Source organism: Numenius arquata, chromosome 11, assembly GCF_964106895.1.
Source record: "Numenius arquata chromosome 11, bNumArq3.hap1.1, whole genome shotgun sequence".
In the NCBI taxonomy this organism is placed as follows: Eukaryota; Metazoa; Chordata; class Aves; order Charadriiformes; family Scolopacidae; genus Numenius; species Numenius arquata.
Genome location: NC_133586.1, coordinates 23,957,899 through 24,027,919, shown reverse-complemented (window position 1 = coordinate 24,027,919; position 70,021 = coordinate 23,957,899). Strand labels below are relative to the sequence as shown.

Below are 70,021 nucleotides of genomic sequence, written 5' to 3'. Positions count from 1 at the left end.
AAATTTATCAAGGGCTCAATGTGATGGTTCGACCCCAGAAGGTAGAGCCCCTGACACCCCTATTCTAAAGAATAATCATCCCGCTCCATTACTCGAAACACTTCGTTTTCCTTCTGCCTCATCGGGCAATCCCTCTTAAAGTGCCCCTCTCTCCCACAATGAAAACACCTTCTAGGACCTACTTGCCACCCATGAGGGTTTCCCCTCCCAGCCGGTTGAACCTTATATTCTCTGCACTCACGCTGTGGCCCGCGGCTGGGACCTCTGCCACGTTCACACCACCTCTCTCTCTCTCTCTCCCTCTCTCAGGCTGCCGCCCCGTTACTTGTTCCACTGCTGCCACCATCGACTTAGCTTTAGCTTTCTGCTTCTCATCATCTCTCCTGACATACACTTTCTGAGCCTCTCGCAACAATTCATTCAAGCTCCGATCATGCCAGTCTTCCAGTTTCTCTAACTTCTTCTTTATATCAGGCCACGCCTTAGTGACAAAATTAACCTTCAACAACTCTCGCCCCACATCATTTTCGGGATCTGTTCCTGAGTATTGTTGTATATTTCTCCTTAACCTTTCCAGCCAATCTGTAGGAGATTCATCTTTTTGTTGCGTGCTTTCAAAGGCTTTATCAAAATTCTGTCCTTTTGGGACTGCCTCTTTTATTCCCCTGATTACTAATCTTCTGTAATCAGACATATTATTCCTCCCCTCCGCATTATTCTGATCCCAGGCAGGCCTGGTCACAGGGAATTTCTGTTCCCCTAGGACTCCCCCAGGGATATCGGGAGGATTTTCTCGCTCCCAAATTCTAATACCCGCAGCCCGGATCGTTTGTCTTTCTTCCGGTGTGAACAGGGCTCCTAAAATGAACTGCATTTCATCCCAAGTGTAAAGATTAGGGCCCAGAAACTGGTCGAGCTGCTCTGACAACCCTAAAGGGTCCTCTAATAACTTTTTCATCTCTTTCTTAAATTCCCGCACCTCGGTGCTAGTCAGAGGTACATTCACAAAGCCTACCCCCCCTGGGGCTCCCGGCATGGGTATCTCTCTTAAAGGGAACATACCCTCCTTATGTTCCCCTTTACAAGACGGCAAAGGAAAATTCCGAACATCCCTTACTATCTGATCTAATTCAGTGACCCGGGTTCTCCGAGTCTCCCCGAGCAGAGGGGCACCCGGTCTCACAGAGTCCCCCCCTTCCCGTTCATTATCCTCCTCCTCCCCCCCCCAATCTTCTTCTGTTTCGTCGAATTCAGGGTTGTATGGGGGTGGCAAATGATCCAGAGGTTCCCAACTTTCTCCTCTCTTCTTAATCTTCTTTCCCCCAAGGTCTTTTGTCATGAATAAGGAGTGAGACCTCCTCCAACGTGAAGCATATTCAATTTCTTCTTGGTTTACTGGAGTCTTACTACATACGTAGAGATTCAAAGCCTGGCACAACCAATTCTCCATTGACCCGAACTGCGGCCAGTACAGTGGGTCAGATCTAATAGGTTCTTTCACCCACTCAAACATACAGTACTGTATCATTGTTTTTTTATCTTTTCCCCGGGTGCAACCCTGCCCCCACTTCCTGAGCATCACCCCTAAAGGACTGTCGGGTGGAATGCTCGCACCAGGACTTTCAAGTCCTTGATTCTTTATAGCCTTCTCTCTGCTAGGCCTATTTCCCATTTTACTTTCCCGTGGGACTTTTTTCACCTGGAACCGTTTCGCTTCGCCCCTTCACTGGCCGGTCTCCTTGCGGAGAAACGGAACCGCAGTTAGAAGGGCCCCACACTGGCTCCGCAGACAATTCTGCGTCTCACACACACAGTCCCAATCCCACTATCCCAGCCGCCCAAGTAGTACTTAACAGTCAATTTTCTTACCCGGGTCCCGTGCACAGAAATTATCGGCTGCCGCGCGTAACTCAATCCCGTTAACTCAATTCTTCCCTTCCCCTCCTTTGCTCCGGGAGTCCTCTGTCTGGATAGGACCCGCTGCCCCTCACGGGATGAGACAGTGGGTTGGAGACCACTGAAATCAGCGGGGCGTGCCGTCCCCTCTTCGCTGTCTCGCCTCGCAGGAACAGGAGTGCTGGATCCCGGACGAGCCCCCAAATTGTGAGAAACACCGGCTCACACTTAAAATTTTAAAGAGGACGAAGTCACTGGAGCAAAGGTTTATTGTACGAAGCAGCGCTGAATCGGGTGCATCTCAAAGTAGAGGCACACACATCTTTAGTTTTTTAGATATTTTATACCTTTCTTTCCCGGCCGCCTGAATACCTGTCTCTCTTCTCATTGGCTGAGAAGTTGGAGCTCACATTCTTCCCGACTGCCTAAAGACACAAACATTTAATTAACAATACATTGTTTCACAGTCTCTGCTAATATCTACTGTCTAATGTTAGTAGTTACAAACATCCTGGTGGTCATCTTCTTGATCTAGTGTCCATATCCTTCTTTTCTTCAGTCACCCCCCCAGGTGGCCTTTATCCACTTATCACCTTCCACCGTCCTTTGTTCGCTTATCAGTCTACCATCAATTCGATTCTCCTTACCTAAATGGCTTCTTGTAAACCAGAGTCTCTGGGCCATTCCAGGGTACTTGTAAGGATTAGTTAGATGCTATAACCGAGCACACAAATAGAAATATACCAAGTAGCTGAAGCAAAATTCAGCTCATTTCTCACACCTGTAAATTTTCTAATTGATACTGGAGCTCAAATAAGTGTCATCACTGAAAAAACAGCAAAAAAGTTAGGTTTAGTCCCCACACGGAAGAAAATAAATGTAATAGGAGTAACTGGAGTCCCTGAAATCAGACCAATTGGTACGGTGTGTGTCTGGCTTCCAGGAGAAAACCGAATGACTAAGATAAAAGTAGTCATCGGTCCTTATCGTAATGACATTTTGGGATTTGATGTATTAGCAAACAAGGTCTGGAGGTTGCCAGATGGGACAGTGTGGAGCTTTGGAGCCCCACCATGTGAAGTTCGGTTACTGGAGACAGCCATTAGACTGCCTCCTTCCCAGGTAACGAATGTTAATCAGTATCCACTACCAGCTGCAGCCAAAACGGGGATCAGGGAAGTTATTAAAGACCTGGAAGCCCGTGGCATTATAATCAGGACACACTCACCCTATAACTCCCCAGTATGGCCAGTACATAAAGCGGACGGTAGATGGCAACTCACAGTTGACTACAGGAGGCTTAATAGCAATGCAATGCCCCTTACGGCCGCTGTTCCTAGCGTTGCTGACTTGGTTACCCAGATTCAAGCTAACCACCACACATGGATGTGCACATTAGATGTTAAGGACATGTTTTTTATGATTCCTCTTCAGGAGGAAGATAAACCTCAATTTTCATTCACGTGGGAGGGAGTGCAATATACCTTTAATTGGCTCCCACAGGGATACAAACACTCTCCCACTATTGCCCATAATGCATTAGCAAAAATATTGAAGAAGATAAAAGTACCAGATAGGGTAAGCATGTACCAATACATTGATGACATCTTAATAGGTGGGGACAATGAAGAGGCAGTCAGAGAAGTGTCCAGTAAGGTCTGGGACACACTGACTTCATTGGGATTAAAAATCCCTCCATCCTGGTCAACCAGTAATGGTCAAAATACCTCAAACTGGAGTTATACCCCTGACATTGACCGATCCAAGGGGATCACATGCATGGGAAGCAAAAGATAACTCTGACCGCATACGTCGAATAAGTAGTAGGTGGATCATACCAGATTTTTAACTGACTCATTGTCGATCATATATACGGTCGAGCAGCACTTTTCCATTTGCTTGCAGGTGCGCCTCAACAAAAGGAGGGACGAGGAGTACGACGGGGTGGAGACCTAAGATGCGTCGACCCGAAGTATGAACTGTACTTCCATGGAATGGACAAACTGTGCAGAACTTGAAAGTGGACCAGAAGTTCTTGGATGTTTTCCGAGTTGTTGGTTTGTTGTTTTTTTTTCTGAGCTTTGTATATTTGTTTTGATAAGAATAATTTTGGTTGGTTGTTAACCTAAGTTTTAATATTAGATGCTGTATCATGGCAGTGATTGTAAGGCCTTTTGTAATAATAGTCATTAGCTCCATAATAATCATAGGTATAAGTAGGCAATCTAGAATATGGAATAGACAGCCTCGGGCTTTTGAAAAACATGTTGATGGATCCCCAATTATAAATCACACTGAACCAGACAATGTGATCTATAAGATGATACAAGGCTTTGCCCGCATGCTTAATTTTTCTCATGTAACTACCTGTCTGCCTCTACCACATACCCCCACTCAGGGGCTCCCCATAACAGCTCTCCCTGTGGATATGGGTAAAAATTTAGACTGGCTCTGGAATCAAAATAAGTCTATTATTTGGGGTGAATTTCAATGGAGGTGGCCGTTTAACAATACACTAAATCGAACTTCTGTTTGGAGTTTAAACTGTTCCTATGCCCCTCTTTGTCTAGACAATAAGACTGTGGGATGTAAACAACCACAATTCTTCCAACAGCCGTGCTCCAAACACCCTTGGGCAGATACGCGTTATGGGGAGAAACCGTACTGGGGGAAACGTTTAGTCCTGAGGTATGTGGAACCGGTAAACACCCAGTGGTGCTTCGAGTTTCCTTCAACACCCAGTAATTCATGTACATGGTTCAATGTAATGCAGGGGCCACCTGCTGATTGTTTATGGTCTCACGTCCATGAGGAGAAAAGAGATGACAGGAAGGATTGCTATCCATGGAGGTCTCAACAAAAGACCTCAACACAACCCAGTGTAAAAAGCCCACTGTGGAATTGCACAAATATTATCAATTGTACCACTGGTGGGAATCTACAAAACAGTTGGGTGTGGTTAATCCCTTCATTACGGCATTTAATTAGTGTTGCCTGCTTGTGTCAAAATTACATGAAGCCATATCCTCCAGCAATGGGGTGTAACACCAGCATAAGCTATAAGGACCTAAAATATTCAGAAAAATCCTCCTGTCGGATCCCTCGAACCATGGGCAATTGTGATGACTCACCTATATATGCTCCTCGCCAGTTAACTTGGATATGCTCAGATGGGACTATTACAGATATGTTAAACCCTATTCATCCTGGTCTGCAATGTACTTTGGGAGTACCATCATTATGTCCTTCTTACTACTCTGAAAAATTTATTTCTCAAGGACTGTGGCATCCCCGTACCAAATGAAGTACAGATGGTACTGGTCGGACTGTATCCCAGAAATTAGCAGTATGGGCGGAAGGATTCTTCGGATTAGGAATAGGTCACCTTAGAACTAGAATTATGTTGTGCAATTTAACTGCACAAGTAGAAACTTTAGCAAACCTTACTAATGACAACTTTGAATTGCTCAATGCCCAAGTGCAAGCTGTTTCGAAAGTTGCACTTCAAAACCGACTCGTGCTAGACATGATACTACTCAAAGAACAAGGAGTGTGTGGATACCTAAAGGCAAACCACGAACAAGAAGAATGCTGTGTCACAATTCCTAATGTGTCACTACCTCTCCGGGAAAACCTCCAGAAGATGAAGAAGATAGCTGAAGTGACACATGAGCTGCAGGACCAAATGAAGGACACATGGTTGGGAAATATTTTCGCTAAAATAGGATGGGTATTTACTGGATGGATTACTAACTTGTTGCAAACATTGTTTGTTATCATAATTTGCATTATTGTAGTATGCATTGTCGTTAGTTGTGTCAAAAGAATTATTGTAAAATCTATCTCTCAGGTAGGGGTCCACCTGGAAACTGGGGAATACCTGGATCTACTTAAACACTCAGATGAAAATTATACAGACACATTGGGTGATGATGACATATCCGTGGTGGATCTGTGACTCAGGTCACGGGGTGGAATGTATGGGAGCACCCAGCCAAACCGGTTTCAGAGCACAATAGGTGAGATGCAGGGGGTTGTCATCCGACTCAGCTTCATCTCCGCCTTGCCTTGTCTATGCAGAGATAACTTGAGGGGAGCTGCAAAAACGGCTCAGCCCGGGGTTGTCTCAAGATTGCATCACAATAAGAACCGAAACCGAATGGAGCCTTAACTCCCTTAACAAATAAAATGCCTTGAGTCCATCCCACCACTAGTCCCATGACTTTGAGTGCTAGACATCACAAAATTGGCAACAGAGACTTGGCCATCGCACCACCAGAGGTAAACATCCCAGATAGTGTAATCCACTCAGGCATAATCCTGCACCCCCACAGAATTAGGAAATATAAACCGCAAGGTTTGAGGAGGAAAATGGGGGTAATCTTCCAACGATACAGCTGGCCTGTAGGAGATTCGTCCCCCTCCCTTGTCCAGGACGCTGTACAGGGTAACTTCCCAGGGATTGAGCGACCTTACCTGAGAGAAAGGGTAAGTGATAAAGAAACATACGTATGGCATATGGCATGCTATTAAGATCGTGATTTGTACACTCTTTTAAGGTATCAATATCTAGCGCGCTTGTGGTTTGCGTTGTTACTTTTCGGGATCACTTGTAGGTTGCAATAGTGCATTCCGTGAATTGATTTTAAATTGCAATAGTGTAATCGCCATTGTACACACAAAACTCGCAATAGTGACGTATTGGACCTGTGAGTGAAGTCCAAACAAATTGTTAATTTGAACCTCTCAGTGAAGTCCTTTTTTCCCGTTTCGTCACATGGGGCCCGGCAGGGTCACCACCACCAGGGAGGCCTCGATGGCCACCGTCGAGTCAGCGCAGCGGGCGACGCAGGGCTCGCTGCAGCTGCTTGCAAGTGGGGTTGGGCCACAGGCTCCGCAGGGGCGTGGGGGACAGGGTCTGAAGCAAGACATCTCTCGGTGAGGGAGGCAAAGCTGAAACACAGAGCAGGGAGGAAACACGGACTCCAACATCAGCCTGTCTATTGTTTCTTCCACTCTCGCTGAAGATATACTTTGCTGCCATGCACCTCTATTTTGAGCTCCACATCCAGAAAGAACCTGCAGCTGATTTTACTAACGCGCACAACACCCTAGGGCTAGATCTGAAGGACTGGGAGCAAAGACCTGCCTAACTGACTACCGATTCCACCAGGACCTCCTCCTGCATTTCCTGGTACGATAGCATGGGTAAAGATTGATGAAATGGACCCAGCTCAAACAGGCTGGGTTGAACAGCTATCTCAGAAATCACCTCTTATAAATGCACACTGTGCCTACAGCTCCCACAACACTCACTGTGCCCTCCAAGTTGCGTGGGACGGGAAGGCTGACCCCCTTTGAGATAGGGCCCAGCACAGTGGGTGTAAAGCGCCTGTGGAAAGACTGATCACATTCCATCCCCAGAACTAACACTGCTGCATTGAAGAAGGCACTGGATGAGCTTGTCCAGTTGGTTAGAGAGCACGTGCTGCAGCTGCAAATTCTGGTGGGCAGACCTCCCTGCGGCTGAGCCCCATTGATCCCCTTCTGCTTGAAAGAACCCCTCCCTTCCCACCTCTCCCAGGCCACCACCATCAAAAGGCAAAGAGGTGGCAGCCCTCAAACAGTTCTGTTGTAGGGCCAGGCTGAGGCAGCCCAAGTGTCAGCCTGAGTAACCACCATGACAGCAGTTCAGCCCACGGGGAGAGATGGAGCGGACTCGGGCTTACCTTGCTCCTTGAGGAAAAGGAGGCAAGAGAGGAGGATGCGGAGCCAGGAGCAGCGCAGGCTTTTATGCTTTTCATGAAGCATCTGAACACCTAGCAGTTACTGCTCACTGAAGCCCCAATGGTGATTAAGCCCTGGCCTCTTTCACCTGAAATGTTTTGCTCCAGCTACATACCATCAAATACCAATATATTTAATTTGTGTCCAGGCCTGCAAAAACCCACTGGCTCAGAGGTCTCAGGATAGCTTTGCAGGGATTTTACGTGGCTTTCCATCACATGGATGCCATTTGTTCCGTCGCCTTCTTCACGGTGAGCTTGACAAATTGACCTGTTTTGCTCAGTGAGTTCACCCCAGAGGCCAAAGGCTTGGATGGTCTGCCTTCGAGGAGAGCCTCGGGGCAGGGAGCCAAAAGCTCATGGCTCTCTTTTCTGGGTAAGGGATCGGGTGGCTCGTTCCCTGCATTTCAGATTTCAAAGGGACATGGGATCGGTCTCCCAGAGCACCTGGGCGTCATTGTGATGTGGAAGAGTTGGGAAAAACCCTGAGCTCCAGGCAAACATGAGCCATCGTGCTGTTGGCTTCAGTGGACACTGTGCCCCTGTCTCAGGCGTGACAGGGATACCAGAGCTCATAGCCTCATTCCTCTAAAAGTGCCGCTTTCCTCAAGGGCATTTCCTTAGGTTTTAGCACCGTTCCTGAATCAGCTGGTGCTTCTGTGGCTTCTCGTGCTGCCACTGCCGCCTTCCAGGGCATTGCCTTTTGTTGGCTGCTCAAGAGAGCATGTGACTGGCTTGACACCTAGAACCAGGTGGGCTTTAAAGCAGGACGTGAGCACCAAGCTAAGAATGAGAGAGAGAAGTGGTGGCTCTTAATGTACCATTGTACAGACTGCATGAAAACTTTTAATTCAACCCAATTAACAAGAAAGCCAAGAACAAAGGCATTCTGGAAATCCCTTTACTGAACACAGCCCTTTCCCCAGGACAGTGATTCGAGATTGTCGCATGAGCACAAAACCTTCGCGCACCAGCTCAGTCTCCTAAGAATAACCTCCACCCACCAAAAAACACAAAAAGAGAACATTAGATGTGAGGCTCTAGTTATGATTTTCATGGAGATTATGTGAATCAAATGGTTTTACTTGAAATAGCAACAGCTACAAAGCACGTCACAGAAAAGATAGGTGGCAGTCAGTTTGCACGTGTAGTGCAACACCCACTTTTAAGACCCACCTAGTTCTACTCTGGATCTGAACTAGCCAGGAGATCTTAGTGTGCTCCACGCCACCATGGAGAGCACAAGGGCTCAGTGGGTGCATGAAATGCCGCCTGCTCTGCATTTCACTTTCATGCCAGTGACTAGAAAGCACTCTTCTGGGCAGAAGAGCTGGGAGGAGGAGGAGGGAAAGTCTGTCCCAGCGCAGCTTTCACTGTAAATCACTGAGGAACACTTCACTCCCAATCCTGATAGTTCCTTCCTGTCCACCTCCAGACCTTAGCCCCAAACCCCGGCATCTTCTCACCAGTACTGGCACTGTCACTACCATCTCCTGGTGGCCCACTTGTGAGTGTGGGAGGCTCGGCTGTGAGATCCCCCGGCTGCTATGGTGGGGACAAGGCCTCGAGTCCCTGCACAGGTGAAAGTGTAACTGTTAGGTGGATACGTGGTTGGAGTGGGTGGTGTCAAAAGGTCCTTTCCAACTGAAGCTGTTTGATGAAAGCTGAGGGGAGCGATCATTGCCCTTCCCTTGGCACTGCAGAGGCCACATCTGGATTGGTGTGTCCCCAGGAACAAGAGAGCTGGTGACGGTCTGTCATGGGCAGAGGTACTGGCAGAGGACCAGGCAGAACGTTAAGGGCTGGAGCACATGACGTATGGGGTGAAGCCAATGGCACTAAGATTGCGGAACCTGGTGGAGGTGAGCAAAGTGGGGAGGAAGGGCTGGAACTGCTGTCTCCCACTAGCTACAGGAGGTTATGGAAAGCATGGAGCCAGAGCCTCCTGAGAGGTGCGCTGCAAAAGGGCATGAGGCCACAATCGCAAGTTGCAACAAGGCTCATGCCAGCTGTCTTTTTGGGAAAGGAAATGACAGGGGGCACGGTGCAGACCTGGAAGAGCTGATGGAGAAACAATGAGCTCTCAGACAGTGGCAGTGTTCAGAAGTGAATGGGACAAGGCTCTGAGACTGCTGAGGTACCGGGGAGGTTTGGAAGCAGTGGATAGGAGCAGAAGACTTGCAGACGTCCATTCCAACCTTTGTTATTCTAGGGTACACTGAGCCACACAAGCCCTTGAGCAGCCACTGAAAGGCAATTCCTTGGAACAGAGCGAATGCAGGAGATTGCATAGAAGGACCGTTGCTCCAGGAACAGTGCTAAAACCTAAGGAAATGCCCTTGAGGAAAGCGGCACTTTTAGAGGAATGAGGCTATGAGCTCTGGTATCCCTGTCACGCCTGAGACAGGGGCACAGTGTCCAACTGTGAAGTGAAGCCAACAGCACGATGGCTCATGTTTGCCTGGAGCTCAGGGTTTTTCCCAACTCTTCCACATCACGATGACTCCCAGGTGCTCTGGGAGACCGATCCCATGTCCTTTTGAAATTTGAAATGCATGGAAGGGGCCACCTGATCTCTGACCCAGAAAAGAGAGCCATCAGTTTTTGGCTCCCTGCCCCGAGGCTCTCTTCAAAAGCAGACCATCCAAGCCTTTGGCCTCTGGGGTGAACTCACTGAGCAAAACAGGTCAATTTGGGTGCGGGTTTTCTCCTTCAGGGGAGGATGCGGGCACCTCTTTGATCACCCTCCTATGCGCCGATTTGCTTCGTTCCCACAGGTTCTCCACTTCCCAAGCTGAGCCCAACCCCCTGGTTGGAAGAAGCGTGAGGGCCTGGTCAAGTCATCAGGGTACATGGCAATGGAGATCCCAGGGAGAGATTAGTTGAGAGGGACCTGCCCGACCCTCTGCTCTTCATCGTGAAGAAACTGCCTTTGTTCCCTGGGCTCGCGGGCAGAAAAGACAGGTTCTGGCAGAGCCTGCTGAGCATAAGCAAGGTCCCTGAGGCCCTCAAGCTTGCCCTCAGCCCACAATGGTTTTTCCTTGTCGTTGAGCTTTGCCACATCCCTGGAGATATGAGTCTCTTCTCCCACCATCTCCTGTGAGCCTACAATGACCCGCTGGAGAGGCGTATCTCCCTGGGTCAGCATGAGCCCCTGGACTGAAAGCACTTGAGAGCTGACTGGAGGCGTCCCTAATAGCTGAATAACGTGACTGGTGGCCAAGCTCACCATGAAGAAGGCGACGGAACAAATGGCATCCGTGTGATGGAAAGCCATGTAAAATCTCTGCCCAGCTAGCCTGAGACCTCTGAGCCAGTGGGTTTTCGCAGGCCTGGACACAAATTAAATATATTGGTATTCGATGGTATGCAGCTGGAGCAAAACATTTCAGGTGAAAGAGGCCAGGGCTTAATCACCATTGGGGCTTCAGTGAGCAGTAACTGCTAGGTGTTCAGATGCTTCATGAAAAGCATAAAAGCCTGTGCTGCTCCTGGCTCCGCATCCTCCTCTCTTGCCTCCTTTTCCTCAAGGAGCAAGGTAAGCCCGAGTCCGCTCCATCTCTCCCCGTGGGCTGAACTGCTGTCATGGTGGTTACTCAGGCTGACACTTGGGCTGCCTCAGCCTGGCCCTACAACAGAACTGTTTGAGGGCTGCCACCTCTTTGCCTTTTGATGGTGGTGGCCTGGGAGAGGTGGGAAGGGAGGGGTTCTTTCAAGCAGAAGGGGATCAATGGGGCTCAGCCGCAGGGAGGTCTGCCCACCAGAATTTGCAGCTGCAGCACGTGCTCTCTAACCAACTGGACAAGCTCATCCAGTGCCTTCTTCAATGCAGCAGTGTTAGTTCTGGGGATGGAATGTGATCAGTCTTTCCACAGGCGCTTTACACCCACTGTGCTGGGCCCTATCTCAAAGGGGGTCAGCCTTCCCGTCCCACGCAACTTGGAGGGCACAGTGAGTGTTGTGGGAGCTGTAGGCACAGTGTGCATTTATAAGAGGTGATTTCTGAGATAGCTGTTCAACCCAGCCTGTTTGAGCTGGGTCCATTTCATCAATCTTTACCCATGCTATCGTACCAGGAAATGCAGGAGGAGGTCCTGGTGGAATCGGTAGTCAGTTAGGCAGGTCTTTGCTCCCAGTCCTTCAGATCTAGCCCTAGGGTGTTGTGCGCGTTAGTAAAATCAGCTGCAGGTTCTTTCTGGATGTGGAGCTCAAAATAGAGGTGCATGGCAGCAAAGTATATCTTCAGCGAGAGTGGAAGAAACAATAGACAGGCTGATGTTGGAGTCCGTGTTTCCTCCCTGCTCTGTGTTTCAGCTTTGCCTCCCTCACCGAGAGATGTCTTGCTTCAGACCCTGTCCCCCACGCCCCTGCGGAGCCTGTGGCCCAACCCCACTTGCAAGCAGCTGCAGCGAGCCCTGCGTCGCCCGCTGCGCTGACTCGACGGTGGCCATCGAGGCCTCCCTGGTGGTGGTGACCCTGCCGGGCCCCATCCTCACCTCTTTCCTGCAGAGCACAGCCGTGGGATCCTCTCTGTCAGCTGCTGTCGGGAGCTCCCTCAGCGCCGGGGGGGTTCCCATCTCTTCTGGGGGCTCCCTTGGTCTGGGGGGGTCAGGGCTGTGTCTGCCTATCCCCCGCTGCAGTCTGAACTGCTGAAGCCGGCGCATCATCCCCTTTGGAGCGGGAAGGAAGACGGGAACTCTGCAGCAGGAGTGTGGCCATGGCTTGCCGATGGGCTGGGTGTCCCCATCCCACCAGGCAGGAGGGACCTGCGCCCGCTTGCTCCTCACTGCATGGCAGGCCTCGCCGTGCCTCCCCTGGCTCCAATTTGCTCTGAGCTCCTTGAGAAAGGGCTCGTGCTTTTCTGCTTTGCTGAATCTCCTGCTGATGGGGAGAGGGTGCTGGAGTTAGGGACTGCTCTTGGTGGGCTGCGATTGCCACCAGGTAGAGCAGAATGGGAAAAGGCAAGCACTTTGTGTGGAGCTTCTCCTTGGGCAGCGGGCCATTTTCTTTGCCTCCCCGAACCCTGCAGACGTGTGTCTTGGTCTCTGCCCTGTGCCACCGCATTTTCTCCTTCTTATTAGAGACTTTGTGCAGCATAGCTGGAGACTCGTGGTGGTTTGTTTCCCCCCCGCCTCAGCTGGCCAACACCTCTGAAAAGAAGAGCAACTCGCCTCTGACTCAAGCTTACACTCAGTTGTGAATAGAGCTCCAAGCATTTATACTAGAGCAGCAAAAGTAAGCAACCAGGAAAGAGAAACACCAAAAATGAAAATGAAAGCCTTGTGATCATGGCCCTGTGATATCTCTCAGCCATGAGTGAGTTCCATCACTGAAAGCATTCAAGAGCTGACCTCATTTCTTCTGCCAGTGTGCCCAGCGCATCTTGCATGTACGCTTAGGAAGCCATGACTCTTCTCTTCCTGACCCGAGTAAGCCCTGGCAGAGGACAGAAGCAGGCTTATGAACTGGGCTGAGATGACAACATTAAAAAATGGATATGTGTGCTCAGCTGAGTTGTTGAGGGTGCCTTTGCAACATGCAAAGACACGTTGCCTTTCTGAGCATGAATCTCAGGCAGAGTCCTGGTATTTGGAAGTCAGGTTTATACCTCTTTTCCTTTTGCTGATGCTCTTTGCTACTCACAGGTGGTTTGGAGACAAAAAAGCACCAAAGCTGCTCAGCAGGAAAGCAAGGCCTCCTACATGCAAGCATGCAGCTAAGTACAAAGGAATATCCAGTCTCTCAGACGAGGCATTTCTCTCCTCCACGCTGCGCCACCAAACCCTCTCAGCAGTCATTGCTGATCGAGTTGCACAAACTTTGGGACAGGTGCACGTCTTCCTCTGACTGAACGCTGTTGCTTCTGCTTTCTCTCTTCCTCCATCTATTCCCAGCAGCAAGTGGAAATCCTTCTGCTAAGTGTTGTTCCTCTGCAGGAGACCTGGACGTCTGCATGCTAGGTCCCCTTGCAGGGGCTCCACGGGTGTCATTGTGTGGCTGCTTCCCACTTCTGCACAGCTAGAGGTTTTGTCAGCCCTGCCAAAGGGACACTGAGGTGATTAAGGACTTGGCTCATCTGTCATACAGAGAGAGGCTGGGACGGCTGGGGTTGCTTAGCCTGGGGAAGGGAAGGGAAGGGAAGGGAAGGGAAGGGAAGGGAAGGGAAGGGAAGGGAAGGGAAGGGAAGGGAAGGGAAGGGAAGGGAAGGGAAGGGAAGGGAAGGGAAGGGAAGGGAAGGGAAGGGAAGGGAAGGGAAGGGAAGGGAAGGGAAGGGAAGGGAAGGGAAGGGAAGGGAAGGGAAGGGAAGGGAAGGGAAGGGTGAGGAGGCACCTTATCCATGTCTCCAAATACCTGTGGTGGGAGGGATGACAGGCAGAGTAAAGGAGAACGCCATCTTCTTGTGAGATGTGCCCAGTGGGCGGGTAAAAAGCAATGGACACAGGTGGAAATACAAGAAATGCCACCCAGAGTAACCTTCCTTTACTGCGAGGATGGTAAAAGACCGTTGTCCCAATTGGTCAGATGTGAATGTTAATACAGGCCTTTTGATATGTCCTCTCAGCTGTTGTTCATAAACATCATATGAAAAATAGCCATTGCAATTTTCTCTTTTGTTGGTTTTGTGGGAATAATCTCCAGGGGGTGGGTACGGAGTGGAAAGGGGGAAAGCACTGGCTTTCGGGTCTGGGTGTAGGCAGTGTGGCTGCAAGATGGGGTTAGGGTGGGCATTTTGGTAGGGACCGGAGCATGCAGAGTCACGATCCTGGTCTTCGTAATTCCGTCTACTTGTAGCACTGCTGATGACAGAGTGGGAGTCTGTAAATACTGTGCCAACCCAAACCCTCCATACAAGCTCGCTGCCCAGATTGGGTTTTGACTGTCAGCACAGCAAAGAGCATTGCTTCCTTTGCTTTAAGCAACCCTGGAATCAGAGATGTGAGAAGCTTTGTACCCTTGAGACTCTTCAAGTCTAGTTGTGAGAGGCTCCCTGTGTTTCCCTTGGCCCACAAGTTGCAAAAGTTGCAAAAGAAATGAGGGTGTCTCAGTTCTTGGTTACCAGGAACATCGTTACACCCAATTCCAGTAAACTTCAGGTTGTCTCTGCAGGGCCGGAGACTGGACAAAATCAGTCAGCACTGGGGGCGTAGGGTCTCTGAGACACACAGTCTTGATTGTTAAATGGAGTATTTCAAACCAAGTTAGTGTGTCTGTTTTCAGGAAAGAATGCTGTAGAGGAACTAATGCTGTGCTCTGAACACAGGCATTGTAAATACCAGTGTCCCCTCTGAAGGGGAAGAAACCCCCCATTTGACCAGCCAGCACTGGAGAGATGGGAAAAAATGGAGGAGGCTGGAGAGCAAATTCATTCCAGTGTGACTTTGAGACATTATATAAAGAACAGACATCCTCCCACTGTACCCCTGCATTGGGTTTGCATGGCAAGGCTTTGGTAGCGGCGGGGCTACAGGCCCCCCTTCTGTAAGAAGATGTCAGAATCTTTCCCCGTGTCTGACAGGGCCAATGCCAGCCGGCTCCAAGACAGATCCACCGCCAGCCAAGGATGAGCCTATCTGTAACAGTGGTAGCGCCTCTGTGATAACACATTCAAGAAGGCAGGAAAAAATACCAACTGCACAATTGCAGCCAGAGAGAGGAGCGAGAAGATGTGAGAGAAACACACATCTGGTGCAGACACCAAGGTCAGCGAAGAAGGAGGGGAGGAGGTGCTCTAGGTGCTGGAGCGGGGATTCCCCTGCAGCCTGTGGTGAAGATCATGGCGACGCAGACTGTCCCCTCTGCAGCCCATGGTGGTCCTCAGTGGAGCAGATATCCACCTGCAGCCCGTGGAGGACACCTTGCTGGAGCAGATGGATGCCCAAAGGGGACTGTGACCCTGTGGGAAGCTTGTGCGGGAGCAGGCTCTTGGCAGGACCTGTGACCCCGTGGAGAGAGGAGCCCATGCTGGAGCAGGTTTTCTGGCAGGACCTGTGGTCCCGCAGGGGACACACGCTGGGGCAGTCTGTTCCTGAAAAACTGGCCCCTGTGGAAAGGGCCAGGACCCGTGCTGGCGCAGTTCATGAAGATCTGCAGCCCATGGGAAGGACTCACACTGGAGAAGTTTCTGGAGCGCTATCTCCTGTGAGAGGGACCCCATGCTGGAGCAGGGGAAGAGCGTGAAGAGTCCTCCCGCTGTTTTGCCCATGACTGTAATTGCTGAGGGACCTCTCTGTCCTTATCTCAAGCTTTTTGTTATATTTTTTGTCCCCTCTCTAGCTGAGGAGGGGAGTGATAGGGCGTCCCGCCGGGCTCAACCCACCCCAACCCCAAATCGCCTACTCGTGTATGCCTTGGTCCCCACCGTGGCCATTCTCGATCTTCATCTTTACCCTGCCACAGCAGAACACGCTTTCCTTGCCAGTTGCAAGCAGCAACTCCACCACAGTGAGCTACCTCACCAGGAAGAATATAATATGCTGCCCCCTGCTGCTCGGTCACAACAGTCCAGGGTTGCATAAGGCCGGGCTTACAGGACCTGTGGCTCCTCGTGGAGCCTAGCAGCAAGGCAGGGCCTGGAGAGCAGGCAGAGGTGCTGGGCCTGCCCGGGGGTGGGGGGAAGGCAGGTGACCGCCAAGAGCTGCGCTGTGTGGACGCCGGCAGGAGGGCAGTACCCCCGGTCAGGGCACCCTGGCTCAGCGCTGGGTGCTAGCTGCCCCGCGGAGGCAGCGAGGCCCAGCTAAAGGGAATCCCGCCTGCGTTGGCCGGAAATCGAACCCGGGTCAACTGCTTGGAAGGCAGCTATGCTCACCACTATACCACCAACACACCTGTTACTGCGGCCTCCTAACCGCAACTCCTGCTCCTCCCCTTCACCCACTCTCGGCCTCTGCTGCCCCGCGCCACGGCTGGCCACCTCCTCCCACCCCCTGCGCACACGCTGCCACAACCTCCTACAAAGCACGTGCGCTTTTCTTGGCTAGAAAACCTCAAGCTGCACTAGCCACCGACTAGGGGAGATCAGCATCAGCGACTGCCCGGCGATGGAGCAGGACACTGGGCAAACCGGGACTGACCTCCAGGCACGGACTCTGCACAGGCTCCACGGGACCCCCTGGTGTGCACGTCGGCGGTCGGGGGGAGCGGGGGTGTCCCAGCACTGATCTCCGGTCCTAAGCAGCCGGGGAGGAAGGAAAGGATCGGGATGTCTGTCTTGTTCATGCTTGTATGAGGGCTGCTGGTGCTTCCGGGGGTGCTGCCAACGCTGCCGCTCCCCATCTGCCTTCATACGTGTGCCAGCTGGGCATGTACTATGAAAGTCTGAGCATGCTTGTGTGTGTCTACCTGCAGTGGCATGAGCGTAGCCAAACACCCACCCAGCTGCTCACTGCTTTCCCCGCCTTGAGTGGGACGCAGAGCATAGAAAGTAGGATGAGGAAGCCTCCAGGTCAGGATAAACACAAAGACACGCCTTAGCAAAAACCGTTCTGGGTAAAACAGATTCCGTTTGGGGGAAATAAATTTATTGCCAATTGAAATAGATTCACATAGTGAGAAACAACAAGACAAACAAAACCCACCAACTTCCCTCCCTCTTACCCAGGCTCAGCTTCACTCCCTCACTCCAGGCTCCTCTGTCCAACCACGCGGCACAGGGGGGATGCATTTTCCCTCTGCTCTTTCTGACACTATTTTTTTTTTTATACCTCCTCTCTCTGTCTGAGCATTTTCTGTCCTTTCTGGATTATGTTTTCATAGATGCCACAAACGATGGCTCAGCTGTGTCCTGTAGTTGGACTGCTGTGGAGCTGGAACCAGCCGTGTGCAGGGCATGAGATGGTATCGACTATGAAATGAAGACAAGCACCTAGGGCAAGCGGTATTCCTGTGGATGGCCCGTCACACGCAGAGCCAGAGGGGACCTCACAGTCAACATCCAAGCGAGCTTCTGGCCCACCAAGTACTCGGGTAGGAGGCAGCTCACCTGCAGATACCCATGCTGTGCTGCTGCTGATAGCCCACAAAGCACTCAGACAAGGAGAACTTCTGGCAGAGGCCACTCTCAATTGGTTTTGGAGGGTCATGGCCTGGCAAGGGAAGGAGCAACTCATCCTGGAGCTCCATCACAGGTGCCACAAACTTGGCTGATGGCTCAGTGTTATCCAGCTGGGTCCAGCACAGGGCAGCCCCTTACCCCTTCTCACAGAGGCCACCCTGCAGCATCCCCGCTGCCCTCCATACCGGTGCCTGGCCACATACAGCGCCCATTGGGAATACCTGCTCGGACCTGCTCCTGGCTGGACCTGCGAGTGGGCATGGCAGCAAACAGACTAGGATGGAGAAAGCCACCAGATGGCCAAGTTTACCGCACTGGTCTTTCCCAAACTAGCACCAGTCTTGTCCTCCTCCCCACCTGCAGACCTCCTCCCCACCTGCTTGTGGCTGGGAAATTGGGATTGAGCTGCCTGATGGGAAGACAGACACACCCGTGTCCCCAGGACACCCACTGCCTGGTGGGAGGAGCTCTGCCTGCTGCTCCTACCTGTCTCTGCCTTGCTGAGGGTGACTGCTGGCTGCTAAGAAAGCAAAGGAGAAAGAAGGCCTGAGGACAGAGAGAAGGGGCTGAGGGTGTGGGAGGGACACGGCCCTGCTTTCCCAAAGAGCTAGAGCAGAGCAGGTTAAAACTTGCTGAAGGAAGCAAGGCAGAGGCAGTGCCTGTCAGGAGCAGGGGGGAAAAGAGCATCTCGCTAGCAGAGGATGGTTTCGATCCATCGACCTCTGGGTTATGGGCCCAGCACGCTTCCGCTGCGCCACTCTGCTTCCTGTGGCCCCTTTGCCTGCGCCCTCCCACAGTGGTGGATGATGCCCCCTGGCACTGCCAGCACCAGTGCCTGTCCTCAGGTCCCCTTCCCTTCCTCCTGCCTGTGCTCTGCACATGCTTTTCCGAAGTAAGTTGAGTTCTCTGTATCAACTTTCTACGAAATTTTGGGCCCTCGCCAGGGACACCTGGCTCACCCCAAACTCTGTCATGTAGATGACTTTTGAACCAAGACTCTGTTATTTTATTTCATCCCCCTCTGGACCCACTTCTGGGGTCTGTGTGGGCTGTCCTCCCACTTCTGAGGTGGTTGGGTCCCCTTCTGAGAGCAGTTTGTCCTGCTTTCTGGGATAGTTTGCCCCCCTCTGGCATTGGTTTAATGCTCTTGGGACCGTATACGTGCATGTAAGCGATCTATCATAATCTGCTGTTATATTATCGATAAGTTCGCGTTACTAGGAATAAGTTTGTAGTAACCTGTGTGTATTATATATACAGACGTTGCTGTTGTTATTGAGTGCTGCTATTATTGTCACTGTTATTGATTGTTGCTATAATTTATTGTCGTTATTGTTTGCTGATAATAATTTGCAATAGCTTGCAATATATATATTTGCTTTATTAATCATAGGTATACTTGCTAGTGATGTTTTTTGTAGTATTTGTGAAATCTGTAATAAAGAAAAGAAATTTTGAGGATGAAGCCTCCATTTCCTTGGGTATTACGGAATCCTACAAACACACAGTCGCAATCTGTGCACAGCCACAGGCCAAGTAACCCTTTAGGTCGTGATGGCATGGACAGCTCAGTGACACCAACAGCTTTGGCCAGCTAAACTGCACCTAGAACTGCATTCACCCTATTAGAAGATCTTTATTCTACATGCTGTGAATTCAGTGTGACTTCAGGCACTGAAGTCTCTTTCAGTAGGATCCAGCTTCCTCCTGTCTTTGTTCCACCTCCTTATCTCCCTTACTAGACAAAAGAAAAGAAGCGATAATAATTGTTGGACCTTCTAGTGGGCCTGAGTCATGGCACCCATCCTGCTTCTGCCCCGTGCACAAAACCTGTGCAGGGCTTATAAAAAAGCCCTGCAGACGTGTGCCTTGGTCTCTGCCCTATACCACCGCATTTGCTCCTTCTCATTAAAGACTTTGTGCAGCATAGCTGGAGACTCGTGGTGGTTTGTTCTCCCCCCGCCTTGGCTGGCCAACACCGCTGAAAGGAAGAAGGAGAACCTGCTCTCTCCCATGACGGTGAGTCTGCCCCCACGCGTGGGGCACTCCCAGCTGTGGGTGGAGCTCCCTGAGCCGGAGCACCAAAAATAAGCAAGCAGGCAAGGGAAAGTCACAAACGCCTCAGAGCAACGGAGAGAGCAAGAAGCACTGGACAGAATTGGAAATACAAGTACTGCCACAAACAGTGGTGGTCAAAGATGGGAAACGTGTGCCCAGGGAGGTTGCAGAGTCTCCATCTCTGGAGATGTGCAGCATCCAACCAGACAAAGGATGAAAAACGGCCTCTACTTGGCCTTGCTTTGAGCTGGGCTCAGACTGCATCGTGTCTCCACCCTGTCTGCTGTGTGATTCTCTGAGCCCCTGCTGGAGGCCCTCCTCCAGGAGCAGCCATCAAGCAGAAGTCAGCAGAGAGGGGGCGCTGGCCATTTCTGACGAAAGCTGCAGGGACTTGGTGGGCACAGGGTAGAAGGGTCACTGATGTCAGTGCCAGTGCTGCAAGCACAGGAAAAGAAGGAAGATGTGAGTGCATCAAAGAATTGACCCAAGAGCAAGTCAAGGGAATTGGGTATAAGCATGGTGAGGGAGCCAAAAGGACCAGGCCCCACTGAGGTTTGCACTCAGATCGCTGGATTCAGAGGCCAGAGTGCTTACCATTACACCATGGGACCCCCTGGATGGCTCATTTTGGTCACCCTCGCTCAGCCAAATCCCCCTGGCCAAGCCTGGCAGTCTCTCTGTCTCCCTGCCCATCACCAAGTATAGCCTCTCTACAGGGCCACCAAGCGTTCTCTGCTCATTTCACCTTTGGAGGGACTGCAGACCTCTTTGGGCAAGCCTGGTATGCCCTCTCTTGCAAGACCCAGGCTGTGAACCCCTTGCTTTTCCCTAATTAAACCTGGTTATGAAGTTTCCAGTAGAACCTCTTCAACGTTGCACCTCACAGGGTACATTCATGGACCAGTCATCGGTTGTTCGATGCCTGCACTTGCCATCTCTTCTCCACTTGGAGATGGAAAGGGACTCTTGATCAGGGAGTGGAGCCATAGGAGGAGGGGGAAGGGACAACCTGCCAGCAGAAGAAGACGTAAGAAAGCCTGGAGCCAGACTGAAGAGATATCTGTTTGCATTGTCCAGGAATTGAAGCCGCGTCAACTGCTTGGAAGGCAGCTGTGCTCAGCACAAGTCCACCAACGCACCTGTGTGCAGTGCTGCCTCCTGCTCCTCCAGATCAGAGCCTGGCTGGCCTCCTGCTTCCAGCCTCACACAGACTCACTTCCTCCTGAAATCACACCCCCACCCCCTGCCACACCCCCACCTCCCCCCATGGCAGGACATCTGAGATGCCTGGCTGAGGACAAGGCACTGGGAGCTGCCACCATAGCTCCTGGTGTTACGCCTCTCAAGGCTTCTGGAAGGCTGGCACCAGGTGCCCGTCATGCTCCGTGCAGGTTGCAACTGCAAATCTTTGAGTGAAGGCTGGCACTGGAACTCCCCGGGAGCTGGGTGTCATTGCAGAGGGCACGTGATGAGCAGGGCAGAGACAGCTGGAGCAGGTAGTTGTGGCCGAGTGGTGAAGGCGATGGACTAGAAATCCATTGGGGTTTCCCCGCGCAGGTTCGAATCCTGCCAACTACGGGGCACAGTCCCCTTTTGGTCTCCCTGCAACTGACCAGGCTGCAGCTGTGGGACTCGGCTCCATGTACCTGGTGCCCAGGGAGACAGTAAAACCCCTTGCCTGCAGCACTTGTCCGTGCCCCTCCCCTGAAATTCCTGCATGAATGGGAAATCCTGCTCCCTCCCCTGAAATTCCTGCACGAGTGGGAAATCCTGCTCCCGTTGACAAGGTAGGCAAGTTGAGGGCAGAGAACGGACCAGTACTGAGTATGAGCCACGAAACAGAGGGCCGCTGTTGTTGCTTCTTGAGCAGAACTTCAGAGCCTCTTCTCACCTGACACGCCAAGCAGCACAGCCCCAGCAGCTGTCTTCCCTATCCCTGAAACTACAGCAGCTCACCTCCAAAGACAGCCTGCACAACATGGCCCTCGGTGCTAAAGATGAAGGGAAGACACCTCATGGATCGGAGATCCTGCCAGCACTCACAAAGTGCCCCTCACTTTAGGTCTCACTAAGGCGGACCGGTGTGGAGCAGCAGCCAAGCTGGGGGAAGAGAAGGGGCCAGCACCGAATACGAGCTGCAGAAGAGGTGCTTCTTTGCACACCAGTGGACCTCACTGCTAACGATGAAGGGCAGACACGTCAGAGATCTGCGATCTTGCCTGCGGTCCTGGGGATGTTCTGCCTGAGCCGTTCCTGGTCCTTGCACACATGGACAAACTTTCCCAGGGGCTTTCACAAATTTTCCTTCAGGACAAAAAGATGAGAGGTGGGTCTCTTCTGTCTCTTCCTCTTCGGGAAAAGAGGTGGAAGTGCAAGAGAGCAGATGGTGACCGTGGCATCAGGAAACCACCCCCCGCCATCACAGACCTCGATGGGTGGGACAGAGGAGAGCCGGAGGCTTCCCAGGGGACTTCTTTCAGTCCCGTACCCAGCTGCTCCCAACAGAGCGGCAGCAGAGGAGAAGGTGCTGGCAGCCTGCCTGGGTGGTGCAGCATCTTAAAGAAAAGGGAAACTCTGAGGGGCACACGCAGCGAGAGCCTGGAGAAAGAGAAGAGAAAAGCCTATTGCTGGTGCATGGTCCGTTCCCCGCAGCCGTGCCACTGAGGGCCAGGGAAGCATTGCAAGGGAAAAAAAAGATCAGAGAATTGTCGGTATGAATGAAGAAGGGAAGGGACAATGGAGAGGGCACCAGAGCTGAGCCATGGGCCTCTTGATCTGCAGTGAAGAACTTTCCTCTGAGTAACAGCTCCTGCAGCAGACCACAGCTGTGGCCTGCAGCTGGGGCCACACTCCCCATGCTCACATCGGTGCCCACATCCCAGGCCTCTCCATCCTGCTTTTGCTTTTCTCTCCTCTGCCTGGCTGCTGCATGCTCTGGCCTGTGGATGGGTCGGGGAACCAGCAAACACTAGCCCAAAAATGCAAGCTTCAGCACTGCCACCTCGTCCCTCACCCTCACCAAGACGCTCTACCAGCTCAGCGTGCCCAGAGCCCAGATGCCTTGCAGCATCTAAGACTGGCTGCCACCCACTTCAGCTGGGCCAGCCCTGCCCTGGGGCAACTGGGAGCCACCTGCACGCCAGCAGTGTTGGGCAGGACAGGAATGGCATCAGGTTCAGAGAGAAGGGGTTTCTCTGGCTCTTTGGCACCCTGCATGGTGGCAGGGGCAGCCCTCGGCTGTTGGGCAGCAGCAAGGGCAAGACTGCGCCAGGAGGGAGGACACGCTAGGAGCTGTGGGGGAGCACAGCACAGCACAGGCAGGGAAAGGGGGAAAGGCTCTTGCAGCCTGTGTGAAAGGAAAGGTGCTAAGTGCTATGCAACTTGCTTAGAGGAACAAACACTGACTAGGGCTAAGAGCTTTTACCTCAGGGTCAATGTGACTGAAGACTTAATCTAAACCGGCTCTCACTGACGGAGAACTGCTCATACAGACAATAAAAAACCAGGAGATCTGTCTTTCAGAAAACCCCCAGGCATATAACCATAGCCATAACAGCAATGGGCCTGAATCTGATACAAAGCCCCTTCACCTACACGGGACATTAGTTTAGAAGAATGAGGATTAACACCCCACTGACCATACATCCACACACCCTGTTCCGGGATGAGCACAGGGCGATTTTGCGAGCAAGAATAACTGATTTGCCCACCCCTTCACATGAGTAATTTGACTGGGCAACACAACTGTATTGGAAACATATATAACCCCTGTTTTCCTCTATAGCCGGTCCGCCCTGCGTTAGGCTGGGGCACCGCTCTGCGCAGAGCTAAAACAGGAGAATCAATTCCCTTGGTAATTCTATGCTAATCATCCTTGTCTCACTCCTCGGCCAGCAAGGAACTGACTTTTACACAACGTACAGTCCGGCAGCCTCTGGAGAGCTGGATTTCTGGGCAGGGTTGCAGCCCTCGTGAGCTCTCTGGAGAGCACCTCCTCTCCACCCTGCCAAGCAACAAGGTGCCCCCTTGCTCTGGGGTTTCCTTCCCTTCCTCCAGAGCCAGCTCAGGTGGTCAAAGAGACAGACCCCGTGCAGGGTTACGGGCAGGAGGTGTGGGGAGAAGGGTAAAGCAAGGTCCTTGAGCTACCCAGCCCAGGCGCAAATGAGGTGAACTTTGCAGGAAGACAATTTTCCACCCCAGGTGAGGGCACAGGTAAGAGGAAGGGACGGAGGCCTGAGCGCTGGCAATGCCAGGGAGCATCAGGCAGGGCTGTGGGAGGTCCAGCTGAAGCGCTGTAGGGAGCAGAGTGGCGCAGCGGAAGCATGCTGGGCCCACGACCCAGAGGTCGATGGATCGAAACCATCCTGTGCTAATGGGCTTATTAAAGCTAGAGCCTCCTGATAGGCTTAGTTTTAACCTGCAGTGCTCTAGCTCTTTGGGAAAGCAGGGCCCTCCCGCACCTTCAGCCCCTTCTCTCTGTCCTCACGCCTTCTTTCTCCCTTGCTTTCTTAGCAGCCAGCACCCCCAAAGTCCAAAGTCACCCTCAGCAAGGCAGACGGGTAGGTGTGGAGCAGCAGGCAGAGCACAGCGCAGAGCTCCCCCCACCAGGCAGTGGGTGTCCTGGCGACCCAGGTCTTTCGGTCATCCCATCAGGCAGCTCAATTCCAACTTCCAGCCACAAGCAGGGACCTCCAGGACTCTGCAGGTGGGGAGGAGGACAAGACTGGTGCTAGTTTGGAAAAGACCAGTGTGATCAGCTTGGCCATCTGGTGGCTTTCTCCATCCTAGTCTGTTTGCTGCCAAAAAATACAGGAGACTTGTCTTTCAAATAAGCCCCCAGGCATGGACCTGAATCTGATATAAAGCCCCTTCACCTACACAGGATATTGGTTTAGAGCAATGAGGATTGTTCTTCAATTGCTTCAGGTTGGTTTAGAGCAATGAGGATTGTTCTTCAATTGCTGCAGGGTGGCCTCTGTGGAAGAGGTAAGGGGCTGCCCTGTGCTGGTTCCGTCTGCCTCCACAACACTGAGCCAGCAGCCAAGTTTGATGCATGGATAGCACGTGTGATGGAGCTCCAGGAAAAGAGCTCCCTTGCCAGGCCATGACCTTTCAATTGCAATGACCCTTCAAAAGCGATTGAGAGTGGCCTCTGCCAGAAGTTCTCCTTGTCTGAGTGCTTCACGAGCTGTCAGCAGCAACACGGCATAGGTATCTGCAGGTGAGCTGCCTCCCACCTGGGTACTTGGTGGGCCAGAGGGTCTCTTGGATGTTGACTGTGGGGTCCCCTCTGGCTCTGCAGGTGGTGGGCCATCCACAGGAATACCACTTGCCCTAGGTGCTTGTCTTCATTTCATGGTGGATGCCACTGTGGTATAAACTGCATGGTATATCTTTTTATATCTGAGCACTTCTTGGTCCAAAGGAAGTGGACAGCCCACCAGAGGGAGATCTGAGAACGTGGGTCAAAAATGGCCATCAGGCAATCACAAAGCAGTATGAGAACCCATGGGGAACGACGCTGTCAAAAGTTGCCTCTTCCGGGTATGTAGTGAGTGGGGGCTTCCTTGCCTGACGTGCTTCTGGGTACACGGGTAGGGTGGACTGGTCCTGGCAGCCAATCACAGGTCTGCCTGAGAGCAGGTGGGTATGAAGGGGTCAAGAAATGGCTGTCAGCCAGTCACAGAGCAGCATGAAAATATCTTGGTAATGGTCTGTAACAAGAAAACGCAGCTGAAAAACTGGTGCCACCTGTGTACGCGGGGGAAGGTACTTCCTGGTCAGATGGACACCATCACTCGTCAGTGATGGCATGGGCATTCACCAAAGCGATCATCCACCACCAAAACCAGCAGCGGCGCAAGGCAGACTTTAGACCAGGAACTGGTAATGGGTAGAATCCGGCCAAACAAATTGCTGACGGGCGTGCAGCACGCAATGTGGCAGATGCTCATATTTGACCAAATTATATAAACCAAGAAACCTGTGCTAGAAAATATCCACCTAGCCTATGCACACATCATACCATAGGGCAGGTGATTGTTACCCTAGCATTGCCTGCTTTTTGCTCACCGATTGCTGGGCTAATACTAGACAAGTGTACAAGATATAGACATATCCAGTGCCTAAGAAGAAACCCGGGCTGGTTGACCTGACCCTCGTTTCAACCAAAGGGCTCACCATGCAACCACATGTTAGCCCGGGACAGCGTGAATGTGACTGCGACTGGGGCAGACTCCAACGGTGTTACCTCAGTGTTATGCCCTGTGGTATTCCCAACTGTATTGGCTTCATATGGCAAGGTTTTGGAAGTGTCTGGGGTAGGGGATGCTGCAGAGTGCCCTCTGTGAGAAGAGATAAGGGGCTGCCCTGTGTCAGGCACAGCTCCACAGCGGACCCACCACACAAGACAGCTGAGCCATTGACGCGCGGAAACAAACCCTGCAACTCGAATAGAGTTATAAAGCAGGTATGTTTATTGCGGCGCCGGGTGCAAGGGGGATTTCTCCTCCTAACTTGCACACCCTTAGGCTAAACCCGTAGTTATTTATAAGGTAAATCATACATATGCAAACTATGGGATGGGCTAATACAATTAGTTCTAACAATAGGTGTGACTATGTTAATTATTTCCGGAGCCTCATTATAATAAGTCTCATCCTTCAGGCATGTGCGTATCTTCTCCTGGTGTTTTTCTTTGGGGGGGCGTCTTAGGGAGTAAGTTCCACGATCACTGAACCGATTCGATTGTTTTGCTGATAGAGGCCATAAAAGTCTCTTGCTATCTTCCTGTAATCGATCAGGATGTTCCGCTTGTCTTCTGCGTGGTCTGGCAGGGGTCGTAAAGTCTCTGGTTATCTTCTCCTGTTATCAGTCAGGATGTTCCCATTTGCTTGCGAAGTGTTCCTTCAAGGCTGAGGCCCGCCTCCGCTATTTGGGAAATTCTTTGGTTTTTTTCCTCCCCTCCAAGGTTGAGATATACGTCCCTGTCATGGTTAATCCCTCTGTTTTCTGTTTCACCATCATCAAAGTTTGTGGCCCCTCTGTGAAAGATATTCCAGAAAGGGCAGAAAATGCCAGACAGGGAGAGGGGGAAGGAACAAAACAAGGAGGAAGAGCAGAGGGAAGATGCACCCTGCTTGGGCAGATAAAGGAGTCTGGTGTGAAGGAGTAAAGTTGATCCAGGGACAGAGGAGAGGAAAGGCGATGCTCTGCATTTGTCAAATAATTGGCAAATCTATTTATTTGTTTGTTTGTTTGTTTATTTCCCCAGTCAAGCCTGATTTGCCCACAAGAGTTTTTGCTAAGGCATTTCCCTCTGTTTATCTTGACCCATGAGCTTTCTCATCCTCTTTTGCATGCTCTGGATCCCCCTGAGGGTGGGGAAAGGAGTGAGCAGCTGGGTGGGTGTTTGTCTGGGCTTAAAGCGCTGCAGGTACATACACACAAGCGCACATACACTTTCATAGTACATGCACAGCTGGCACACATATGAACGCAGATGGGGAGAGGCAGCGTTGGCAGCACCGAGCATCTTGAGTTTCCCTGGCCAACATCTGCACCCAGAGAAGCACACATGGCAGGTTGTGGTCGTGCATGTGCCGGGGTGCGGAAGCAGGAGTCCGTCCAGCGTGTCCACCTCTCTCTGGGCCCTGCCCTTGAGCCAGTTTTTAACCCAGCGAAGGGTACTCCCACCCAAGCCATGGGCAGCCAGTTTCTCCAGGAGGATACTGTGGGAGACTGTATCAAAGGCTTTACTAACTAAAGTCCAGGTAAACAACATCCACAGCCTTTCTCTCATCCACCAAGCGGCTCACCTTGTCATAGAAGGAGGTCGAGTTTGTCAAGAAGGACCTGCCTTTCATGAACCTGTGCTGGCTGGGCCTCATCGCCTGGGAGTCCTTCATGCCCCGCAGTCTTCTCTTCTCCAGGCTAAACAGGCCCAGGTCTCTCAGCCTCTCCTCATAAGAGAGGCACTCCGTTCATCTATTCTTTATGCAATGTCGCAAAGGCCTGCCTGTCTCATCTGCAGTCCCCCTGGAGACACTGACCTAGCCTGTTCAGGCTCTGGCATTGCAGAGACACCCTGCACTTTACTGGAATTGGGTGTAACGATGTTCCTGACAACTAAGAACCGAGACACCCTCATTTCTCTTGCAGCTTATGGCCAAGGGAAACACAAGGAGCCTCTCTCGGTAGGACTCTCTACCTGAAGGGGACAAAGATTGCCAAGTCTCTGATTCCAGGGTTGCTTAAAGAAAAAAGCAATGTCCTTTGCTGTGCTGACAGTCAAAAGCCAATCTGGATGGTGGGTTGTACGTGGGGGTGGTGTAGCACAGTATTTACAGACTCCCACTCTCTCATCAGCAGTGCTACAAGTAGACGGAGTTACGAAGACCAGGATCGTGATTGTGCATGCTCCGGTCCCTACCAAAATGCCCACCCTAACCCCATCCTACAGTCACACTGCCTACAGAGACATCCTCATGCAATCCCACCACAGGTTGCACCAGCACTGGGTGCAATTTTCAGAAGGACCGCAGTCAGGAAGTATGAGCCACAGAAGAGGTCTGCTGGCTGAAGGTGGCTCTCTGGCTTGCCAAGGTCTGCCCTCAGACAGAAAGGCCTCAGGAGTGCAGGACCCGGAGTGACCTGGTGTCCTGTGTGGGACAGCCTGGCCCGAGCTGCAGGTCCCAGGCCCTGGGGAGCTCTGGGAGATCTCTGGCTGCATACTGAATCCTGTAAGGGGGGCATAAAGGGTTCTCCCCAGGGAGGAGCAGCATCAGAGCCTACAGCGGTAGGAGCAGTTACCATGAGCTTGGGGAAGCAAACAGGCTGGGGACCATGGCAGCCCCAGCAGCTGGTGCTGCCAGGAAGGAAACCAAAGAGAAAAGCGAGGAACCTGCCTGCACTGGCCCGCTACATCCACTGGCCCACTACATCCACTGGCCCAGAATCCTTTCTCCCCGATTGCTGAGTAAGCCTAGCAGAGCCCCAGGAGCACCCTCCACTGCTTGGAGGAATGCTGTCTCAGCCCCACAAGGGGCATTCCTCCTCCTGCAGCAGCAGAGTATCTGCATAGCAAACATACCTTCCCTGTTTCCAAGACCTTCGGAGACTGGGTCCTGCCATACTGCCTCGGTCCCAGCAGAAGTCAGCAGTCCAGCTTGTGCAATCAGTAACAAGCTGCTTTGGGTCCTGGTGCCAACTCTTCCCTCTGTTGAACCTCATTCCCTGCCCTCTCTCTTGATCCCCTCATTCAGCAAGGTCAGGAGCTCGGCTAGGACTGCAACCAAGAGTAAGCATATCTAGTTAATGGCTGCTTCATACTAGCTCCAGGTGAGAAACCAGAGAGGCAATACCTTACACAGGCAGATTGGCAGGTTGTCCAACACGGGGGTGAAGGGAGGCAGCAGCAGAGGTAGAATCATAGAATGGTTTGTGTTAGAAGGGGCCTTAAAGATCATCAAGTTCCAACCCCCCTGCCATGGGTAGGGACACCTCCCACTAGACCAGGTTGCTGACAGCCCCATCCAGCCTGGTCATGAACACCTCCAGGCATGGGGCATCCACAGCTTCTCTGGGCAACCAACCTCACAGTAAAGAATTTCTTCCTAATACCTAGTCTAAATCTCCCCTCTTTTAGTTCAAAACCCTTCCTCCTCCTCCTATGGCTCCACTCCCTGATCAAGAGTCCCTCTCCGTCTCTCGTGTAGTCCCCCTTTGGGTACTGGAAGGCTGCTATAAGGTCTCCCCGGAGCCTTCTCTTCTTCTCCAAGTGGAGAAGAGATGGCAAGTGCAGGCATCGAACAACCGATGACTGGTCCGTGAAGGTCCCCTGTGAGGTGCAACGTTGAAGAGGTTCTACTGGAAACTTCATAACCAGGTTTAATTAGGGAAAAGCAAGGGGTTCACAGCCTGGGTCTTGCAAGAGAGGGCATACCAGGCTTGCCCAAAGAGGTCTGCAGCACCCTCCAAAGGTGAAATGAGCAGAGAACGCTTGGTGGCCCTGTAGAGAGGCCATACTTGGTGATGGGCAGGGATACAGAGAGACTGCCAGGCTTGGCCAGGGGGATTTGGCTGAGTGAGGGTGACCACAGTGGAAAAAGAAGCACCATCCAGGAGGTCCCATGGTGTAATGGTAAGCACTCTGGCCTCTGAATCCAGCGATCTGAGTGCAAACCTCAGTGGGACCTTGTCCTTTTGGCTCCCTCACCATGCTTGCACCCAATTCCCTTGACTTGCTCTTGGGTCAATTCTTTGATGCACTCACATCTTCCTTCTTTTCCTGCGCTTGCAGCACTGGCACTGACATCAGTGACCCTTCTACCCTGTGCCCACCAAGTCTCTGCAACTTTCGTCAGAAATGGCCAGCGCCCCCCTCTGCTGACTTCTGCTTGATGACTGCTCCTGGATGAGGTCCTCCAGCAGGGGCTCAGAGAATCACACAGCAGACGGGGTGGAGACACGATGCAGTCTGAGCCCAGCTCAAAGCAAGGCCAAGTAGAAGCCGTTTTTCATCCTTTGTCTGGTTGGATGCTGCACATCTCCAGAGATGGAGACTCTGCAACCTCCCTGGGCACATGTTTCCCATCTTTGATCACCACTGTTTGTGGCAGTACTTGTATTTCCAATTCTGTCCAGTGCTTCTTGCTCTCTCCGTTGCTCTGAGGCGTTTGTGACTTTCCCTTGCCTGCTTGCTTATTTTTGGTGCTCCGGCTCAGGGAGCTCCACCCACAGCTGGGAGTGCCCCATGCATGGGGGCACACTCACTGTCATGGGAGAGAGCAGGTTCTCCTTCTTCCTTTCAGCGGCGTTGGCCAGCCGAGGTGTGGGGGGGAAACAAACCACCACGAGTCTCCAGCTATGCTGCAAAAAGTCTCTAATAAGAAGGAGCAAATGCGGTGGCACAGGGCAGAGACCAAGACACACGTCTGCAGGGTTCGGGGAGGCAAAGAAAATGGCCCGCTGCCCAAGGAGAAGCTCCACACAAAGTGCTTGCCTTTTCCCATTCTGCTCTACCTGGTGGCAATCGCAGCCCACCAAGAGCAGTCCCTAACTCCAGCACCCTCTCCCCATCAGCAGGAGATTCAGCAAAGCAGAAAAGCACGAGCCCTTTCTCAAGGAGCTCAGAGCAAATTGGAGCCAGGGGAGGCACGGCGAGGCCTGCCATGCAGTGAGGAGCAGCGGGTGCAGGTCCCTCCTGCCTGGTGGGATGGGGACACCCAGCCCATCGGCAAGCCATGGCCACACTCCTGCTGCAGAGTTCCCGTCTTCCTTCCCGCTCCAAAGGGGATAATGCGCCGGCTTCAGCAGTTCAGACTGCAGCGGGGGATAGGCAGACACAGCCCTGACCCCCCCAGACCAAGGGAGCCCCCAGAAGAGATGGGAACCCCCCGGTGCTGAGGGAGCTCCCGACAGCAGCTGACAGAGAGGATCCCACGGCTGTGCTCTGCAGGAAAGAGGTGAGGATGGGGCCCGGCAGGGTCACCACCACCAGGGAGGCCTCGATGGCCACCGTCGAGTCAGCGCAGCGGGCGACGCAGGGCTCGCTGCAGCTGCTTGCAAGTGGGGTTGGGCCACAGGCTCCGCAGGGGCGTGGGGGACAGGGTCTGAAGCAAGACATCTCTCGGTGAGGGAGGCAAAGCTGAAACACAGAGCAGGGAGGAAACACGGACTCCAACATCAGCCTGTCTATTGTTTCTTCCACTCTCGCTGAAGATATACTTTGCTGCCATGCACCTCTGTTTTGAGCTCCACATCCAGAAAGAACCTGCAGCTGATTTTACTAACGCGCACAACACCCTAGGGCTAGATCTGAAGGACTGGGAGCAAAGACCTGCCTAACTGACTACCGATTCCACCAGGACCTCCTCCTGCATTTCCTGGTACGATAGCATGGGTAAAGATTGATGAAATGGACCCAGCTCAAACAGGCTGGGTTGAACAGCTATCTCAGAAATCACCTCTTATAAATGCACACTGTGCCTACAGCTCCCACAACACTCACTGTGCCCTCCGAGTTGCGCGGGACGGGAAGGCTGACCCCCTTTGAGATAGGACCCAGCACAGTGGGTGTAAAGCGCCTGTGGAAAGACTGATCACATTCCATCCCCAGAACTAACACTGCTGCATTGAAGAAGGCACTGGATGAGCTTATCCAGTTGGTTAGAGAGCACGTGCTGCAGCTGCAAATTCTGGTGGGCAGACCTCCCTGCGGCTGAGCCCCATTGATCCCCTTCTGCTTGAAAGAACCCCTCCCTTCCCACCTCTCCCAGGCCACCACCATCAAAAGGCAAAGAGGTGGCAGCCCTCAAACAGTTCTGTTGTAGGGCCAGGCTGAGGCAGCCCAAGTGTCAGCCTGAGTAACCACCATGACAGCAGTTCAGCCCACGGGGAGAGATGGAGCGGACTCGGGCTTACCTTGCTCCTTGAGGAAAAGGAGGCAAGAGAGGAGGATGCGGAGCCAGGAGCAGTGCAGGCTTTTATGCTTTTCATGAAGCATCTGAACACCTAGCAGTTACTGCTCACTGAAGCCCCAATGGTGATTAAGCCCTGGCCTCTTTCACCTGAAATGTTTTGCTCCAGCTGCATACCATCGAATACCAATATATTTAATTTGTGTCCAGGCCTGCGAAAACCCACTGGCTCAGAGGTCTCAGGCTAGCTGGGCAGAGATTTTACGTGGCTTTCCATCACACGGATGCCATTTGTTCCGTCGCCTTCTTCATGGTGAGCTTGGCCACCAGTCACGTTATTCAGCTATTAGGGACGCCTCCAGTCAGCTCTCAAGTGCTTTCAGTCCAGGGGCTCATGCTGACCCAGGGAGATACGCCTCTCCAGCGGGTCATTGTAGGCTCACAGGAGATGGCGGGAGAAGAGACTCATATCTCCAGGGATGTGGCAAAGCTCAACGACAAGGAAAAACCATTGTGGGCTGAGGGCAAGCTTGAGGGCCTCAGGGACCTTGCTTACGCTCAGCAGGCTCTGCCAGAACCTGTCTTTCTGCTCGCGAGCCCAGGGAACAAAGGCAGTTTCTTCACGATGAAGAGCAGAGGGTCGGGCAGGTCCCTCTCAACTAATCTCTCCCTGGGATCTCCATTGCCATGTACCCTGATGACTTGACCAGGCCCTCACGCTTCTTCCAACCAGGGGGTTGGGCTCAGCTTGGGAAGTGGAGAACCTGTGGGAACGAAGCAAATCGGCGCATAGGAGGGTGATCAAAGGGGTGCCCGCGTCCTCCCCTGAAGGAGAAAACCCGCACCCAAATTGACCTGTTTTGCTCAGTGAGTTCACCCCCGAGGCCAAAGGCTTGGATGGTCTGCTTTTGAAGAGAGCCTCGGGGCAGGGAGCCAAAAGCTCATGGCTCTCTTTTCTGGGTAAGGGATCGGGTGGCTCGTTCCCTGCATTTCAGATTTCAAAGGGACATGGAATCAGTCTCCCAGAGCACCTGGGCGTCATCGTGATGTGGAAGAGTTGGGAAAAACCCTGAGCTCCAGGCAAACATGAGCCATCGTGCTGTTGGCTTCAGTGGACACTGTGCCCCTGTCTCAGGCATGACAGGGATACTAGAGCTCATAGCCTCATTCCTCTAAAAGTGCCGCTTTCCTCAAGGGCATTTCCTCAGGTTTTAGCACCGTTCCTGAATCAGCTGCTACTTCTGTCCAATCTTGTACTGCAGCTGCCTTCCAGGCCATTGCCTTTGCGTGGCTGCACTGGAGAGCAGATGCTAGGGTTATGGGGTAAGGTCTGCTGATGGGTTGAATGGAAGTTTTCTTGTCTTCTCTATAGTGATACCTCAAGGATTCCCTTTTCTTTACCTCATTCTCAGCTGAATTGTTTCATCCCACTTTAAAAACCCATCTACTTCTAGGTTTGATCTGCATGCACCAAGAGGTCGGAGTGTGCTTCATCTGCCACCTTGGAGAGCAACAGGGCTGCTGTGTGTAAGGAATCCACCTGCTCTGCATTTCAGTTTCATGCCAGTGACTAGAAGACCCTTCTGGCCAGAAGGCCTGGAGAGAGGAGAGAAAGTCTCTTCCAACACAGATTTCACTGTAAATCCTTGGGAGGAGTCTTCACTCCTAACCCTATGGCTTTCTCCATCCTAGTCTGTTTGCGGCCATGCCCACTCGCAGGTCCAGCCAGGAGCAGGTCCGAGCAGGTGTTCCCAGTGGGCACTGTATTGGCTGTATGTGGCCAGGCGTTGGTATGGAGGGCAGCGGGTGGCCTCTGTGAGAAGGGGTAAGGGGCTGCCCTGTGCTGGACCCAGCTGGATAACACTGGGCCATCAGCCAAGTTTGTGGCACCTGTGATGGAGCTCCAGGATGAGTTGCTCCTTCCCTTGCCAGGCCATGACCCTCCAAAACCAATTGAGAGTGGCCTCTGCCAGAAGTTCTCCTTGTCTGTGAGCTAGCAGCAGCAACACGGCATAGGTATCTGCAGGTGAGCTGCCTCCTACCCGAGTACTTGGTGGGCCAGAAGGTCACTTGGATGTTGACTGTGAGATCCCCTCTGGCTCTGCGTGTGATGGGCCATCCACAGGAATACCACTTGCCCTAGGCGCTTGTCTTAATTTTGTAGTGGATGCCACTGCATGGTATATCTTTTCATATGCGAACACCACTTGGTCCAAAGGAAGTGGACAGCCCACTAGAGGAGATCTGAGAATATGCAGCTGTGACAGTGTTAAAAATGGCAGCTGACAGAAAATGGTGCGCCCCTTGTATGTAGGGGAAGGTACTTCATGGTCAGATGTACTTGCAGGTAAACGGGAAGGGGCAGCTGGTCCCATCAGCCAATCACAACAGGCCACGTGGCGGGAGAGGGGAGAGACTAATCATTAAGACCCACATTACTCACAAGTTGCAACAAGGCTAATGCCAACTGTCTTTTGGGGAAAAGAAGTGATGGAGCTGGCAGTGCAGCCCGGGAAGAGGTGCCTGAGAGACAGTGACCTCTTCAACAGTGGCAGTGTTCAGCAGTCAAAAGTTCAGAAGAAAAGGCCTAGAGCCTGCTGAGGTGACTGGAAAGGTTTGTCTGCTCAGAGCCAGAGGACTTCCAGAGGTCCCTTCTAACCTTCATTATTCCAGGGTGCACTGAGTCACATGCTCTCTTGAGCAGCCAACAAAAGGCAATGCCCTGGAAGGCGGCAGTGGCAGCACGAGAAGCCACAGAAGCACCAGCTGATTCAGGAATGGTGCTAAAATGTGTGGAAATGGCCTAGAGGAAAGCAGCCGCTTTGGGAGGAATGAGCCTATGAGCTCTGGTATCCCTGGCACATCTGAGGCCAGGCCACCGTGTCCAGTGAAGTCCACAGCATGATGAGTCATGTTTGCCTGGAGCTCAGGGTTTTTCCCAACTCTTCCACATCACGATGACTCCCGGGTGCTCTGGGAGACTGATCCCATGTCCCTTTGAAATTTGAAATACAGGGAACGAGCCACCCCATCTCTTACCCAGAAAAGAGAGCCATGAGCTTTTGGCTCCCTGCCCTGAGGCTCTCCTCAAAAGCAGACCATCCAGCCTTTAGCCTCTGGGGTGAACTCACTGAGCAAAACAGGTCAATTTGGGTGCAGGTCTCTTCCAGGGAAGGACGCGGGCATCTCTTTGATCACCCTCCTACGCACTGATCTGCTCTTTTCCAACAGGTTCTCCGCTTCCCAAGCTGAGCCCAGGCTCCTGGTTGGAAGAAGCATGAAAGCCTGGTCGAGTCATCAGGGTACATGGCAACGGAGGTCCCATGGAGAAGTCGCTTGAGAGAGACCTGCCTGCCCCTCTGGTCTGCTCTTTGGTCATTATGAATAGCCTTCCTTCCCTGGGCTCATGGGCAGAAAAAAACCAGGCTGTGACAGAGCTGAGGAGAATATGCAAGGTCCTCGTGGCCCTCACTCCTGTCCACAATGGGCTTCACTCCAGCCCACAGGGATCCTGCTTTGACTTTGAGCTTTGGCACATCCCTGGAGACGTCTCTCATCTCACCACCTGTCAACTGTGTGCTTACAGGGACCGCCAGGGAGAGATGTCTCTCACTGTTAGCTGTGTCTGTGGATGGAAAACCCTTGAGAGCTGGCTTGACACCTAGAACCAGGTGGGCTTTAAAGCAGGACGTGAGCACCAAGCTAAGAATGAGAGAGAGAAGTGGTGGCTCTTAATGTACCATTGTACAGACTGCATGAAAACTTTTAATTCAACCCAATTAACAAGAAAGCCAAGAACAAAGGCATTCTGGAAATCCCTTTACTGAACACAGCCCTTTCCCCAGGACAGTGATTCGAGATTGTCGCATGAGCACAAAACCTTCGCGCACCAGCTCAGTCTCCTAAGAATAACCTCCACCCACCAAAAAACACAAAAAGAGAACATTAGATGTGAGGCTCTAGTTATGATTTTCATGGAGATTATGTGAATCAAATGGTTTTACTTGAAATAGCAACAGCTACAAAGCATGTCACAGAAAAGATAGGTGGCAGTCAGTTTGCACGTGTAGTGCAACACCCACTTTTAAGACCCACCTAGTTCTACTCTGGATCTGAACTAGCCAGGAGATCTTAGTGTGCTCCACGCCACCATGGAGAGCACAAGGGCTCAGTGGGTGCATGAAATGCCGCCTGCTCTGCATTTCACTTTCATGCCAGTGACTAGAAAGCACTCTTCTGGGCAGAAGAGCTGGGAGGAGGAGGAGGGAAAGTCTGTCCCAGCGCAGCTTTCACTGTAAATCACTGAGGAACACTTCACTCCCAATCCTGATAGTTCCTTCCTGTCCACCTCCAGACCTTAGCCCCAAACCCCGGCATCTTCTCACCAGTACTGGCACTGTCACTACCATCTCCTGGTGGCCCACTTGTGAGTGTGGGAGGCTCGGCTGTGAGATCCCCCGGCTGCTATGGTGGGGACAAGGCCTCGAGTCCCTGCACAGGTGAAAGTGTAACTGTTAGGTGGATACGTGGTTGGAGTGGGTGGTGTCAAAAGGTCCTTTCCAACTGAAGCTGTTTGATGAAAGCTGAGGGGAGCGATCATTGCCCTTCCCTTGGCACTGCAGAGGCCACATCTGGATTGGTGTGTCCCCAGGAACAAGAGAGCTGGTGACGGTCTGTCATGGGCAGAGGTACTGGCAGAGGACCAGGCAGAACGTTAAGGGCTGGAGCACATGACGTATGGGGTGAAGCCAATGGCACTAAGATTGCGGAACCTGGTGGAGGTGAGCAAAGTGGGGAGGAAGGGCTGGAACTGCTGTCTCCCACTAGCTACAGGAGGTTATGGAAAGCATGGAGCCAGAGCCTCCTGAGAGGTGCGCTGCAAAAGGGCATGAGGCCACAATCGCAAGTTGCAACAAGGCTCATGCCAGCTGTCTTTTTGGGAAAGGAAATGACAGGGGGCACGGTGCAGACCTGGAAGAGCTGATGGAGAAACAATGAGCTCTCAGACAGTGGCAGTGTTCAGAAGTGAATGGGACAAGGCTCTGAGACTGCTGAGGTACCGGGGAGGTTTGGAAGCAGTGGATAGGAGCAGAAGACTTGCAGACGTCCATTCCAACCTTTGTTATTCTAGGGTACACTGAGCCACACAAGCCCTTGAGCAGCCACTGAAAGGCAATTCCTTGGAACAGAGCGAATGCAGGAGATTGCATAGAAGGACCGTTGCTCCAGGAACAGTGCTAAAACCTAAGGAAATGCCCTTGAGGAAAGCGGCACTTTTAGAGGAATGAGGCTATGAGCTCTGGTATCCCTGTCACGCCTGAGACAGGGGCACAGTGTCCAACTGTGAAGTGAAGCCAACAGCACGATGGCTCATGTTTGCCTGGAGCTCAGGGTTTTTCCCAACTCTTCCACATCACGATGACTCCCAGGTGCTCTGGGAGACCGATCCCATGTCCTTTTGAAATTTGAAATGCATGGAAGGGGCCACCTGATCTCTGACCCAGAAAAGAGAGCCATCAGTTTTTGGCTCCCTGCCCCGAGGCTCTCTTCAAAAGCAGACCATCCAAGCCTTTGGCCTCTGGGGTGAACTCACTGAGCAAAACAGGTCAATTTGGGTGCGGGTTTTCTCCTTCAGGGGAGGACGCGGGCACCCCTTTGATCACCCTCCTATGCGCCGATTTGCTTCGTTCCCACAGGTTCTCCACTTCCCAAGCTGAGCCCAACCCCCTGGTTGGAAGAAGCGTGAGGGCCTGGTCAAGTCATCAGGGTACATGGCAATGGAGATCCCAGGGAGAGATTAGTTGAGAGGGACCTGCCCGACCCTCTGCTCTTCATCGTGAAGAAACTGCCTTTGTTCCCTGGGCTCGCGGGCAGAAAAGACAGGTTCTGGCAGAGCCTGCTGAGCGTAAGCAAGGTCCCTGAGGCCCTCAAGCTTGCCCTCAGCCCACAATGGTTTTTCCTTGTCGTTGAGCTTTGCCACATCCCTGGAGATATGAGTCTCTTCTCCCGCCATCTCCTGTGAGCCTACAATGACCCGCTGGAGAGGCGTATCTCCCTGGGTCAGCATGAGCCCCTGGACTGAAAGCACTTGAGAGCTGACTGGAGGCGTCCCTAATAGCTGAATAACGTGACTGGTGGCCAAGCTCACCATGAAGAAGGCGACGGAACAAATGGCATCCGTGTGATGGAAAGCCACGTAAAATCTCTGCCCAGCTAGCCTGAGACCTCTGAGCCAGTGGGTTTTCGCAGGCCTGGACACAAATTAAATATATTGGTATTCGATGGTATGCAGCTGGAGCAAAACATTTCAGGTGAAAGAGGCCAGGGCTTAATCACCATTGGGGCTTCAGTGAGCAGTAACTGCTAGGTGTTCAGATGCTTCATGAAAAGCATAAAAGCCTGCGCTGCTCCTGGCTCCGCATCCTCCTCTCTTGCCTCCTTTTCCTCAAGGAGCAAGGTAAGCCCGAGTCCGCTCCATCTCTCCCCGTGGGCTGAACTGCTGTCATGGTGGTTACTCAGGCTGACACTTGGGCTGCCTCAGCCTGGCCCTACAACAGAACTGTTTGAGGGCTGCCACCTCTTTGCCTTTTGATGGTGGTGGCCTGGGAGAGGTGGGAAGGGAGGGGTTCTTTCAAGCAGAAGGGGATCAATGGGGCTCAGCCGCAGGGAGGTCTGCCCACCAGAATTTGCAGCTGCAGCACGTGCTCTCTAACCAACTGGACAAGCTCATCCAGTGCCTTCTTCAATGCAGCAGTGTTAGTTCTGGGGATGGAATGTGATCAGTCTTTCCACAGGCGCTTTACACCCACTGTGCTGGGTCCTATCTCAAAGGGGGTCAGCCTTCCCGTCCCGCGCAACTCGGAGGGCACAGTGAGTGTTGTGGGAGCTGTAGGCACAGTGTGCATTTATAAGAGGTGATTTCTGAGATAGCTGTTCAACCCAGCCTGTTTGAGCTGGGTCCATTTCATCAATCTTTACCCATGCTATCGTACCAGGAAATGCAGGAGGAGGTCCTGGTGGAATCGGTAGTCAGTTAGGCAGGTCTTTGCTCCCAGTCCTTCAGATCTAGCCCTAGGGTGTTGTGCGCGTTAGTAAAATCAGCTGCAGGTTCTTTCTGGATGTGGAGCTCAAAATAGAGGTGCATGGCAGCAAAGTATATCTTCAGCGAGAGTGGAAGAAACAATAGACAGGCTGATGTTGGAGTCCGTGTTTCCTCCCTGCTCTGTGTTTCAGCTTTGCCTCCCTCACCGAGAGATGTCTTGCTTCAGACCCTGTCCCCCACGCCCCTGCGGAGCCTGTGGCCCAACCCCACTTGCAAGCAGCTGCAGCGAGCCCTGCGTCGCCCGCTGCGCTGACTCGACGGTGGCCATCGAGGCCTCCCTGGTGGTGGTGACCCTGCCGGGCCCCATCCTCACCTCTTTCCTGCAGAGCACAGCCGTGGGATCCTCTCTGTCAGCTGCTGTCGGGAGCTCCCTCAGCACCGGGGGGGTTCCCATCTCTTCTGGGGGCTCCCTTGGTCTGGGGGGGTCAGGGCTGTGTCTGCCTATCCCCCGCTGCAGTCTGAACTGCTGAAGCCGGCGCATCATCCCCTTTGGAGCGGGAAGGAAGACGGGAACTCTGCAGCAGGAGTGTGGCCATGGCTGCGCCACCAAACCCTCTCAGCAGTCATTGCTGATTGAGTTGCAGAAACTTTGGGACAGGTGTACGTCTTCCTCTGACTGAATGCTGTTGCTTCTGCTTTCTCTCTTCCTCCATCTATTCCCAGCAGCAAGTGGAAATCCTTCTGCTAAGTGTTGTTCCTCTGCAGGAGACCTGGACGTCTGCATGCTAGGTCCCCTTGCAGGGGCTCCACGGGTGTCATTGTGTGGCTGCTTCCCACTTCTGCACAGCTAGAGGTTTTGTCAGCCCTGCCAAAGGGACACTGAGGTGATTAAGGACTTGGCTCATCTGTCATACAGAGAGAGGCTGGGACGGCTGGGGTTGCTTAGCCTGGGGAAGGGAAGGGAAGGGAAGGGAAGGGAAGGGAAGGGAAGGGAAGGGAAGGGAAGGGAAGGGAAGGGAAGGGAAGGGAAGGGAAGGGAAGGGAAGGGAAGGGAAGGGAAGGGAAGGGAAGGGAAGGGAAGGGAAGGGAAGGGAAGGGAAGGGAAGGGAAGGGAAGGGAAGGGAAGGGAAGGGAAGGGTGAGGAGGCACCTTATCCATGTCTCCAAATACCTGTGGTGGGAGGGATGACAGGCAGAGTAAAGGAGAACGCCATCTTCTTGTGAGATGTGCCCAGTGGGCGGGTAAAAAGCAATGGACACAGGTGGAAATACAAGAAATGCCACCCAGAGTAACCTTCCTTTACTGCGAGGATGGTAAAAGACCGTTGTCCCAATTGGTCAGATGTGAATGTTAATACAGGCCTTTTGATATGTCCTCTCAGCTGTTGTTCATAAACATCATATGAAAAATAGCCATTGCAATTTTCTCTTTTGTTGGTTTTGTGGGAATAATCTCCAGGGGGTGGGTACGGAGTGGAAAGGGGGAAAGCACTGGCTTTCGGGTCTGGGTGTAGGCAGTGTGGCTGCAAGATGGGGTTAGGGTGGGCATTTTGGTAGGGACCGGAGCATGCAGAGTCACGATCCTGGTCTTCGTAATTCCGTCTACTTGTAGCACTGCTGATGACAGAGTGGGAGTCTGTAAATACTGTGCCAACCCAAACCCTCCATACAAGCTCGCTGCCCAGATTGGGTTTTGACTGTCAGCACAGCAAAGAGCATTGCTTCCTTTGCTTTAAGCAACCCTGGAATCAGAGATGTGAGAAGCTTTGTACCCTTGAGACTCTTCAAGTCTAGTTGTGAGAGGCTCCCTGTGTTTCCCTTGGCCCACAAGTTGCAAAAGTTGCAAAAGAAATGAGGGTGTCTCAGTTCTTGGTTACCAGGAACATCGTTACACCCAATTCCAGTAAACTTCAGGTTGTCTCTGCAGGGCCGGAGACTGGACAAAATCAGTCAGCACTGGGGGCGTAGGGTCTCTGAGACACACAGTCTTGATTGTTAAATGGAGTATTTCAAACCAAGTTAGTGTGTCTGTTTTCAGGAAAGAATGCTGTAGAGGAACTAATGCTGTGCTCTGAACACAGGCATTGTAAATACCAGTGTCCCCTCTGAAGGGGAAGAAACCCCCCATTTGACCAGCCAGCACTGGAGAGATGGGAAAAAATGGAGGAGGCTGGAGAGCAAATTCATTCCAGTGTGACTTTGAGACATTATATAAAGAACAGACATCCTCCCACTGTACCCCTGCATTGGGTTTGCATGGCAAGGCTTTGGTAGCGGCGGGGCTACAGGCCCCCCTTCTGTAAGAAGATGTCAGAATCTTTCCCCGTGTCTGACAGGGCCAATGCCAGCCGGCTCCAAGACAGATCCACCGCCAGCCAAGGATGAGCCTATCTGTAACAGTGGTAGCGCCTCTGTGATAACACATTCAAGAAGGCAGGAAAAAATACCAACTGCACAATTGCAGCCAGAGAGAGGAGCGAGAAGATGTGAGAGAAACACACATCTGGTGCAGACACCAAGGTCAGCGAAGAAGGAGGGGAGGAGGTGCTCTAGGTGCTGGAGCGGGGATTCCCCTGCAGCCTGTGGTGAAGATCATGGCGACGCAGACTGTCCCCTCTGCAGCCCATGGTGGTCCTCAGTGGAGCAGATATCCACCTGCAGCCCGTGGAGGACACCTTGCTGGAGCAGATGGATGCCCAAAGGGGACTGTGACCCTGTGGGAAGCTTGTGCGGGAGCAGGCTCTTGGCAGGACCTGTGACCCCGTGGAGAGAGGAGCCCATGCTGGAGCAGGTTTTCTGGCAGGACCTGTGGTCCCGCAGGGGACACACGCTGGGGCAGTCTGTTCCTGAAAAACTGGCCCCTGTGGAAAGGGCCAGGACCCGTGCTGGCGCAGTTCATGAAGATCTGCAGCCCATGGGAAGGACTCACACTGGAGAAGTTTCTGGAGCGCTATCTCCTGTGAGAGGGACCCCATGCTGGAGCAGGGGAAGAGCGTGAAGAGTCCTCCCGCTGTTTTGCCCATGACTGTAATTGCTGAGGGACCTCTCTGTCCTTATCTCAAGCTTTTTGTTATATTTTTTGTCCCCTCTCTAGCTGAGGAGGGGAGTGATAGGGCGTCCCGCCGGGCTCAACCCACCCCAACCCCAAATCGCCTACTCGTGTATGCCTTGGTCCCCACCGTGGCCATTCTCGATCTTCATCTTTACCCTGCCACAGCAGAACACGCTTTCCTTGCCAGTTGCAAGCAGCAACTCCACCACAGTGAGCTACCTCACCAGGAAGAATATAATATGCTGCCCCCTGCTGCTCGGTCACAACAGTCCAGGGTTGCATAAGGCCGGGCTTACAGGACCTGTGGCTCCTCGTGGAGCCTAGCAGCAAGGCAGGGCCTGGAGAGCAGGCAGAGGTGCTGGGCCTGCCCGGGGGTGGGGGGAAGGCAGGTGACCGCCAAGAGCTGCGCTGTGTGGACGCCGGCAGGAGGGCAGTACCCCCGGTCAGGGCACCCTGGCTCAGCGCTGGGTGCTAGCTGCCCCGCGGAGGCAGCGAGGCCCAGCTAAAGGGAATCCCGCCTGCGTTGGCCGGGAATCGAACCCGGGTCAACTGCTTGGAAGGCAGCTATGCTCACCACTATACCACCAACGCACCTGTTACTGCGGCCTCCTAACCGCAACTCCTGCTCCTCCCCTTCACCCACTCTCGGCCTCTGCTGCCCCGCGCCACGGCTGGCCACCTCCTCCCACCCCCTGCGCACACGCTGCCACAACCTCCTACAAAGCACGTGCGCTTTTCTTGGCTAGAAAACCTCAAGCTGCACTAGCCACCGACTAGGGGAGATCAGCATCAGCGACTGCCCGGCGATGGAGCAGGACACTGGGCAAACCGGGACTGACCTCCAGGCACGGACTCTGCACAGGCTCCACGGGACCCCCTGGTGTGCACGTCGGCGGTCGGGGGGAGCGGGGGTGTCCCAGCACTGATCTCCGGTCCTAAGCAGCCGGGGAGGAAGGAAAGGATCGGGATGTCTGTCTTGTTCATGCTTGTATGAGGGCTGCTGGTGCTTCCGGGGGTGCTGCCAACGCTGCCGCTCCCCATCTGCCTTCATACGTGTGCCAGCTGGGCATGTACTATGAAAGTCTGAGCATGCTTGTGTGTGTCTACCTGCAGTGGCATGAGCGTAGCCAAACACCCACCCAGCTGCTCACTGCTTTCCCCGCCTTGAGTGGGACGCAGAGCATAGAAAGTAGGATGAGGAAGCCTCCAGGTCAGGATAAACACAAAGACACGCCTTAGCAAAAACCGTTCTGGGTAAAACAGATTCCGTTTGGGGGAAATAAATTTATTGCCAATTGAAATAGATTCACATAGTGAGAAACAACAAGACAAACAAAACCCACCAACTTCCCTCCCTCTTACCCAGGCTCAGCTTCACTCCCTCACTCCAGGCTCCTCTGTCCAACCACGCGGCACAGGGGGGATGCATTTTCCCTCTGCTCTTTCTGACACTATTTTTTTTTTTATACCTCCTCTCTCTGTCTGAGCATTTTCTGTCCTTTCTGGATTATGTTTTCATAGATGCCACAAACGATGGCTCAGCTGTGTCCTGTAGTTGGACTGCTGTGGAGCTGGAACCAGCCGTGTGCAGGGCATGAGATGGTATCGACTATGAAATGAAGACAAGCACCTAGGGCAAGCGGTATTCCTGTGGATGGCCCGTCACACGCAGAGCCAGAGGGGACCTCACAGTCAACATCCAAGCGAGCTTCTGGCCCACCAAGTACTCGGGTAGGAGGCAGCTCACCTGCAGATACCCATGCTGTGTTGCTGCTGATAGCCCACAAAGCACTCAGACAAGGAGAACTTCTGGCAGAGGCCACTCTCAATTGGTTTTGGAGGGTCATGGCCTGGCAAGGGAAGGAGCAACTCATCCTGGAGCTCCATCACAGGTGCCACAAACTTGGCTGATGGCTCAGTGTTATCCAGCTGGGTCCAGCACAGGGCAGCCCCTTACCCCTTCTCACAGAGGCCACCCTGCAGCATCCCCGCTGCCCTCCATACCGGTGCCTGGCCACATACAGCGCCCATTGGGAATACCTGCTCGGACCTGCTCCTGGCTGGACCTGCGAGTGGGCATGGCAGCAAACAGACTAGGATGGAGAAAGCCACCAGATGGCCAAGTTTACCGCACTGGTCTTTCCCAAACTAGCACCAGTCTTGTCCTCCTCCCCACCTGCAGACCTCCTCCCCACCTGCTTGTGGCTGGGAAATTGGGATTGAGCTGCCTGATGGGAAGACAGACACACCCGTGTCCCCAGGACACCCACTGCCTGGTGGGAGGAGCTCTGCCTGCTGCTCCTACCTGTCTCTGCCTTGCTGGGGGTGACTGCTGGCTGCTAAGAAAGCAAAGGAGAAAGAAGGCCTGAGGACAGAGAGAAGGGGCTGAGGGTGTGGGAGGGACACGGCCCTGCTTTCCCAAAGAGCTAGAGCAGAGCAGGTTAAAACTTGCTGAAGGAAGCAAGGCAGAGGCAGTGCCTGTCAGGAGCAGGGGGGAAAAGAGCATCTCGCTAGCAGAGGATGGTTTCGATCCATCGACCTCTGGGTTATGGGCCCAGCACGCTTCCGCTGCGCCACTCTGCTTCCTGTGGCCCCTTTGCCTGCGCCCTCCCACAGTGGTGGATGATGCCCCCTGGCACTGCCAGCACCAGTGCCTGTCCTCAGGTCCCCTTCCCTTCCTCCTGCCTGTGCTCTGCACATGCTTTTCCGAAGTAAGTTGAGTTCTCTGTATCAACTTTCTACGAAATTTTGGGCCCTCGCCAGGGACACCTGGCTCACCCCAAACTCTGTCATGTAGATGACTTTTGAACCAAGACTCTGTTATTTTATTTCATCCCCCTCTGGACCCACTTCTGGGGTCTGTGTGGGCTGTCCTCCCACTTCTGAGGTGGTTGGGTCCCCTTCTGAGAGCAGTTTGTCCTGCTTTCTGGGATAGTTTGCCCCCCTCTGGCATTGGTTTAATGCTCTTGGGACCGTATACGTGCATGTAAGCGATCTATCATAATCTGCTGTTATATTATCGATAAGTTCGCGTTACTAGGAATAAGTTTGTAGTAACCTGTGTGTATTATATATACAGACGTTGCTGTTGTTATTGAGTGCTGCTATTATTGTCACTGTTATTGATTGTTGCTATAATTTATTGTCGTTATTGTTTGCTGATAATAATTTGCAATAGCTTGCAATATATATATTTGCTTTATTAATCATAGGTATACTTGCTAGTGATGTTTTTTGTAGTATTTGTGAAATCTGTAATAAAGAAAAGAAATTTTGAGGATGAAGCCTCCATTTCCTTGGGTATTACGGAATCCTACAAACACACAGTCGCAATCTGTGCACAGCCACAGGCCAAGTAACCCTTTAGGTCGTGATGGCATGGACAGCTCAGTGACACCAACAGCTTTGGCCAGCTAAACTGCACCTAGAACTGCATTCACCCTATTAGAAGATCTTTATTCTACATGCTGTGAATTCAGTGTGACTTCAGGCACTGAAGTCTCTTTCAGTAGGATCCAGCTTCCTCCTGTCTTTGTTCCACCTCCTTATCTCCCTTACTAGACAAAAGAAAAGAAGCGATAATAATTGTTGGACCTTCTAGTGGGCCTGAGTCATGGCACCCATCCTGCTTCTGCCCCGTGCACAAAACCTGTGCAGGGCTTATAAAAAAGCCCTGCAGACGTGTGCCTTGGTCTCTGCCCTATACCACCGCATTTGCTCCTTCTCATTAAAGACTTTGTGCAGCATAGCTGGAGACTCGTGGTGGTTTGTTCTCCCCCCGCCTTGGCTGGCCAACACCGCTGAAAGGAAGAAGGAGAACCTGCTCCCTCCCATGACGGTGAGTCTGCCCCCACGCGTGGGGCACTCCCAGCTGTGGGTGGAGCTCCCTGAGCCGGAGCACCAAAAATAAGCAAGCAGGCAAGGGAAAGTCAGAAACGCCTCAGAGCAACGGAGAGAGCAAGAAGCACTGGACAGAATTGGAAATACAAGTACTGCCACAAACAGTGGTGGTCAAAGATGGGAAACGTGTGCCCAGGGAGGTTGCAGAGTCTCCATCTCTGGAGATGTGCAGCATCCAACCAGACAAAGGATGAAAAACGGCTTCTACTTGGCCTTGCTTTGAGCTGGGCTCAGACTGCATCGTGTCTCCACCCCGTCTGCTGTGTGATTCTCTGAGCCCCTGCTGGAGGCCCTCCTCCAGGAGCAGCCATCAAGCAGAAGTCAGCAGAGAGGGGGCGCTGGCCATTTCTGACGAAAGCTGCAGGGACTTGGTGGGCACAGGGTAGAAGGGTCACTGATGTCACTGCCAGTGCTGCAAGCACAGGAAAAGAAGGAAGATGTGAGTGCATCAAAGAATTGACCCAAGAGCAAGTCAAGGGAATTGGGTATAAGCATGGTGAGGGAGCCAAAAGGACCAGGCCCCACTGAGGTTTGCACTCAGATCGCTGGATTCAGAGGCCAGAGTGCTTACCATTACACCATGGGACCTCCTGGATGGCTCATTTTGGTCACCCTCGCTCAGCCAAATCCCCCTGGCCAAGCCTGGCAGTCTCTCTGTCTCCCTGCCCATCACCAAGTATGGCCTCTCTACAGGGCCACCAAGCGTTCTCTGCTCATTTCACCTTTGGAGGGAGCTGCAGACCTCTTTGGGCAAGCCTGGTATGCCCTCTCTTGCAAGACCCAGGCTGTGAAACCCTTGCTTTTCCCTAATTAAACCTGGTTATGAAGTTTCCAGTAGAACCTCTTCAACGTTGCACCTCACAGGGTACATTCATGGACCAGTCATCGGTTGTTCGATGCCTGCACTTGCCATCTCTTCTCCACTTGGAGATGGAAAGGGACTCTTGATCAGGGAGTGGAGCCATAGGAGGAGGGGGAAGGGACAACCTGCCAGCAGAAGAAGACGTAAGAAAGCCTGGAGCCAGACTGAAGAGATATCTGTTTGCATTGTCCAGGAATTGAAGCCGCGTCAACTGCTTGGAAGGCAGCTGTGCTCAGCACAAGTCCACCAACGCACCTGTGTGCAGTGCTGCCTCCTGCTCCTCCAGATCAGAGCCTGGCTGGCCTCCTGCTTCCAGCCTCACACAGACTCACTTCCTCCTGAAATCACACCCCCACCCCCTGCCACACCCCCACCTCCCCCCATGGCAGGACATCTGAGATGCCTGGCTGAGGACAAGGCACTGGGAGCTGCCACCATAGCTCCTGGTGTTACGCCTCTCAAGGCTTCTGGAAGGCTGGCACCAGGTGCCCGTCATGCTCCGTGCAGGTTGCAACTGCAAATCTTTGAGTGAAGGCTGGCACTGGAACTCCCCGGGAGCTGGGTGTCATTGCAGAGGGCACGTGATGAGCAGGGCAGAGACAGCTGGAGCAGGTAGTTGTGGCCGAGTGGTGAAGGCGATGGACTAGAAATCCATTGGGGTTTCCCCGCGCAGGTTCGAATCCTGCCAACTACGGGGCACAGTCCCCTTTTGGTCTCCCTGCAACTGACCAGGCTGCAGCTGTGGGACTCGGCTCCATGTACCTGGTGCCCAGGGAGACAGTAAAACCCCTTGCCTGCAGCACTTGTCCGTGCCCCTCCCCTGAAATTCCTGCACGAATGGGAAATCCTGCTCCCTCCCCTGAAATTCCTGCACGAGTGGGAAATCCTGCTCCCGTTGACAAGGTAGGCAAGTTGAGGGCAGAGAACGGACCAGTACTGAGTATGAGCCACGAAACAGAGGGCCGCTGTTGTTGCTTCTTGAGCAGAACTTCAGAGCCTCTTCTCACCTGACACGCCAAGCAGCACAGCCCCAGCAGCTGTCTTCCCTATCCCTGAAACTACAGCAGCTCACCTCCAAAGACAGCCTGCACAACATGGCCCTCGGTGCTAAAGATGAAGGGAAGACACCTCATGGATCGGAGATCCTGCCAGCACTCACAAAGTGCCCCTCACTTTAGGTCTCACTAAGGCGGACCGGTGTGGAGCAGCAGCCAAGCTGGGGGAAGAGAAGGGGCCAGCACCGAATACGAGCTGCAGAAGAGGTGCTTCTTTGCACACCAGTGGACCTCACTGCTAACGATGAAGGGCAGACACGTCAGAGATCTGCGATCTTGCCTGCGGTCCTGGGGATGTTCTGCCTGAGCCGTTCCTGGTCCTTGCACACATGGACAAACTTTCCCAGGGGCTTTCACAAATTTTCCTTCAGGACAAAAAGATGAGAGGTGGGTCTCTTCTGTCTCTTCCTCTTCGGGAAAAGAGGTGGAAGTGCAAGAGAGCAGATGGTGACCGTGGCATCAGGAAACCACCCCCCGCCATCACAGACCTCGATGGGTGGGACAGAGGAGAGCCGGAGGCTTCCCAGGGGACTTCTTTCAGTCCCGTACCCAGCTGCTCCCAACAGAGCGGCAGCAGAGGAGAAGGTGCTGGCAGCCTGCCTGGGTGGTGCAGCATCTTAAAGAAAAGGGAAACTCTGAGGGGCACACGCAGCGAGAGCCTGGAGAAAGAGAAGAGAAAAGCCTATTGCTGGTGCATGGTCCGTTCCCCGCAGCCGTGCCACTGAGGGCCAGGGAAGCATTGCAAGGGAAAAAAAAGATCAGAGAATTGTCGGTATGAATGAAGAAGGGAAGGGACAATGGAGAGGGCACCAGAGCTGAGCCATGGGCCTCTTGATCTGCAGTGAAGAACTTTCCTCTGAGTAACAGCTCCTGCAGCAGACCACAGCTGTGGCCTGCAGCTGGGGCCACACTCCCCATGCTCACATCGGTGCCCACATCCCAGGCCTCTCCATCCTGCTTTTGCTTTTCTCTCCTCTGCCTGGCTGCTGCATGCTCTGGCCTGTGGATGGGTCGGGGAACCAGCAAACACTAGCCCAAAAATGCAAGCTTCAGCACTGCCACCTCGTCCCTCACCCTCACCAAGACGCTCTACCAGCTCAGCGTGCCCAGAGCCCAGATGCCTTGCAGCATCTAAGACTGGCTGCCACCCACTTCAGCTGGGCCAGCCCTGCCCTGGGGCAACTGGGAGCCACCTGCACGCCAGCAGTGTTGGGCAGGACAGGAATGGCATCAGGTTCAGAGAGAAGGGGTTTCTCTGGCTCTTTGGCACCCTGCATGGTGGCAGGGGCAGCCCTCGGCTGTTGGGCAGCAGCAAGGGCAAGACTGCGCCAGGAGGGAGGACACGCCAGGAGCTGTGGGGGAGCACAGCACAGCACAGCACAGGCAGGGAAAGGGGGAAAGGCTCTTGCAGCCTGTGTGAAAGGAAAGGTGCTAAGTGCTATGCAACTTGCTTAGAGGAACAAACACTGACTAGGGCTAAGAGCTTTTACCTCAGGGTCAATGTGACTGAAGACTTAATCTAAACCGGCTCTCACTGACGGAGAACTGCTCATACAGACAATAAAAAACCAGGAGATCTGTCTTTCAGAAAACCCCCAGGCATATAACCATAGCCATAACAGCAATGGGCCTGAATCTGATACAAAGCCCCTTCACCTACACGGGACATTAGTTTAGAAGAATGAGGATTAACACCCCACTGACCATACATCCACACACCCTGTTCCGGGATGAGCACAGGGCGATTTTGCGAGCAAGAATAACTGATTTGCCCACCCCTTCACATGAGTAATTTGACTGGGCAACACAACTGTATTGGAAACATATATAACCCCTGTTTTCCTCTATAGCCGGTCCGCCCTGCGTTAGGCTGGGGCACCGCTCTGCGCAGAGCTAAAACAGGAGAATCAATTCCCTTGGTAATTCTATGCTAATCATCCTTGTCTCACTCCTCGGCCAGCAAGGAACTGACTTTTACACAACGTACAGTCCGGCAGCCTCTGGAGAGCTGGATTTCTGGGCAGGGTTGCAGCCCTCGTGAGCTCTCTGGAGAGCACCTCCTCTCCACCCTGCCAAGCAACAAGGTGCCCCCTTGCTCTGGGGTTTCCTTCCCTTCCTCCAGAGCCAGCTCAGGTGATCAAAGAGACAGACCCCGTGCAGGGTTACGGGCAGGAGGTGTGGGGAGAAGGGTAAAGCAAGGTCCTTGAGCTACCCAGCCCAGGCGCAAATGAGGTGAACTTTGCAGGGAGACAATTTTCCACCCCAGGTGAGGGCACAGGTAAGAGGAAGGGACGGAGGCCTGAGCGCTGGCAATGCCAGGGAGCATCAGGCAGGGCTGTGGGAGGTCCAGCTGAAGCGCTGTAGGGAGCAGAGTGGCGCAGCGGAAGCATGCTGGGCCCACGACCCAGAGGTCGATGGATCGAAACCATCCTGTGCTAATGGGCTTATTAAAGCTAGAGCCTCCTGATAGGCTTAGTTTTAACCTGCAGTGCTCTAGCTCTTTGGGAAAGCAGGGCCCTCCCGCACCTTCAGCCCCTTCTCTCTGTCCTCACGCCTTCTTTCTCCCTTGCTTTCTTAGCAGCCAGCACCCCCAAAGTCCAAAGTCACCCTCAGCAAGGCAGACGGGTAGGTGTGGAGCAGCAGGCAGAGCACAGCGCAGAGCTCCCCCCACCAGGCAGTGGGTGTCCTGGCGACCCAGGTCTTTCGGTCATCCCATCAGGCAGCTCAATTCCAACTTCCAGCCACAAGCAGGGACCTCCAGGACTCTGCAGGTGGGGAGGAGGACAAGACTGGTGCTAGTTTGGAAAAGACCAGTGTGATCAGCTTGGCCATCTGGTGGCTTTCTCCATCCTAGTCTGTTTGCTGCCAAAAAATACAGGAGACTTGTCTTTCAAATAAGCCCCCAGGCATGGACCTGAATCTGATATAAAGCCCCTTCACCTACACAGGATATTGGTTTAGAGCAATGAGGATTGTTCTTCAATTGCTTCAGGTTGGTTTAGAGCAATGAGGATTGTTCTTCAATTGCTGCAGGGTGGCCTCTGTGGAAGAGGTAAGGGGCTGCCCTGTGCTGGTTCCGTCTGCCTCCACAACACTGAGCCAGCAGCCAAGTTTGATGCATGGATAGCACGTGTGATGGAGCTCCAGGATGAGTTGCTCCTTCCCTTGCCAGGCCATGACCTTTCAATTGCAATGACCCTTCAAAAGCGATTGAAAGTGGCCTCTGCCAGAAGTTCTCCTTGTCTGAGTGCTTCACGAGCTGTCAGCAGCAACACGGCATAGGTATCTGCAGGTGAGCTGCCTCCCACCTGGGTACTTGGTGGGCCAGAGGGTCTCTTGGATGTTGACTGTGGGGTCCCCTCTGGCTCTGCAGGTGGTGGGCCATCCACAGGAATACCACTTGCCCTAGGTGCTTGTCTTCATTTCATGGTGGATGCCACTGTGGTATAAACTGCATGGTATATCTTTTTATATCTGAGCACTTCTTGGTCCAAAGGAAGTGGACAGCCCACCAGAGGGAGATCTGAGAACGTGGGTCAAAAATGGCCATCAGGCAATCACAAAGCAGTATGAGAACCCATGGGGAACGACGCTGTCAAAAGTTGCCTCTTCCAGGTATGTAGTGAGTGGGGGCTTCCTTGCCTGACGTGCTTCTGGGTACACGGGTAGGGTGGACTGGTCCTGGCAGCCAATCACAGGTCTGCCTGAGAGCAGGTGGGTATGAAGGGGTCAAGAAATGGCTGTCAGCCAGTCACAGAGCAGCATGAAAATATCTTGGTAATGGTCTGTAACAAGAAAACGCAGCTGAAAAACTGGTGCCACCTGTGTACGCGGGGGAAGGTACTTCCTGGTCAGATGGACACCATCACTCGTCAGTGATGGCATGAGCATTCACCAAAGCGATCATCCACCACCAAAACCAGCAGCGGCGCAAGGCAGACTTTAGACCAGGAACTGGTAATGGGTAGAATCCGGCCAAACAAATTGCTGACGGGCGTGCAGCACGCAATGTGGCAGATGCTCATATTTGACCAAATTATATAAACCAAGAAACCTGTGCTAGAAAATATCCACCTAGCCTACGCACACATCATACCATAGGGCAGGTGATTGTTACCCTAGCATTGCCTGCTTTTTGCTCACCGATTGCTGGGCTAATACTAGACAAGTGTACAAGATATAGACATATTCAGTGCCTAAGAAGAAACCCAGGCTGGTTGACATGACCCTCGTTTCAACCAAAGGGCTCACCATGCAACCACATGTTAGCCCGGGACAGCGTGAATGTGACTGCGACTGGGGCAGACTCCAACGGTGTTACCTCAGTGTTATGCCCTGTGGTATTCCCAACTGTATTGGCTTCATATGGCAAGGTTTTGGAAGTGTCTGGGGTAGGGGATGCTGCAGAGTGCCCTCTGTGAGAAGAGATAAGGGGCTGCCCTGTGTCAGGCACAGCTCCACAGCGGACCCACCACACAAGACAGCTGAGCCATTGACGCGCGGAAACAAACCCTGCAACTCGAATAGAGTTATAAAGCAGGTATGTTTATTGCGGCGCCGGGTGCAAGGGGGATTTCTCCTCCTAACTTGCACACCCTTAGGCTAAACCCGTAGTTATTTATAAGGTAAATCATACATATGCAAACTATGGGATGGGCTAATACAATTAGTTCTAACAATAGATGTGACTATGTTAATTATTTCCGGAGCCTCATTATAATAAGTCTCATCCTTCAGGCGTGTGCGTATCTTCTCCTGGTGTTTTTCTTTGGGGGGGCGTCTTAGGGAGTAAGTTCCACGATCACTGAACCGATTCGATTGTTTTGCTGATAGAGGCCATAAAAGTCTCTTGCTATCTTCCTGTAATCGATCAGGATGTTCTGCTTGTCTTCTGCGTGGTCTGGCAGGGGTCGTAAAGTCTCTGGTTATCTTCTCCTGTTATCAGTCAGGATGTTCCCATTTGCTTGCGAAGTGTTCCTTCAAGGCTGAGGCCCGCCTCCGCTATTTGGGAAATTCTTTGGTTTTTTTCCTCCCCTCCAAGGTTGAGATATACGTCCCTGTCATGGTTAATCCCTCTGTTTTCTGTTTCACCATCATCAAAGTTTGTGGCCCCTCTGTGAAAGATATTCCAGAAAGGGCAGAAAATGCCAGACAGGGAGAGGGGGAAGGAACAAAACAAGGAGGAAGAGCAGAGGGAAGATGCACCCTGCTTGGGCAGATAAAGGAGTCTGGTGTGAAGGAGTAAAGTTGATCCAGGGACAGAGGAGAGGAAAGGCGATGCCCTGCATTTGTCAAATAATTGGCAAATCTATTTATTTGTTTGTTTGTTTGTTTGTTTATTTCCCCAGTCAAGCCTGATTTGCCCACAAGAGTTTTTGCTAAGGCATTTCCCTCTGTTTATCTTGACCCATGAGCTTTCTCATCCTCTTTTGCATGCTCTGGATCCCCCTGAGGGTGGGGAAAGGAGTGAGCAGCTGGGTGGGTGTTTGTCTGGGCTTAAAGCGCTGCAGGTACATACACACAAGCGCACATACACTTTCATAGTACATGCACAGCTGGCACACATATGAACGCAGATGGGGAGAGGCAGTGTTGGCAGCACCGAGCATCTTGAGTTTCCCTGGCCAACATCTGCACCCAGAGAAGCACACATGGCAGGTTGTGGTCGTGCATGTGCCGGGGTGCGGAAGCAGGAGTCCGTCCAGCGTGTCCACCTCTCTCTGGGCCCTGCCCTTGAGCCAGTTTTTAACCCAGCGAAGGGTACTCCCACCCAAGCCATGGGCAGCCAGTTTCTCCAGGAGGATACTGTGGGAGACTGTATCAAAGGCTTTACTAACTAAAGTCCAGGTAAACAACACCCACAGCCTTTCTCTCATCCACCAAGCGGCTCACCTTGTCATAGAAGGAGGCCGAGTTTGTCAAGAAGGACCTGCCTTTCATGAACCTGTGCTGGCTGGGCCTCATCGCCTGGGAGTCCTTCATGCCCCGCAGTCTTCTCTTCTCCAGGCTAAACAGGCCCAGGTCTCTCAGCCTCTCCTCATAAGAGAGGCGCTCCGTTCATCTATTCTTTATGTCATGGCTCAAAGGCCTGCCTGTCTCATCTGCAGTCCCCCTGGAGACACTGACCTAGCCTGTTCAGGCTCTGGCATTGCAGAGACACCCTGCACTTTACTGGAATTGGGTGTAACGATGTTCCTGACAACTAAGAACTGAGACACCCTCATTTCTCTTGCAGCTTATGGCCAAGGGAAACACAAGGAGCCTCTCTCGGTAGGACTCTCTACCTGAAGGGGACAAAGATTGCCAAGTCTCTGATTCCAGGGTTGCTTAAAGAAAAAAGCAATGTCCTTTGCTGTGCTGACAGTCAAAAGCCAATCTGGATGGTGGGTTGTACGTGGGGGTGGTGTAGCACAGTATTTACAGACTCCCACTCTCTCATCAGCAGTGCTACAAGTAGACGGAGTTACGAAGACCAGGATCGTGATTGTGCATGCTCCGGTCCCTACCAAAATGCCCACCCTAACCCCATCCTACAGTCACACTGCCTACAGAGACATCCTCATGCAATCCCACCACAGGTTGCACCAGCACTGGGTGCAATTTTCAGAAGGACCGCAGTCAGGAAGTATGAGCCACAGAAGAGGTCTGCTGGCTGAAGGTGGCTCTCTGGCTTGCCAAGGTCTGCCCTCAGACAGAAAGGCCTCAGGAGTGCAGGACCCGGAGTGACCTGGTGTCCTGTGTGGGACAGCCTGGCCCGAGCTGCAGGTCCCAGGCCCTGGGGAGCTCTGGGAGATCTCTGGCTGCATACTGAATCCTGTAAGGGGGGCATAAAGGGTTCTCCCCAGGGAGGAGCAGCATCAGAGCCTACAGCGGTAGGAGCAGTTACCATGAGCTTGGGGAAGCAAACAGGCTGGGGACCATGGCAGCCCCAGCAGCTGGTGCTGCCAGGAAGGAAACCAAAGAGAAAAGCGAGGAAGCTGCCCTTCCCCCTCCTCCCATGGCTCCACTCCCTGATCAAGAGTCCCTCTCCATCTATCATGTAGTCCCCCTTTGGGTACTGGAAGGCTGCTATAAGGTCTCCCCGGAGCCTTCTCTTCTTCTCCAAGTGGAGAAGAGATGGCAAGTGCAGGCATCGAACCACCGATTGCTGGTCCATGAATGTACCCTGTGAGGTGCAACGTTGAAGAGGTTCTACTGGAAACTTCATAACCAGGTTTAATTAGGGAAAAGCAAGGGTTTCACAGCCTGGGTCTTGCAAGAGAGGGCATACCAGGCTTGCCCAAAGAGGTCTGCAGCTCCCTCCAAAGGTGAAATGAGCAGAGAACGCTTGGTGGCCCTGTAGAGAGGCCATACTTGGTGATGGGCAGGGAGACAGAGAGACTGCCAGGCTTGGCCAGGGGGATTTGGCTGAGTGAGGGTGACCACAGTGGAAAAAGAAGCACCATCCAGGAGGTCCCATGGTGTAATGGTAAGCACTCTGGCCTCTGAATCCAGCGATCTGAGTGCAAACCTCAGTGGGGCCTGGTCCTTTTGGCTCCCTCACCATGCTTATACCCAATTCCCTTGACTTGCTCTTGGGTCAATTCTTTGATGCACTCACATCTTCCTTCTTTTCCTGTGCTTGCAGCACTGGCAGTGACATCAGTGACCCTTCTACCCTGTGCCCACCAAGTCCCTGCAGCTTTCGTCAGAAATGGCCAGCGCCCCCTCTCTGCTGACTTCTGCTTGATGGCTGCTCCTGGAGGAGGGCCTCCAGCAGGGGCTCAGAGAATCACACAGCAGACGGGGTGGAGACACGATGCAGTCTGAGCCCAGCTCAAAGCAAGGCCAAGTAGAAGCCGTTTTTCATCCTTTGTCTGGTTGGATGCTGCACATCTCCAGAGATGGAGACTCTGCAACCTCCCTGGGCACACGTTTCCCATCTTTGACCACCACTGTTTGTGGCAGTACTTGTATTTCCAATTCTGTCCAGTGCTTCTTGCTCTCTCCGTTGCTCTGAGGCGTTTCTGACTTTCCCTTGCCTGCTTGCTTATTTTTGGTGCTCCGGCTCAGGGAGCTCCACCCACAGCTGGGAGTGCCCCACGCGTGGGGGCAGACTCACCGTCATGGGAGGGAGCAGGTTCTCCTTCTTCCTTTCAGCGGTGTTGGCCAGCCAAGGCGGGGGGAGAACAAACCACCACGAGTCTCCAGCTATGCTGCACAAAGTCTTTAATGAGAAGGAGCAAATGCGGTGGTATAGGGCAGAGACCAAGGCACACGTCTGCAGGGCTTTTTTATAAGCCCTGCACAGGTTTTGTGCACGGGGCAGAAGCAGGATGGGTGCCATGACTCAGGCCCACTAGAAGGTCCAACAATTATTATCGCTTCTTTTCTTTTGTCTAGTAAGGGAGATAAGGAGGTGGAACAAAGACAGGAGGAAGCTGGATCCTACTGAAAGAGACTTCAGTGCCTGAAGTCACACTGAATTCACAGCATGTAGAATAAAGATCTTCTAATAGGGTGAATGCAGTTCTAGGTGCAGTTTAGCTGGCCAAAGCTGTTGGTGTCACTGAGCTGTCCATGCCATCACGACCTAAAGGGTTACTTGGCCTGTGGCTGTGCACAGATTGCGACTGTGTGTTTGTAGGATTCCGTAATACCCAAGGAAATGGAGGCTTCATCCTCAAAATTTCTTTTCTTTATTACAGATTTCACAAATACTACAAAAAACATCACTAGCAAGTATACCTATGATTAATAAAGCAAATATATATATTGCAAGCTATTGCAAATTATTATCAGCAAACAATAACGACAATAAATTATAGCAACAATCAATAACAGTGACAATAATAGCAGCACTCAATAACAACAGCAACGTCTGTATATATAATACACACAGGTTACTACAAACTTATTCCTAGTAACGCGAACTTATCGATAATATAACAGCAGATTATGATAGATCGCTTACATGCACGTATACGGTCCCAAGAGCATTAAACCAATGCCAGAGGGGGGCAAACTATCCCAGAAAGCAGGACAAACTGCTCTCAGAAGGGGACCCAACCACCTCAGAAGTGGGAGGACAGCCCACACAGACCCCAGAAGTGGGTCCAGAGGGGGATGAAATAAAATAACAGAGTCTTGGTTCAAAAGTCATCTACATGACAGAGTTTGGGGTGAGCCAGGTGTCCCTGGCGAGGGCCCAAAATTTCGTAGAAAGTTGATACAGAGAACTCAACTTACTTCGGAAAAGCATGTGCAGAGCACAGGCAGGAGGAAGGGAAGGGGACCTGAGGACAGGCACTGGTGCTGGCAGTGCCAGGGGGCATCATCCACCACTGTGGGAGGGCGCAGGCAAAGGGGCCACAGGAAGCAGAGTGGCGCAGCGGAAGCGTGCTGGGCCCATAACCCAGAGGTCGATGGATCGAAACCATCCTCTGCTAGCGAGATGCTCTTTTCCCCCCTGCTCCTGACAGGCACTGCCTCTGCCTTGCTTCCTTCAGCAAGTTTTAACCTGCTCTGCTCTAGCTCTTTGGGAAAGCAGGGCCGTGTCCCTCCCACACCCTCAGCCCCTTCTCTCTGTCCTCAGGCCTTCTTTCTCCTTTGCTTTCTTAGCAGCCAGCAGTCACCCTCAGCAAGGCAGAGACAGGTAGGAGCAGCAGGCAGAGCTCCTCCCACCAGGCAGTGGGTGTCCTGGGGACACGGGTGTGTCTGTCTTCCCATCAGGCAGCTCAATCCCAATTTCCCAGCCACAAGCAGGTGGGGAGGAGGTCTGCAGGTGGGGAGGAGGACAAGACTGGTGCTAGTTTGGGAAAGACCAGTGCGGTAAACTTGGCCATCTGGTGGCTTTCTCCATCCTAGTCTGTTTGCTGCCATGCCCACTCGCAGGTCCAGCCAGGAGCAGGTCCGAGCAGGTATTCCCAATGGGCGCTGTATGTGGCCAGGCACCGGTATGGAGGGCAGCGGGGATGCTGCAGGGTGGCCTCTGTGAGAAGGGGTAAGGGGCTGCCCTGTGCTGGACCCAGCTGGATAACACTGAGCCATCAGCCAAGTTTGTGGCACCTGTGATGGAGCTCCAGGATGAGTTGCTCCTTCCCTTGCCAGGCCATGACCCTCCAAAACCAATTGAGAGTGGCCTCTGCCAGAAGTTCTCCTTGTCTGAGTGCTTTGTGGGCTATCAGCAGCAACACAGCATGGGTATCTGCAGGTGAGCTGCCTCCTACCCGAGTACTTGGTGGGCCAGAAGCTCGCTTGGATGTTGACTGTGAGGTCCCCTCTGGCTCTGCGTGTGACGGGCCATCCACAGGAATACCGCTTGCCCTAGGTGCTTGTCTTCATTTCATAGTCGATACCATCTCATGCCCTGCACACGGCTGGTTCCAGCTCCACAGCAGTCCAACTACAGGACACAGCTGAGCCATCGTTTGTGGCATCTATGAAAACATAATCCAGAAAGGACAGAAAATGCTCAGACAGAGAGAGGAGGTATAAAAAAAAAAATAGTGTCAGAAAGAGCAGAGGGAAAATGCATCCCCCCTGTGCCGCGTGGTTGGACAGAGGAGCCTGGAGTGAGGGAGTGAAGCTGAGCCTGGGTAAGAGGGAGGGAAGTTGGTGGGTTTTGTTTGTCTTGTTGTTTCTCACTATGTGAATCTATTTCAATTGGCAATAAATTTATTTCCCCCAAACGGAATCTGTTTTACCCAGAACGGTTTTTGCTAAGGCGTGTCTTTGTGTTTATCCTGACCTGGAGGCTTCCTCATCCTACTTTCTATGCTCTGCGTCCCACTCAAGGCGGGGAAAGCAGTGAGCAGCTGGGTGGGTGTTTGGCTACGCTCATGCCACTGCAGGTAGACACACACAAGCATGCTCAGACTTTCATAGTACATGCCCAGCTGGCACACGTATGAAGGCAGATGGGGAGCGGCAGCGTTGGCAGCACCCCCGGAAGCACCAGCAGCCCTCATACAAGCATGAACAAGACAGACATCCCGATCCTTTCCTTCCTCCCCGGCTGCTTAGGACCGGAGATCAGTGCTGGGACACCCCCGCTCCCCCCGACCGCCGACGTGCACACCAGGGGGTCCCGTGGAGCCTGTGCAGAGTCCGTGCCTGGAGGTCAGTCCCGGTTTGCCCAGTGTCCTGCTCCATCGCCGGGCAGTCGCTGATGCTGATCTCCCCTAGTCGGTGGCTAGTGCAGCTTGAGGTTTTCTAGCCAAGAAAAGCGCACGTGCTTTGTAGGAGGTTGTGGCAGCGTGTGCGCAGGGGGTGGGAGGAGGTGGCCAGCCGTGGCGCGGGGCAGCAGAGGCCGAGAGTGGGTGAAGGGGAGGAGCAGGAGTTGCGGTTAGGAGGCCGCAGTAACAGGTGCGTTGGTGGTATAGTGGTGAGCATAGCTGCCTTCCAAGCAGTTGACCCGGGTTCGATTCCCGGCCAACGCAGGCGGGATTCCCTTTAGCTGGGCCTCGCTGCCTCCGCGGGGCAGCTAGCACCCAGCGCTGAGCCAGGGTGCCCTGACCGGGGGTACTGCCCTCCTGCCGGCGTCCACACAGCGCAGCTCTTGGCGGTCACCTGCCTTCCCCCCACCCCCGGGCAGGCCCAGCACCTCTGCCTGCTCTCCAGGCCCTGCCTTGCTGCTAGGCTCCACGAGGAGCCACAGGTCCTGTAAGCCCGGCCTTATGCAACCCTGGACTGTTGTGACCGAGCAGCAGGGGGCAGCATATTATATTCTTCCTGGTGAGGTAGCTCACTGTGGTGGAGTTGCTGCTTGCAACTGGCAAGGAAAGCGTGTTCTGCTGTGGCAGGGTAAAGATGAAGATCGAGAATGGCCACGGTGGGGACCAAGGCATACACGAGTAGGCGATTTGGGGTTGGGGTGGGTTGAGCCCGGCGGGACGCCCTATCACTCCCCTCCTCAGCTAGAGAGGGGACAAAAAATATAACAAAAAGCTTGAGATAAGGACAGAGAGGTCCCTCAGCAATTACAGTCATGGGCAAAACAGCGGGAGGACTCTTCACGCTCTTCCCCTGCTCCAGCATGGGGTCCCTCTCACAGGAGATAGCGCTCCAGAAACTTCTCCAGTGTGAGTCCTTCCCATGGGCTGCAGATCTTCATGAACTGCGCCAGCACGGGTCCTGGCCCTTTCCACAGGGGCCAGTTTTTCAGGAACAGACTGCCCCAGCGTGTGTCCCCTGCGGGACCACAGGTCCTGCCAGAAAACCTGCTCCAGCATGGGCTCCTCTCTCCACGGGGTCACAGGTCCTGCCAAGAGCCTGCTCCCGCACAAGCTTCCCACAGGGTCACAGTCCCCTTTGGGCATCCATCTGCTCCAGCAAGGTGTCCTCCACGGGCTGCAGGTGGATATCTGCTCCACTGAGGACCACCATGGGCTGCAGAGGGGACAGTCTGCGTCGCCATGATCTTCACCACAGGCTGCAGGGGAATCCCCGCTCCAGCACCTAGAGCACCTCCTCCCCTCCTTCTTCGCTGACCTTGGTGTCTGCACCAGATGTGTGTTTCTCTCACATCTTCTCGCTCCTCTCTCTGGCTGCAATTGTGCAGTTGGTATTTTTTCCTGCCTTCTTGAATGTGTTATCACAGAGGCGCTACCACTGTTACAGATAGGCTCATCCTTGGCTGGCGGTGGATCTGTCTTGGAGCCGGCTGGCATTGGCCCTGTCAGACACGGGGAAAGATTCTGACATCTTCTTACAGAAGGGGGGCCTGTAGCCCCGCCGCTACCAAAGCCTTGCCATGCAAACCCAATGCAGGGGTACAGTGGGAGGATGTCTGTTCTTTATATAATGTCTCAAAGTCACACTGGAATGAATTTGCTCTCCAGCCTCCTCCATTTTTTCCCATCTCTCCAGTGCTGGCTGGTCAAATGGGGGGTTTCTTCCCCTTCAGAGGGGACACTGGTATTTACAATGCCTGTGTTCAGAGCACAGCATTAGTTCCTCTACAGCATTCTTTCCTGAAAACAGACACACTAACTTGGTTTGAAATACTCCATTTAACAATCAAGACTGTGTGTCTCAGAGACCCTACGCCCCCAGTGCTGACTGATTTTGTCCAGTCTCCGGCCCTGCAGAGACAACCTGAAGTTTACTGGAATTGGGTGTAACGATGTTCCTGGTAACCAAGAACTGAGACACCCTCATTTCTTTTGCAACTTTTGCAACTTGTGGGCCAAGGGAAACACAGGGAGCCTCTCACAACTAGACTTGAAGAGTCTCAAGGGTACAAAGCTTCTCACATCTCTGATTCCAGGGTTGCTTAAAGCAAAGGAAGCAATGCTCTTTGCTGTGCTGACAGTCAAAACCCAATCTGGGCAGCGAGCTTGTATGGAGGGTTTGGGTTGGCACAGTATTTACAGACTCCCACTCTGTCATCAGCAGTGCTACAAGTAGACGGAATTACGAAGACCAGGATCGTGACTCTGCATGCTCCGGTCCCTACCAAAATGCCCACCCTAACCCCATCTTGCAGCCACACTGCCTACACCCAGACCCGAAAGCCAGTGCTTTCCCCCTTTCCACTCCGTACCCACCCCCTGGAGATTATTCCCACAAAACCAACAAAAGAGAAAATTGCAATGGCTATTTTTCATATGATGTTTATGAACAACAGCTGAGAGGACATATCAAAAGGCCTGTATTAACATTCACATCTGACCAATTGGGACAACGGTCTTTTACCATCCTCGCAGTAAAGGAAGGTTACTCTGGGTGGCATTTCTTGTATTTCCACCTGTGTCCATTGCTTTTTACCCGCCCACTGGGCACATCTCACAAGAAGATGGCGTTCTCCTTTACTCTGCCTGTCATCCCTCCCACCACAGGTATTTGGAGACATGGATAAGGTGCCTCCTCACCCTTCCCTTCCCTTCCCTTCCCTTCCCTTCCCTTCCCTTCCCTTCCCTTCCCTTCCCTTCCCTTCCCTTCCCTTCCCTTCCCTTCCCTTCCCTTCCCTTCCCTTCCCTTCCCTTCCCTTCCCTTCCCTTCCCTTCCCTTCCCTTCCCCAGGCTAAGCAACCCCAGCCGTCCCAGCCTCTCTCTGTATGACAGATGAGCCAAGTCCTTAATCACCTCAGTGTCCCTTTGGCAGGGCTGACAAAACCTCTAGCTGTGCAGAAGTGGGAAGCAGCCACACAATGACACCCGTGGAGCCCCTGCAAGGGGACCTAGCATGCAGACGTCCAGGTCTCCTGCAGAGGAACAACACTTAGCAGAAGGATTTCCACTTGCTGCTGGGAATAGATGGAGGAAGAGAGAAAGCAGAAGCAACAGCATTCAGTCAGAGGAAGACGTACACCTGTCCCAAAGTTTCTGCAACTCAATCAGCAATGACTGCTGAGAGGGTTTGGTGGCGCAGCCATGGCCACACTCCTGCTGCAGAGTTCCCGTCTTCCTTCCCGCTCCAAAGGGGATGATGCGCCGGCTTCAGCAGTTCAGACTGCAGCGGGGGATAGGCAGACACAGCCCTGACCCCCCCAGACCAAGGGAGCCCCCAGAAGAGATGGGAACCCCCCCGGTGCTGAGGGAGCTCCCGACAGCAGCTGACAGAGAGGATCCCACGGCTGTGCTCTGCAGGAAAGAGGTGAGGATGGGGCCCGGCAGGGTCACCACCACCAGGGAGGCCTCGATGGCCACCGTCGAGTCAGCGCAGCGGGCGACGCAGGGCTCGCTGCAGCTGCTTGCAAGTGGGGTTGGGCCACAGGCTCCGCAGGGGCGTGGGGGACAGGGTCTGAAGCAAGACATCTCTCGGTGAGGGAGGCAAAGCTGAAACACAGAGCAGGGAGGAAACACGGACTCCAACATCAGCCTGTCTATTGTTTCTTCCACTCTCGCTGAAGATATACTTTGCTGCCATGCACCTCTATTTTGAGCTCCACATCCAGAAAGAACCTGCAGCTGATTTTACTAACGCGCACAACACCCTAGGGCTAGATCTGAAGGACTGGGAGCAAAGACCTGCCTAACTGACTACCGATTCCACCAGGACCTCCTCCTGCATTTCCTGGTACGATAGCATGGGTAAAGATTGATGAAATGGACCCAGCTCAAACAGGCTGGGTTGAACAGCTATCTCAGAAATCACCTCTTATAAATGCACACTGTGCCTACAGCTCCCACAACACTCACTGTGCCCTCCGAGTTGCGCGGGACGGGAAGGCTGACCCCCTTTGAGATAGGACCCAGCACAGTGGGTGTAAAGCGCCTGTGGAAAGACTGATCACATTCCATCCCCAGAACTAACACTGCTGCATTGAAGAAGGCACTGGATGAGCTTGTCCAGTTGGTTAGAGAGCACGTGCTGCAGCTGCAAATTCTGGTGGGCAGACCTCCCTGCGGCTGAGCCCCATTGATCCCCTTCTGCTTGAAAGAACCCCTCCCTTCCCACCTCTCCCAGGCCATCACCATCAAAAGGCAAAGAGGTGGCAGCCCTCAAACAGTTCTGTTGTAGGGCCAGGCTGAGGCAGCCCAAGTGTCAGCCTGAGTAACCACCATGACAGCAGTTCAGCCCACGGGGAGAGATGGAGCGGACTCGGGCTTACCTTGCTCCTTGAGGAAAAGGAGGCAAGAGAGGAGGATGCGGAGCCAGGAGCAGCGCAGGCTTTTATGCTTTTCATGAAGCATCTGAACACCTAGCAGTTACTGCTCACTGAAGCCCCAATGGTGATTAAGCCCTGGCCTCTTTCACCTGAAATGTTTTGCTCCAGCTGCATACCATCGAATACCAATATATTTAATTTGTGTCCAGGCCTGCGAAAACCCACTGGCTCAGAGGTCTCAGGCTAGCTGGGCAGAGATTTTACGTGGCTTTCCATCACACGGATGCCATTTGTTCCGTCGCCTTCTTCATGGTGAGCTTGGCCACCAGTCACGTTATTCAGCTATTAGGGACGCCTCCAGTCAGCTCTCAAGTGCTTTCAGTCCAGGGGCTCATGCTGACCCAGGGAGATACGCCTCTCCAGCGGGTCATTGTAGGCTCACAGGAGATGGCGGGAGAAGAGACTCATATCTCCAGGGATGTGGCAAAGCTCAACGACAAGGAAAAACCATTGTGGGCTGAGGGCAAGCTTGAGGGCCTCAGGGACCTTGCTTACGCTCAGCAGGCTCTGCCAGAACCTGTCTTTTCTGCCCGCGAGCCCAGGGAACAAAGGCAGTTTCTTCACGATGAAGAGCAGAGGGTCGGGCAGGTCCCTCTCAACTAATCTCTCCCTGGGATCTCCATTGCCATGTACCCTGATGACTTGACCAGGCCCTCACGCTTCTTCCAACCAGGGGGTTGGGCTCAGCTTGGGAAGTGGAGAACCTGTGGGAACGAAGCAAATCGGCGCATAGGAGGGTGATCAAAGGGGTGCCCGCGTCCTCCCCTGAAGGAGAAAACCCGCACCCAAATTGACCTGTTTTGCTCAGTGAGTTCACCCCAGAGGCCAAAGGCTTGGATGGTCTGCTTTTGAAGAGAGCCTCGGGGCAGGGAGCCAAAAACTGATGGCTCTCTTTTCTGGGTCAGAGATCAGGTGGCCCCTTCCATGCATTTCAAATTTCAAAAGGACATGGGATCGGTCTCCCAGAGCACCTGGGAGTCATCGTGATGTGGAAGAGTTGGGAAAAACCCTGAGCTCCAGGCAAACATGAGCCATCGTGCTGTTGGCTTCACTTCACAGTTGGACACTGTGCCCCTGTCTCAGGCGTGACAGGGATACCAGAGCTCATAGCCTCATTCCTCTAAAAGTGCCGCTTTCCTCAAGGGCATTTCCTTAGGTTTTAGCACTGTTCCTGGAGCAACGGTCCTTCTATGCAATCTCCTGCATTCGCTCTGTTCCAAGGAATTGCCTTTCAGTGGCTGCTCAAGGGCTTGTGTGGCTCAGTGTACCCTAGAATAACAAAGGTTGGAATGGACGTCTGCAAGTCTTCTGCTCCTATCCACTGCTTCCAAACCTCCCCGGTACCTCAGCAGTCTCAGAGCCTTGTCCCATTCACTTCTGAACACTGCCACTGTCTGAGAGCTCATTGTTTCTCCATCAGCTCTTCCAGGTCTGCACCGTGCCCCCTGTCATTTCCTTTCCCAAAAAGACAGCTGGCATGAGCCTTGTTGCAACTTGCGATTGTGGCCTCATGCCCTTTTGCAGCGCACCTCTCAGGAGGCTCTGGCTCCATGCTTTCCATAACCTCCTGTAGCTAGTGGGAGACAGCAGTTCCAGCCCTTCCTCCCCACTTTGCTCACCTCCACCAGGTTCCGCAATCTTAGTGCCATTGGCTTCACCCCATACGTCATGTGCTCCAGCCCTTAACGTTCTGCCTGGTCCTCTGCCAGTACCTCTGCCCATGACAGACCGTCACCAGCTCTCTTGTTCCTGGGGACACACCAATCCAGATGTGGCCTCTGCAGTGCCAAGGGAAGGGCAATGATCGCTCCCCTCAGCTTTCATCAAACAGCTTCAGTTGGAAAGGACCTTTTGACACCACCCACTCCAACCACGTATCCACCTAACAGTTACACTTTCACCTGTGCAGGGACTCGAGGCCTTGTCCCCACCATAGCAGCCGGGGGATCTCACAGCCGAGCCTCCCACACTCACAAGTGGGCCACCAGGAGATGGTAGTGACAGTGCCAGTACTGGTGAGAAGATGCCGGGGTTTGGGGCTAAGGTCTGGAGGTGGACAGGAAGGAACTATCAGGATTGGGAGTGAAGTGTTCCTCAGTGATTTACAGTGAAAGCTGCGCTGGGACAGACTTTCCCTCCTCCTCCTCCCAGCTCTTCTGCCCAGAAGAGTGCTTTCTAGTCACTGGCATGAAAGTGAAATGCAGAGCAGGCGGCATTTCATGCACCCACTGAGCCCTTGTGCTCTCCATGGTGGCGTGGAGCACACTAAGATCTCCTGGCTAGTTCAGATCCAGAGTAGAACTAGGTGGGTCTTAAAAGTGGGTGTTGCACTACACGTGCAAACTGACTGCCACCTATCTTTTCTGTGACATGCTTTGTAGCTGTTGCTATTTCAAGTAAAACCATTTGATTCACATAATCTCCATGAAAATCATAACTAGAGCCTCACATCTAATGTTCTCTTTTTGTGTTTTTTGGTGGGTGGAGGTTATTCTTAGGAGACTGAGCTGGTGCGCGAAGGTTTTGTGCTCATGCGACAATCTCGAATCACTGTCCTGGGGAAAGGGCTGTGTTCAGTAAAGGGATTTCCAGAATGCCTTTGTTCTTGGCTTTCTTGTTAATTGGGTTGAATTAAAAGTTTTCATGCAGTCTGTACAATGGTACATTAAGAGCCACCACTTCTCTCTCTCATTCTTAGCTTGGTGCTCACGTCCTGCTTTAAAGCCCACCTGGTTCTAGGTGTCAAGCCAGCTCTCAAGGGTTTTCCATCCACAGACACAGCTAACAGTGAGAGACATCTCTCCCTGGCGGTCCCTGTAAGCACACAGTTGACAGGTGGTGAGATGAGAGACGTCTCCAGGGATGTGCCAAAGCTCAAAGTCAAAGCAGGATCCCTGTGGGCTGGAGTGAAGCCCATTGTGGACAGGAGTGAGGGCCACGAGGACCTTGCATATTCTCCTCAGCTCTGTCACAGCCTGGTTTTTTTCTGCCCATGAGCCCAGGGAAGGAAGGCTATTCATAATGACCAAAGAGCAGACCAGAGGGGCAGGCAGGTCTCTCTCAAGCGACTTCTCCATGGGACCTCCGTTGCCATGTACCCTGATGACTCGACCAGGCTTTCATGCTTCTTCCAACCAGGAGCCTGGGCTCAGCTTGGGAAGCGGAGAACCTGTTGGAAAAGAGCAGATCAGTGCGTAGGAGGGTGATCAAAGAGATGCCCGCGTCCTTCCCTGGAAGAGACCTGCACCCAAATTGACCTGTTTTGCTCAGTGAGTTCACCCCAGAGGCTAAAGGCTGGATGGTCTGCTTTTGAGGAGAGCCTCAGGGCAGGGAGCCAAAAGCTCATGGCTCTCTTTTCTGGGTAAGAGATGGGGTGGCTCGTTCCCTGTATTTCAAATTTCAAAGGGACATGGGATCAGTCTCCCAGAGCACCCGGGAGTCATCGTGATGTGGAAGAGTTGGGAAAAACCCTGAGCTCCAGGCAAACATGACTCATCATGCTGTGGACTTCACTGGACACGGTGGCCTGGCCTCAGATGTGCCAGGGATACCAGAGCTCATAGGCTCATTCCTCCCAAAGCGGCTGCTTTCCTCTAGGCCATTTCCACACATTTTAGCACCATTCCTGAATCAGCTGGTGCTTCTGTGGCTTCTCGTGCTGCCACTGCCGCCTTCCAGGGCATTGCCTTTTGTTGGCTGCTCAAGAGAGCATGTGACTCAGTGCACCCCGGAATAATGAAGGTTAGAAGGGACCTCTGGAAGTCCTCTGGCTCTGAGCAGACAAACCTTTCCAGTCACCTCAGCAGGCTCTAGGCCTTTTCTTCTGAACTTTTGACTGCTGAACACTGCCACTGTTGAAGAGGTCACTGTCTCTCAGGCACCTCTTCCCGGGCTGCACTGCCAGCTCCATCACTTCTTTTCCCCAAAAGACAGTTGGCATTAGCCTTGTTGCAACTTGTGAGTAATGTGGGTCTTAATGATTAGTCTCTCCCCTCTCCCGCCACGTGGCCTGTTGTGATTGGCTGATGGGACCAGCTGCCCCTTCCCGTTTACCTGCAAGTACATCTGACCATGAAGTACCTTCCCCTACATACAAGGGGCGCACCATTTTCTGTCAGCTGCCATTTTTAACACTGTCACAGCTGCATATTCTCAGATCTCCTCTAGTGGGCTGTCCACTTTCTTTGGACCAAGTGGTGTTCGCATATGAAAAGATATACCATGCAGTGGCATCCACTACAAAATTAAGACAAGCGCCTAGGGCAAGTGGTATTCCTGTGGATGGCCCATCACACGCAGAGCCAGAGGGGATCTCACAGTCAACATCCAAGTGACCTTCTGGCCCACCAAGTACTCGGGTAGGAGGCAGCTCACCTGCAGATACCTATGCCGTGTTGCTGCTGCTAGCTCACAGACAAGGAGAACTTCTGGCAGAGGCCACTCTCAATTGGTTTTGGAGGGTCATGGCCTGGCAAGGGAAGGAGCAACTCATCCTGGAGCTCCATCACAGGTGCCACAAACTTGGCTGATGGCCCAGTGTTATCCAGCTGGGTCCAGCACAGGGCAGCCCCTTACCCCTTCTCACAGAGGCCACCCGCTGCCCTCCATACCAACGCCTGGCCACATACAGCCAATACAGTGCCCACTGGGAACACCTGCTCGGACCTGCTCCTGGCTGGACCTGCGAGTGGGCATGGCCGCAAACAGACTAGGATGGAGAAAGCCATAGGGTTAGGAGTGAAGACTCCTCCCAAGGATTTACAGTGAAATCTGTGTTGGAAGAGACTTTCTCTCCTCTCTCCAGGCCTTCTGGCCAGAAGGGTCTTCTAGTCACTGGCATGAAACTGAAATGCAGAGCAGGTGGATTCCTTACACACAGCAGCCCTGTTGCTCTCCAAGGTGGCAGATGAAGCACACTCCGACCTCTTGGTGCATGCAGATCAAACCTAGAAGTAGATGGGTTTTTAAAGTGGGATGAAACAATTCAGCTGAGAATGAGGTAAAGAAAAGGGAATCCTTGAGGTATCACTATAGAGAAGACAAGAAAACTTCCATTCAACCCATCAGCAGACCTTACCCCATAACCCTAGCATCTGCTCTCCAGTGCAGCCACGCAAAGGCAATGGCCTGGAAGGCAGCTGCAGTACAAGATTGGACAGAAGTAGCAGCTGATTCAGGAACGGTGCTAAAACCTGAGGAAATGCCCTTGAGGAAAGCGGCACTTTTAGAGGAATGAGGCTATGAGCTCTAGTATCCCTGTCATGCCTGAGACAGGGGCACAGTGTCCACTGAAGCCAACAGCACGATGGCTCATGTTTGCCTGGAGCTCAGGGTTTTTCCCAACTCTTCCACATCACGATGACGCCCAGGTGCTCTGGGAGACTGATTCCATGTCCCTTTGAAATCTGAAATGCAGGGAACGAGCCACCCGATCCCTTACCCAGAAAAGAGAGCCATGAGCTTTTGGCTCCCTGCCCCGAGGCTCTCTTCAAAAGCAGACCATCCAAGCCTTTGGCCTCGGGGGTGAACTCACTGAGCAAAACAGGTCAATTTGGGTGCGGGTTTTCTCCTTCAGGGGAGGACGCGGGCACCCCTTTGATCACCCTCCTATGCGCCGATTTGCTTCGTTCCCACAGGTTCTCCACTTCCCAAGCTGAGCCCAACCCCCTGGTTGGAAGAAGCGTGAGGGCCTGGTCAAGTCATCAGGGTACATGGCAATGGAGATCCCAGGGAGAGATTAGTTGAGAGGGACCTGCCCGACCCTCTGCTCTTCATCGTGAAGAAACTGCCTTTGTTCCCTGGGCTCGCGAGCAGAAAGACAGGTTCTGGCAGAGCCTGCTGAGCGTAAGCAAGGTCCCTGAGGCCCTCAAGCTTGCCCTCAGCCCACAATGGTTTTTCCTTGTCGTTGAGCTTTGCCACAACCCTGGAGATATGAGTCTCTTCTCCCGCCATCTCCTGTGAGCCTACAATGACCCGCTGGAGAGGCGTATCTCCCTGGGTCAGCATGAGCCCCTGGACTGAAAGCACTTGAGAGCTGACTGGAGGCGTCCCTAATAGCTGAATAACGTGACTGGTGGCCAAGCTCACCATGAAGAACAGCGACGGAACAAATGGCATCCGTGTGATGGAAAGCCACGTAAAATCTCTGCCCAGCTAGCCTGAGACCTCTGAGCCAGTGGGTTTTCGCAGGCCTGGACACAAATTAAATATATTGGTATTCGATGGTATGCAGCTGGAGCAAAACATTTCAGGTGAAAGAGGCCAGGGCTTAATCACCATTGGGGCTTCAGTGAGCAGTAACTGCTAGGT

The 70,021-nt window shown here is 52.9% G+C and overlaps 8 non-coding genes across 8 annotated transcripts; 4 read left to right on the top strand and 4 right to left on the bottom strand.

The window, feature by feature from the left end:
• Window positions 1–16,433: 16,433 nt before the first annotated feature.
• TRNAG-UCC (transfer RNA glycine (anticodon UCC)) lies at window positions 16,434–16,505 on the bottom strand. Its single transcript has one exon. It is a non-coding gene; the product is annotated as a tRNA-Gly (tRNA).
• Window positions 16,506–18,425: 1,920 nt separating this feature from the next.
• On the bottom strand, window positions 18,426–18,497 carry TRNAM-CAU (transfer RNA methionine (anticodon CAU)). Its single transcript has one exon. It is a non-coding gene; the product is annotated as a tRNA-Met (tRNA).
• Window positions 18,498–21,287: 2,790 nt separating this feature from the next.
• On the top strand, window positions 21,288–21,369 carry TRNAS-AGA (transfer RNA serine (anticodon AGA)). Its single transcript has one exon. It is a non-coding gene; the product is annotated as a tRNA-Ser (tRNA).
• Window positions 21,370–42,822: 21,453 nt separating this feature from the next.
• TRNAG-UCC (transfer RNA glycine (anticodon UCC)) lies at window positions 42,823–42,894 on the bottom strand. The gene has a single exon. It is a non-coding gene; the product is annotated as a tRNA-Gly (tRNA).
• A 1,920-nt stretch (window positions 42,895–44,814) lies between these two features.
• On the bottom strand, window positions 44,815–44,886 carry TRNAM-CAU (transfer RNA methionine (anticodon CAU)). The gene has a single exon. It is a non-coding gene; the product is annotated as a tRNA-Met (tRNA).
• A 2,791-nt stretch (window positions 44,887–47,677) lies between these two features.
• On the top strand, window positions 47,678–47,759 carry TRNAS-AGA (transfer RNA serine (anticodon AGA)). Its single transcript has one exon. It is a non-coding gene; the product is annotated as a tRNA-Ser (tRNA).
• A 9,717-nt stretch (window positions 47,760–57,476) lies between these two features.
• On the top strand, window positions 57,477–57,548 carry TRNAM-CAU (transfer RNA methionine (anticodon CAU)). The gene has a single exon. It is a non-coding gene; the product is annotated as a tRNA-Met (tRNA).
• A 1,920-nt stretch (window positions 57,549–59,468) lies between these two features.
• TRNAG-UCC (transfer RNA glycine (anticodon UCC)) lies at window positions 59,469–59,540 on the top strand. Its single transcript has one exon. It is a non-coding gene; the product is annotated as a tRNA-Gly (tRNA).
• The last annotated feature ends 10,481 nt before the right edge of the window (window positions 59,541–70,021 follow it).